Genomic DNA, 72,089 nt, shown 5'->3' on the forward strand with positions numbered 1-72,089 from the left:
GATTTTCTTGTTTATGCATAATTTATTTACAGTATTACAAATAATAATTTTTTTGTACAATCTATGCCTTCATTAGAAACGAATTTTCCTGAAATTATCATACTCATAGCCGAATTAAAATATTTACATAGAAAAAATCTTTCAGCATTATCGTGAGACGATTATAGTATTCTAAATATAGCATATCACTTTTATCGCTTTAATTTACTATTGATTTGCTATTACCATACAGAATCTTATGAGATACTTTTATAATTGACACATATGAGCCCAATCAGCCCATTGATTTTCACTTTTTAATATATTCATAATAACTTTCGTATAATATGTTGCACATATTATTTATTTAAATAATTATCATTTTTATATCAATGTAAAAGCGTAGTTATTCATCTAGACAAAGTTAATTAATATTAAATGGACACGTGTATGTATGTATGTATATAGATTTGACATATGCTTATCTCTCGTATATTACTCATACAATTTTATAACTTATAGATTTATTTTTATCGCCAAATTTATATCATACATACATCATTACATAGAGCATACATTAAAAAATATAAACGTCTTTCAGAGTATTAGAAAATGAAATACTTTTTTACTTTTCGCTAATATGATAAAAAGTCTTATACATAACACTATACCTACAAAATTTCTTTTTACATTACATTTCAATTTGACATTAATTCAAATGATTGACTTTTAAATATATGCGCATAAAAAAAAATGGTCAACTATATTAAATGTCATTATTCTGCATTTGTTTTTTAAGTTAATAGGCTTGGCGTTACCAATTGACATACGATTTTTTATCGGTAGAATATCACTTATTGATAAATTAATATGCAGATTTTATTTTAGTCAGTAATTTTACAAGAACTACTGTTAATTCACATTTAATAAATATGTTGCAACCGTTCGATGTATGTACGAAATATGTACTAAAATGAACGTTAAGCGAATTTAAATATTTTTGTGTATTAAAAAAAGAAATGTCACAATACTACTTTAATCATCACAAATACGTCATTTTCTTTTTTTTCTCCATTTTATTATTAATCGACTATATTGTTACAACTAGACATTTAAAAGGAAACTGAAATTACATTCATTTATTCAATTCTGTAAGAATCTTATGTATTACATTTATTGTTGAAAAATAATTCGAAATAATTTGAAATTACCCGATCTGTGTCTGATTTTTGGCAAAATAACTAACTTATTACAAAAAAATATAAATATGGATTGTGAGATTGCAAAATATTATTATATTTACAAGCAATAGACTGATGATTAATGCGAGAAATTGCTGAAAAAATATTAAAGCAGGAGAACAATACACGGGTAGTCAATAATGATAAAAATGATTTCTTTCCTTGAAATATATAAATATATGATTTAATTTTATCAATTTTGAAATAAACAAAGGTTAACAATGAAATAATCAAAGATGTTCAAATATTTAAATGCTTTTTCAGAAGTTATTTAAATTGGCAATTAATTTTATTTTAAATAAAATAAATTATTAGATCAAGGATGCGCAACATAAAGACTAAAATATAAACACTAATGTCGGATTATGTTTATTTTTAATTGAGTGTATTTAAAATTTAAACGAAGAGGTCAATCGATTATCTGCAAAATACATAATTGCTTATAATACATTATAATACAAATTAAAACATAACGCATGAGGTACGTCGCATAAGAGTAAACCACAAAGCAAAATTTAAACTTCTTTGACTATACTTCATTTCCTTCAATTCAATATTCAATCTTTAAACTTTTATAAATAATTTAGTTTTCTAATAGAAACATTAGAAACATTGATTCATTTAAATATACATGTATAACAAATTTTCGCGATAGTGATTTTAAGCCAAATTATTATAGTGCAATACGATATATATATATATACGTGTAATATAAATTAAACTTTATTATATTTTGAATAAAGTAATTATAAAAGAATTCCTAAGCTCCTATAGATATTAATTGTGAATATTTGATTTTTTTTTTTTTTTTGCAGAAAAATAATTATAATATTATAATTCTATATTCATTATTTTACATCTTACAATATTCCGTAACATTCAAGCATTTCCTTATATCCTAATAAATATTTCAAAATTTATTTTAAGATATAGTAATAAAACAGTAAGTAATCATACAATGTATTGATAAAATTATTGTTATTAAAGATGAATCGTTACAAGTTACAAAAGAAAACATGATTGATAATTAAATATAAAGATCATTTCTATAATATTTATTTCATACGAATAGTGAAATTAATTAGAAAACCTTAAATACTATATTTAGATTACAACTGACAAATATCGTTAATTATATTAATGCTTAAAAAAATTAATTTCAAACTTTATTGTAGATATAACCGAAACTTCATGAAACATTTTCACTTTAATACAACACTTAAATATAATCGAATCTGCTTAATATTATTTAAAAATTCAAACAGAAATCATTCAAGAGTCTGTTCATTTATTATTGTTGTTGTCATTTTTCCTTGTATATTTATTTGAGGCATTTCAGTTGCATACCGAGTATTCATTGAGTTTTTTTTTTAATTTACAAGCCTTATGGCTTACTTCTAAAATTCTGTGAAGTACTTCTATTTTCTATTATTGCTACTTAAAGAATTACGACAGAATTTCCAAAAGCTCTATTTTATGCTTCTTACGCTTATCGTAGTAACTTAGCGTTTTCCAATAAATTTTAATAGTCAGCTTCCATTTGAGATGATATTGAGATAAATTCGAGATATAATCGAGAATAACTTTGAGCTTAGAAAAATATAATCTATCTAATATTATTGAAGACAAAATTATAAAACTTGTATGTAGCATTAGGAGGATTTAGAAAATATTTTTATTTTTTTTTTCATAGAGCGCAATGGAATTATTCTTATCCGTAAATGAAATAATCATTATTTTTAATGCCTTTTCTTTTCTTTTTATTTTCTTAATGCAAGAATTAATTTCTAGTATTTAATAAATTTTAATTATTTAATTTTAGCAAAAATATTTTATATTCATATTGAAAATTGATTAAGCAGTAATTTTTCTTCTTTTATCATTTAATATTTAATTTTATACGAAAGAATTTTCATGTAATGTACAATAGTATTTTACAGTCTTGTTAAGCCTATGAAAAATAAAAAATTGAAGAATTAACTATGATATGTATTTGGTGTTTTGAATCACCAATAATAGAATATAAAGTATCTATTAGCGTATAATAATTAAGCATTGTATTACTTTAATAAATATTCGATTTATATTTAAGCTCAAAACGCGTTGGGATAATCCTTTTTGTACTCTGACTGATAGGACTTTGAATACATACTTGCAATTAGAGGATACATGAAATGTGAATGTATACATGAATTTTAAATAGTTATACTACGGTACTTTTATGACAATGGTGTTTATGTAAATAAAAATATACGAGATCAGGTATACATTTTGTTCAAAGAACAAATGTTGCTTCTCCAACTGCTTAAAGTCCGAATGAAATGCTTAAAAATTTTCATTAAATGAAATAAAATGATAGGCCTCTTAAATTCTAAATTTGTATACAGATCTAAACTTTTCTTAAATTTATATTATTAAATTAAATTCAATTTATATTGTTTAAATGAATATTCTAAGCTTTTAAAAAGCAATTCCTTTCATATTAGATAACACCAACATACTTATTACTACTCTAGTTACTATGTTATTTCAATTTTATATTTATAGTACAAACTTTGATTTTTTGTATAGAGATATATTCATTAAAATGTATAAATTAGTATTAAAGCGTATAAATAAACGCTTAATATACAAAATATTCTATTTGAGTATTTATTCAAAGCATACGAATGTGTAAAATTTATAGGTGATCGGTAGTAACCTTTAAATATAAAAAAAAAAAAAAAAAAAAAAATAATTAGTATTACCAACAAATACGGATTATTATTTTTTAAGGAAAAAAATTGGAAATACATTTTTAATTATAGATTACATTATAAGAAATTAATCAATTAGTAAATCTATATTAAAAAAAAATTCATCTATTTTTAAATAACTTTTTTTTTATTAATATTTCTCATTATTAGCGTGCGATTGTAAACAATAAATATAACGTATTTGAATGAATTGAAAACTTTTTAATTCTATTTTATCTAAAGTAATAATTAGTATAATTTTTATCACGATAAATTATATTTTTAAAAAGTTGACAGTATTTGTATAATAATTGTAAAATAAAAAAAAAAACTTATGAAATAATTAAAATATTAATTCTCACTTTAACTTATACATAAATAAATATCGAGCGAATTTCGTTATTTTTACAATTATAATTCTTTCTCATTTTTTTCGGTAACTTGAAAAATTTAATTTAAAGAATATTCTTTTAACACAACATTTAGTTAGTTTAACCACAAACATCTTCTATATTAAATCTATGGATTAAATTATACATATATATATATATATATATATATATATATATATATATATATATATATATATATATATATATATATATATATATATATATTATACATAGTTTATTACTTTCATTAAAATAACAAAATAAAGCTAAGATCAGTTTTCGTTGTGATAAATTAATATTCATTTGATTGATTGATAATATCGAGTACCATTCGAGCATCATTTTGTATTAACTTCAAGCAATATGTCAAAATCTAAGAAATTTCTCAAAAATGAATATTGTATGTATGTGTAAGAACAATAATCTTATGAAATTACTAGAAATTACAGAACTAAATAAATAATTAAAATTTGTCAATTAGTTAAATCGATATTTTTCCAGATTAAACATGCAATGTTTAAATTCTTTAATCAACCTCTGTTTACAAAAGACTTAAGACAATATTTTGCATTAGTATCAACATTCGTATGAATAATGTTATATTATAATATATAAGATCGCCTTTTTTTAATTATGTCAATTTACAAAAAATTTATTCTAATTTGCATAACATATTCATAAAATAATTCATGTAGTAACTGTAGATTATATTGATTCAATAATTTATGTTTTGTTGTGATATAATGACGAAATACAATTAATTTATTCTAAATTTTATTCATAATAACACCTACGATTTTTTACAGCCAAATAAATAAATCAAAAAAGCCTCTATTTGGAACTATGAATAAATAACCTTGAATTAAGAATTTTTTTTTATATACTTATATAATAGTTGGCATATAACAATTTCTTCCAGTAAAATTGCCAGCAGTTAATCGACACATTATAATGCGATGTATCAACATCTTAGAGGAACATCCGATTTTTCTTTTGTTTTTTGTATTTTTTTTTTTTTTTTTTTCGTTTTTATTATCATTTAATGTCTTTGTTTACTGCATTAATGCTAGACTAGAAATTTTGCTTTATTAATTATAGATGTGAAATAAAAACGATCGTACTTGTGTTGCTCAGGTGAACGCACAAATTATAATTGCGTATTCCTTGTATGTGTCATCAGCATTGCCATGGTCACAGAGTTGTCCTGCAATTAAATTATTCTATTATTAAAAAAATTTTATTGCAATAATTCATCTAACTGCGCTATTTAATAAGAAATACATTCGGAGAAACCGGAAATATTTAATGAGATTTTAGAAAGAGTTTTGTAAAAATCGGTAAAATATACTTATCATAAGTAAATTAGTATATTAAATATATTCTTCAGCATTGACGTTTTTAAATATCAACAATTAAAAATTATGAATATAACGTATATTAAGATAGATATTTTTATAAAATTTATATTATTTCATAATTTCGATAGTACTGGAGGAACTTAACAATAATGTAAATAAAAAATAGAACCTCTTGGAAAGAAACTTAAATCATGCTGCCGTTGTTGCTTGACTTTTTGATTTCTTAATACGAAACGAATGACGAGTACTGGTACTTTTAACCGTACTCGGAAACTTATTGGACTGGATACTCGTGAAACGACAATTGCAGCAATAAATTATTTACAAAATAATACAGGAACTGAACGTCCAAATTATTCGATGTTTGTGTTTTTGTTAAATGTCATTTCAGCTGTAGTATGTCATTATGTCATTAAAAATTCTTTTTTCTCAATTTATAAAAGAACATTGATAGTTGAAGATAGTTAATTGACTTTCAGCAAACGATTGTATAAATAACATTTATACAAAGTCTATTTGTTGCCGTGACAAAAGTTTCTTTAAGAAAATAGCATTGAGTTTAATGAGAAAACAATTCAATCGTTAAAAAATCAGCGATTCTCAATTAAATTTTTAAAATATTTACATTATTAAATGTATTTAGGAATTATGACTAATCAACTTCGTTTTTGCAAAATGTTTAAAATGAATAAATTTCAAGATTAAAAGAATGTTTAATTTTCGTACGGAGAATTTATTAATAAAAATTTCACAAAATTATTTATATTCTGATTGAAGTCAATCGAGAATACACACAAACAATTAATTTATTTACAGTCTTTCTGTCTTCGTCGGCATAAGAAAAACATTATAGAAAGTATATACATTTAAATATCGATATTTGTTAAAATATATATTATTAAGATAATGTTAAATTTATATTAAAGTTTTAAAAAAAAAGATTGATAAGTACTATTGATATGTATAAATATTTAATAATTACTGCTCGATTATCTACTACTATGAGTTCAAGTCTAATTATCTAATAGAAGATAATAAATACTTTTTGCGGACATTTATATTTTAGGAGACACGTAACTAGAAAAATTTGATTAATGCTAATGAAATTTTTAAATATGAATGACAATACATACATTTTGAGATAAGTGTATATTAATAGAATATTAACAAAATTTTATTATGATAACTATAATTTTGATATTATTTAATATTATATATATATATAATTTTTAATTAGATTTTTACATACGTTACATATTTATTTATTTATATGTATATGCGTACGTATATAATTTAGATTAAATAAATGTATCATTTTAAGCATTGAAGAATCCAATTAATAATTTACGGATATTTTCCCGAGGAAAGATTAAATTTGACAAAATTGGATATGTAAAATTTTATCATATAATTAGTTGTTAATTAAATATAATATCTTCATTGCATTTACTATACATGTTTACTATATATTTTTTGTATTAACTATATGTACTTAGGCAAATTAAAATTTTCTCTATGCTATGTTCTCGATAATACGTTTCTTGATATTTTTGTGTATTTTAACAAATTAAGCGAATAATCAAATTTACTTACTCGATGGGACGATCAGGTGTTGGCATGTTACCACCACGGCAGCACAACCTTATCCATCCTATTCCAGGCCTGATCTCGGCCTCTTCGACCTCAATAACTACAAAATTCAAAACATTATCGGGGGTTTAGACGCATTAACATGTAAGAATATAATGAGAAACTAACCGCATCTGACAATTTAAAGAACTATTGTACATAATTCTTAAATGATTATAACGAGTTATAACGCACCACTCATCTACTTAAATGTTATTTTTAATGAAAAATGTCGATGAATATTTTTTACAATGATATCATGATTAAATCATTTTGTTATGCAAATATTTTCTAATAATCGATTGCTTTTTGAAAATTACTTTTCTGCGTTTATCTATAAACGTTTAACCATAAAATTCATTCCCATTTTTATTAGAATATGTAATGATTATAAGTTAATAAATAAATAATCAAGCCATAAATAAGAAACTGTTGACGAAATAAATTTACAGTAGTTAAAAATAATAATATTTTTAAGCGAGAAAAATAACAATAATTCATTGTCTAGCTGAATTTCTATATTCTTGTGCAATGTTACTAGGATAAATAAATGAAGAATATTATTTTATTCACGATATATAAAGAATAATTTAAAAGAATTTTTTTGTTATTAACGAGAAGCCGATTTTATCTACAATCAAATAATAATACGACATCTACTATTAAATTACATGTTAATATTAATTTATGAAATTTTATAACTTGGCTTATAAGTTTCTTAATTGCTCCGATAATTATTATTCGTGTAACTAGTATTAGGTTACTCATTATAGTTAAAACAATCATAAATGTAATTGGAGAAGTAACGGGGCAGTATATAATAAAATGCGCTTTATATTTTTACTCCAAAGGATACTTGAATTTTGAGACATAATATGAATAATCTTTCGATAATTCATGCATCGAAACTATGTTTTTATTTTTCCTTATGCTTATGATTCAAGCTGATCTCAACGGAAATAATAAACAAGTGCTACTGGTTCAAACAATCTTGAAGAATTTCAAAATAAAATGTTGAACACTCTCAACGTAAAATAAAACGCTCTTGTCTTCGTTCGGCTGCTCGATGGTGACAATGGAAGAAGCTGTTTGCGAGAGTGAAATAGAAGAACTAGGTTGGGCATCGATCGTTTTTACGAGTAAGTACAGTGGTGGGGAGGCTAAATGCAGTTTGGGAGATACCTCGGAGATCATTTGTTTCAGCCTTTGCCCAATTACATTTGGGAATTCGGACGGCTTTAAGTGTAATAAAATTTCACACAAATGTCCAACACTATGTATGTATATTTATATATATATATATATATATATATATATATATATGGAACGTGAAGGAATCCTACGATATAATACGAGAATTTTATTTCAAACGTCACATGATACCAAAGTTTTGATAAAAATTTAAAAAAACAAAATATATATTAAATTGTTAAAAAAGCTTATTATAGTATTTAATAAATGGATTATATTGGCTTATAATATTAATAAATAATAGGATAATTATTAAATAATTATTTAATATAAGAATAACAGAATTATTTAATAATACTAAAAATAAAATAAAATAAAAATAGAAATAAAATTATATGGATACTGAAGAATCAGCGTTAAAAATATATTTTCTGTTAGTTGAATTAAAATAACAAGGTTTAGATGAAACTGTAATATCAATTAAAGTTATATAAGATATCATCATACATCAACACTTGAAGTAATCGATCTATAAAATAAAAAGAATAAATATTTTGCTCTAATTTCAATAAGACGTTATAATTTGAAGAAAAAAAATTGGTAAAAGAATAGGAAATAAATCGATATTTAATGATTTTTAATATAGGCATAGGGACGAATAGCTGAATGATAAATAAATAATGATATTAATTGTTAAAGCATACTAGATTAATACCTTTATTTATTAATTACTGATTTTAGGTATTTATTAATTATAGTCTATAGCTTGCTATATATATATATGTATTTGCATAATAATATAGACACGCATATTTACTTAAAGATTCATTGGGAAGAAAAATATTTTTTACTTCAAACCTCCTACATATTTACTCTACCTTTGAATTATACATTATTCATGGATAAAATATTTTCGATATTTCATGAAAAATATATTTAGTAATTATGTATTTATTAATTAGTATTTATTAATTATGTAGATTATAATTTATTTATAATTTTTCATTAGTTAATATTGTTAGCTAATTTTTCGAGAGTCAAACACTCAATATTAAATTCGTTGAAAATATCTCGTTTTGCTTTGACAATATTTGCATAGCAGCATTTGCCTTCATATTATTGTCAGAAACTTATGTCCTTACAAAAATATCTACTACTCCACTTAAATGTGTAAATAAATAAAGCATTAATTTAAAATAGCATTAATAATAAAATTAGAAATGTTAATAAATAAGATCAAATTTACTATTTTTTTTATTTTTTATAATTTTTCTCTTTGAGTCTTCTTACCATGTGTTTTGTATTTTATTTGTTATATGTAAATATAAAAGAGATCGAAAAGTTCAGGAAATGCTATGGAAGAAAGCTATTCTACGGCAAATATGAAAATCAGAATACATAATTTGGGCGTAATAGACGAATGAGAAGTCGTCACAGTTAATTGCTTATATTAGAGTAAGAAGGATATATCGACCGTTTAGATTAGTACTAATATTTTAGCTTATTTATTAATATTTATATGGAAATAAATATTAACGTGGAAAGAATTTTTCTAAATAATAATTGTTTTTGTTCGTTCGTATTAACACCCTTTGCCATCGTCATAAATTAATTTATCCTAACTATATGGTAATAATGTTTTCCAATTAAATGTTTTGGTCGAATTATCCCTTAGAATTCAATTTCGTTGCTCTATATTATCGATTCTTTGCATTACCACAGTAGTGTTAAAGTTATTCATTCGGCCCTTCTCTCCATGGCTATTATTTATACATGTTTGTACCTAAGTGCATTCCTACTCAGCCAGTATATATAGTAACTGGTTGATTGCCAAATGGAAACGTTTTATTCATATTTAATAGCAAAAGAAGTTGTCACAGTTCTTTCGGGAAGGCATAAAGTAGATTAAATGATTAAATTGATAATATAGAGAATAATTATAGAGAATAAAATGTAGCTATATTTTGTTACTTTGTTATCCTTTCGATCCTTATTTTAATATTATTGGATGCAGAGGAATAAAATGTAGTGCTCTTATGAAAATGAATATTAATAACATTTGTGTATTTCGTGTATTTATTTCATCAGACTCCACCGTTTTCGTGGTTCCGACATATTCTAGTGCATAACCGAATTATCATTCTTACATTGGCAAAGGTAACTAACTACATAATAACTATAAAAATTACCATCTTGTACACACACACATGCAAGCACGCACGCACGCACGCACGCACGCACGCACGCACGCACGCACACACATACACGCGCACACATACGTACATACATACACGCGCGCGCGCACACGCACGCACGCACACACACATAATATAAATACACAAACATAATGCACGACAGAAGGAATAACGATACACTGTTTTAATGAAAACATTCGCCTAAATAATTTATCGTTGAAAGATTGTTAAATTCTTAATCAATATCCTATTATGACTATATTTTATATTAATTTATCCTAATGAACATTCATATTGGTTTGTCATACGTGATGAACATTATTATTAATAGATTATATAATGTTAATCTAAAGTATTAATTGAAGATTAATAAAAGGACTAGTTTTTAAGGATTCTATATAATAATTCGTATAATATTTAAAGAATACGTTTTCTTAATGAAAAACATGTGTTAAGCAATCGAAACAATTAAACGTCATTGATAAAAAATTGTCGATATGCTTTAAAAATTTATATATAAAATAAATTCCGAATTTTTTTTGTTTTTTATATGAACCCTCAAAATCAGAAAATTTATATTTTTCAATTAAATGAAAGAAAATTTCCTACCTGATGCAATTCGATGAGGTTGACAACCACTTACAGTTGATTGGCGCCTTGTAAGATCAGTACCGCGTACCGACATGTATACAGAAATTGTTTTATCCAAAGCCAACCTTACCTACGATATTATATAATAATATTAAAATTATGGAAGTTATTAAGTACAGAGGCATTAAATTACATTAATCGATTACTTATATTGAAAGGAGAAAATATTAAATATCACGTTAAAACGAGGTAATATTAATTCAAGTTAACGATCGACTAAAGCACCTATCTCTTTTTTTTAAATATAAAAACATTTATTCATTACAATTGTTCATACAAGTTTGACGTAATTTATTTGCAAAGAAATATTCATATATATATATATATATATATATATATATATCCTTTTCTCATTTAAAAATTAACGGTCGTCGCCCCCATTCTAGCACTCCAACTGCATCCTTATGAAATTTAAACAAATTCCTTTTCATGCTCCCTTTTCACAAAATTTCTCATTTGATAACCCTCCGATAAATATTTAATGATATTCCTATAATATATACATATATTTATATATAATGGAATTGATTATTCTTGTTATTGATCATTATAATTTTATAATTTTTTAGAATATTTATAAAACTCAATTATTTATATTGAAACCATGAATATTTTTTACTAATAAAAAAATGTTAAAAGACTTTTATTTAATATTTGTTGTAGTTATATAATTTCTTCGATGTCCATAATAAATTGTTTTATGATATCTTAGATTATATTTTTACTGTTAAATTATTTTAAATCTTTTCAAAGTTTTAATGTACATTTATCTTCTAGTCTTTAAATAAATTAAAATAAACTTAGAGCTTAATTGTGAATAGTTTTATTTTATTTTTCTTTGAACATTGAAAATTATTTTAAATTAATCAAAACAAAACAATAGTTTTTTTTTTATTCAAATTACTTTATGTTTGGAATTTAAGTTGTCGAATTTTAAAAAACATGTGATTGAATTTATTTTTAAATTATTTTAATAATATACGCAAACATGTATTTCAAATTTATTCTATAAATAATCCTTTTTTTTAATTTAGAAAAATAGAGTTTTAATTAATTCAAGTAGTATATTTTTAAATAATCCATTCTCCTGTAACTTAGTATTTATTTAAACTTTCTACACATTTTTTTTGTCGTTAAAATTAATTATATTTTATTTCTTAATAGGGACATAATAATCATGCATATGAATTAGAATAGTTTATTATAGAAAAACAAATATTTTGATATAAACTGATAGATTACTCAAAATTGTTAATTAATGTAATTTATGCATAAGCTTATTATTTCATTATCTTTAAAATTAGTTATTTAATTAATTATGTATTTAATTAAAAAAAATTCTTTTAACATATTTCTGTAATGAACGAATAATTAATCAATATTTATATTAAAAAAATTGTTGAAATATTTTTCTCGTTAATATAATCGAATATTTAAAATACATTATTAATAATAAATTAATTTATAATTTCTGAATTTATGAAAAAAATTTATGGTATTAATGGTCTAATGATAGTTGAAAAATAAGACCTAAAACTATTTATAGAAACAAAATTTATAATTAATTTGTAGTAATACTTTAGTTTAGATTTTTCTTAATGTGAATAAATTAGAAATCAATATTGATCATCGGTATTGATGTTACTTGAATAGTAGATAATAAATTTAATTAAAAATCATTGTAATTTTTAAGAATTAGTCCAAAAAGATTCCTAACTCGATAGAAAAAAAATGAAGATATATTATGAAGTATCGTTGCCTCTATATTATTGTTAATTATATCGAAGTTTCCTACCTCTCCATTAAGAAAACAGTAAAGGGTTGCTATGAGGAGACCCTGAAACGAAGTTAGGAAATGTGTTGTGTATGACCATAATGCAAATTCCCAAATACTTTTGTCCAATGGTGCTTCAGTCATGGAAATTAAATTGGTAATTCCTAAAAGAGGTAGTAATACCAAAGCAGCCCTTACAGCTTTTCTGTAAATATAATGTTTGTATTCATCTGCAAGTAAGTTTTAAATTTTTATATATTCAAACAGGATTTAAAAATATCGCATTTAAATTCTATTTGTATTTTAATGTATATTTTATTGATTATAGTTGATTATGAAATTAATATTTTAATTAATAATTAAGAGGTACTGTGATACATTACGAGCTAAATATATTTGATTTTGAAAATATATTCAGATATTGATTGCAGTGGTAATCGTAAAGTATTATAATATTAATAAATGCGTATTATTCACGAATGGATTAGTTATATGTGAACTGAAGAATTTATTGATTAAACTTCCTTAAAATACACGTTGATATTTTCATGTTTTTCTAAATAAATCGAATACGCGATGAAATATAATCATTAATAGTCCCATAAACCTTTTCATTAAAATCAGAGTATAATTATAATTTTGAATGAAAAACAAGTTAATTACTGTTTAAATATAAAACTCAATGATTATTTAAACAATTTGTAGCTTGAATAATAATCTTCCAAAATTATTTTCATCATTATATTCAAAACATCAAACGAATCAAAATATTTTACATATTCATGAAATGAAAAAGGTCACACATTTACACTGCATACGATAATATATATATATATATATTTTAATATTTTAATTATGTAATGAACTACACATAATCATTAATTTTATTCTTTAAGATAAATAATATTTCATAGAGTCATTTGTAGAGATTGCCAGTATTGATAAATTTAAGTTTCTTCATAACTTTAAAGTATATAAGCATCCTCGATAATCATTTTACCGATTATATAAGACAAAATCTAGTAAAGAGATTGTATAATAAAACTTGTATATGGCGATATAATGAGAAATCATATATAACAAATTATATGACGATGCAATAATATAACTGATATGCAGAAAGGCAATAAATTCTACTAGTGAAAAGGCATGTTTGAACGATTTTCATTGAATTTTATCCATAATAAATCTTAGGTTTAACGTATGTGAACTAGAGTACGCAAAATATAAACAAATTATATATTTTGCAATTTGATTACAGCCATAAAAATGTATCGAAATTATGAAAGTACTTTAATGAAAGAAAAACTTATGTTTGTAGTAATGCACTTTCTTTAACTTTGAATATTTGTTGATAATATCGTCAAGAGTAGCGACAGCTGGTATTTTGGTATCAAATTTTGTTTTCTAATCATGTGAATTTCGAAGATTAAGGAAAATCTCTAATTACAATATTGATCATAAGTCTGATACAAGCATATTCTCGATTATAGATTGTTACAAAATTCTTGTATTATGATTATATACTTTACTTTTCACTTCGTTTATTCCAATATAAACGCTATATTGATTTTTATTCATAAATATCTAATTGTTAAAGTAATGGAAACTATATTAGAAAATTTTTATAATATTATTCGTAATGAAATAAGTCTTGATATAAATATTTTATTCGAAATTTAATTATTTTGAAGCTATTCTAAAAACATAATATCTGTTAATGCACTGAGCAAATTGTATTAAATTGCATTAAGTCAAATGTCAGAATTATGTTTTTAGCTGGAAAGTAAATTAAATAAAAGCATAATAGGTTTCATAATAAATTGTATTTTATTTATTCGTATTCATTTATATCATGCACATTTTAAAATATAAAATAACGAATTATAAATTAGCATTATTATTAAATGAGTAAGGAATAATTAACAGAAAGAAAAACAATTTCCATAAAATGAGTAATTTAGTGATGAAATTAATACTGAATTTTTTTTTTTTTTTTTAATTATATACTTTAAAGTATATTTAACACGAATTTAATATATTTTTGATTATTGAATTTTTTCAAAGACACTATTGATTTATAAAGCGAATGGTAATCACATAATTTATTTGAATAATGACCTTATTTATCAATCGATATTTCAATAAATAAAAAAAATATATATATTTAAAAAAGACGTGATTTATATTTATAAATAAAATGAAAATATTTTAAAAATTTATAAAGATTGAAAATTGACGAGTATAAGACTCGAGTGAATACTTACAAGAATAGTTTATATAAACCCAATTTAAAACTTCCGATTATTTATTAAAATTTATATATAAGCTATAATATTTATATATTTTCATAGCTCCTTATATCGGACAATCAATTACAATATTTTATTTAAATATAGAGATTTCGCATCTTTCTATACATTTGTATAAATAATTTAATATAATTGCGTGTTTCCATGAGAGTGTTATAATTTTTTTCATTCTTTCAACCACATTACATAACAATATATTTTGAAAATTAAATAATAACAAACGAGTGCTCTATTTATTACTTAAATATATTTAAAATGTATTATGTTAAAAATTTTGCGAGACTAAAAATTTATATAAATAGGGTCAAATATGTTTATTTGATCTTCAAATTTTATCGAATAATGTTAAAATGAATATAAATATTAATTTAATTATTAATGAGGCTTGAAATGCAATAATTACAGGAAAGTTCATTCATCATACATAAATTGTTAAATATACGTATGGTATTTTCATTTTATTCAAATATTATTATGCGTGCGGATGTAAGTTTAATAAAATATTTAATTTGAGTACATAAGACTAATTATTGTAACTATTAATAAAAGTTATAGTTGATATCAATTGATATATTTAATGCAAAATACAAATTTACTTTCAATCAGTTCATTGAATTAAATGTTCGCTTGGCCTTTTAATAATTATAGTAATTTGAATAATATATTATATTAAATTGAGCTAATTGAATTGAGAAATTTAATTTCTCAAACGAATTGATTATAAGAACAAACAACATATATTTGGCAATTAATTTTATTCACAATTTTTATAAAATTGAATTTATATGATTTTAGAAATAGATAAATTATTACATTGCGATAGAATAAGTTATAAACAAAGTAATTATTTTTGTAAAATTCAAAAGTATTTTCCAAAACACTCTACGGTATGTTTTATAGAGGATTTAAAAATTAACAAATAATGTTATTAGCTTACCGGACTTGTTCAATCTCACTAGTACGACTCTGCCGTAATTTAACAATCAGTACACGTATGATGTTTAAGAGAAACATAAAGTTTAGCTAAAAATGAAAATTAAGATATCATTAAATCCATCCTATTTCACGTAACAATTATCATATATTTTTAAATTTGTAAGCTTTATATAAATTAATTTTAATGTACTTGTAATTTCCATTTGACATATATTTCGTACTGTGTCATTGTTTTTCGGTATTATCACTATGAAATACTTTACCAATATCACAGCCATCCTTGGTCCTTCGAGTATCCAAAAGTATAAGGTTAGATTATAACCCCACCAGCATCTAAGAATATTGAAAATAATAGGCAGATCTCGCAATATTGATATTGACTATGGAAATTGAAGTAGACAATTATTATATATTATAGGGCATTATGTGCTTCTAGTATTGTAAATAATTTAATAACACGTTATTCGCCTGATGTTTTATTAAAAAAGAGGAATAAATTATTTTAATATGATAGATATCAATGGTAAGAGAAAGAATAAAATTTGATTTATCTAATAATCATAAGTTAATCGCAATATATTAGCTTCTAATATATCGGAAATGATATAATCTATGATATATAAAGTAATTGTAAATGATTATTGACAATAATGAAGGAGTATAAGATAAGTATGCGGAGCAATAGTAATGGTCGATAGGATTACGAGATGAAAAGCTTGATGTATGATTTTAATGTTTATTTAACATAAAACATCATAAAATATATAGTTGAAAAGTGATAATAATAGACAGTGAGGGGGGATAACGATGGCAACGATAGCGACAAATGCAATGAGAATGACAATGATGACAACGTGGATAACGAGGACAATAATATACGTTAATTTGATGGAAATAAACGGCTAACACGGCACAGAGAGGTGAAAACACAGAAAAATTTCGATACTTACTTCGACGGATGATAATAGAGTGCCGTGACGGTGGCCCAAGTAAGAGTCATAATGATGGGATAACCCCAGCCAACGAGTCTGTACATTCGGTAGTGTGACGATTCTTGAAAGACTGTCACTGGTATTAAAATGTGTCATAATAATCGTATTGATGATAGCAAAAAAAAAAAAAAAAAAAAAAAAAAAAAAAAAAAAAGATATATATATATATATATTGTTATTGTTAAATAAAAAAAAATATATATTGTTATTGTTTATTCATAAAATACATACTTTTATGAAACTTATCATAGTGTTAATACTCGTGAGGTTAGCGAGTCTAATAACCATAATATATCTGTTCATCTAAATGTACAGATTTCTTAAAAGTTTGGCACAGTGTGATGGGAAATCTGAGCACACGTAGAATGACAATTTCAATCATCGATTAAAGTAAATTCTGTAAAGTATTTTAATGATTTTAATGGTAGAAATTTTCGTATCGTGTGCTACACATTTCCAAATAAATAAAAGTAATGTAAATTCTATTTAAAATAAGATAAAATAATTATTGATTTCAAGGATAATTTAATGTTAATACTGTATTTCAGTATTTATTTATTTAAGTCATTAAATGGGAATCATTTTCTCTCACCTGTTATCATATTATGTAGAAAAAGACCTTCGATAAACATCCACATAAACATGGCCGTTCTAGCGTATTCAAGAAAAACATAACTTGCTTCACATAGGACAGGCTGAAATATTATTTCCTTGTTATTTGAAAGGATATTTATTATTGCGTCTCGCATCTTAATACATTTAATTATATATTTTATAAGCTTGAGAACGAAAGTTGAACTGTGCTGTTACGAATTTTCGCTTTTTAAACATTTTAAATGACATTACGGCCAACGCGTTCAATTCTTAATATTAATTTTCTAAGAATAATAATATTTTTCCTTCTTCGATAATACTGACTTACATATTTATTACAATTTCCATTTTTTTTTTTTTTTTTTTTTTTTTTTTTTTATTAAATAAAATATGAGAGGATAATAAAGTTTATCACTGTTATGGCTCTGAAAACTTTATGAAACTTTAATGGATAAACAAAATTTTTATTTGAAAATATCTGATAAAATATTATAAGCGCAAGTACATATTTTATCGAAATTTCTGTGCATTTACATGTTTTTCGAATAGCTATATAAGTTTTTTTTTTTTTTTTTTTTTTTTTTTTTTTTTTTTTTTTATGAATGCATAGACCGTTTTCTTGAGAAATCTTGATACGCGTTGAATGAGAAGAGGATGGAATAAATAAGTCGAGTAGTGATTGTCAAGTTTTTGAAAAACTAGCTCCTCTATGCTTGCCTACTTTTTTTTTCTTCACAATAATCGATCGTAATTTCTTCGTGCTTCTCGGCCCCCTTTTACATCGCTTTCACATCACTTTTCATTAATCAAACAAATTATCTGTTTACTATCTTTGATCTTCGACTCCATGTTCAGTACAGCATGATGTACAGCAATACACTTCACTACATTTTTACACATAATATCTTTATTTTCAGAATATTTTATAATCGCTATGCTTTTTAATATGTCGTAATACATAAAGGAATTAAAGGAATAAAAATTATTTTATAATATTCATCGTTTGCCGTAAGCCTTTCGTGATTTGAAAATGCTCGTTTGCAGATGGAATTTTTTTTCATCTACAAGAATAATCTCCGAATAGCAAATTTAAGCATCTCGCCTATTATCCTATCTCCGCCATTTAAAATTAGCCAGGAAATAAAAATTTAGCGATTGTAATATTATTTAATATAATGTTATTTTACATATATTTTATGCTAAGTCTTTTAGATAATAATAAGATAGTGGTTTATTTGCGTAACGTACATTAATTGAATTCTCGATCGAACAAGAGACGAGAATTTTAGTTAAAACGTACAAGTTAAATAAAACAAAAATATTTGTTATTCATCGTATGCATGTTTTTTCTAGAAAATTAAAAATCTTTTACAATACAGGAGATAATGGTAAATCAGTACTTGCAACGTAATGTAATTAAAATTAAGAGTTTTGATATAATTGTTTTTTGATACTTCAAAAGTGATAGAAATTAAACATTGATGGATTTTAGATATTCAGAGATATTGGGTGTGTCAATATGCAAATAATATGAAACAGAATTCTGTGATATGTGACTGAAAATATTTATGGTATATAAGAAAAGTCGTTTTTATTTGGAAAAGCATGTTTCCAACTTCTATATTGAGATCTAATTTCAGGTTGGATTGTTTCTAGTATTTCTCTAAAAATTTCAATAATTTGTTGTGCATTTTTTTATTTCAGAAATTTTGCCAAACTCCCGAACTAAAATTTTTATGTTTTCCTTCGTTTTTTCTTTCTTTCTTTTTTTTTTTTTTTTTTTTTTTTTTTTTTTTTTTTTTTTTTTCAATTTTCAATGGAAATTTATTTCGATATATGCTACATTTGGATTATAAATTATCTTGTTATTCAGCCAAATTTTTTTACCTCTCTCGTTTGACCCAAAGGAATTTGATCTTTCCATTACCGTGGCAATTGTTAATAGAATTTTTAAAATACTTTATTTATATTATAAAATATTTGTATTGCAAGCAATTGTTTAGATATTCGTTGAATATTAGATCAAACTATCTCCTACAGTGGAGTCGAAATTACAAATAAATATATCATAAATTGTTATGTTAATTTTAGTTTGCATTTTCAGTACTTTTTGTAATACTTTTTACGTTTCTAATGTACAATATCATATGATTTTTAATAATTCTGTTTCTTAGATTTAAATATCGTATGCATAAATTAGTATGAAAAATTAAACGATAAAAATGAGATAAAAGTGATAAAATAGGTAGTACTTACAGTGTTTTGAATACCATGTTGAAAGCCGTGAGTCTTGGATTCGAAAAGCGCTTGATCAATGTATAGTGTCAATCTTATAACGACTTGAATCACCATGGCAACGAAAAGATTTTTGTGAATTCGAGTCCGAGTATTTCTCAGTGATCTGTAAATAGATTTCCCACATTGTTTATCAAAATCCATTAAAAAATTACAAAGTTTTCATATTTTATGATCAAGCTTACATAATCCAAGGAGTCTAATATTCTAGAATAAAATATACTTCGGTTACTCTTACTCTTACAACAACATGCAGACTTGATTTCATAAATATGTATAAAGATCTCACTATCGCTAATGCCTATGTCGTCAATTAATTTCGACGTTTATACAAATAAGATTATCTATCGATAAGTTTTTTTTTTTTGGTTTATTTTATTTTAATATACATAGGCATTCAAATAATTTTCTTTATAATGTTATTCCAATCGTAATCTAAATAATGAAAAATATAATAAACAGATATGTGATTTAAGATCACAGTCATACTAGTCGTATACTTAACAATTTATGTTTATTGGCTTTTATAATTATATGAATGAAAATAAAAATAAATTTTAATTGCTAGGAAGCAAATAAGAAAATTAATATTTACATTGTATTAAATACATATAATTATGCATATTAATGTTAATTTGTATTATAGTATATAAATACCTAAATCGACAGAAGATTGATAAAGAAATTAATAATGCCGTCAAGGATACACTCAATCCAACAAATTCCAAATATCGCGTTTTCGCAGCAATATCCAATCTGACCTGAATTCAAAGATGGCAACTTCAACATATTAAAGACATGGAACCTTCTAAAATAAATTATTATTTATATTTTGAGTCTCTCAGCCGTGCTCTGAATAAACATTCGAGTTGATTCAGCCCTGTGTTTATCAAAGTAAATATGCAATGTACAAAATTTAAAGAGAAAAAATTAAAACATTATGGTAATTTTTCTATTACCTAGTCAATATAAAATATTGTTTATATTTTGAAAGAAATTATAAGTAAAAATACGATGGATGTTATTGATAATATGGATTAGATAAAGATAAAAGTACATATTGTTAATCTTGAGTTGAAAAATTTTTTTTAAAACAGCAAACTCTCGGTAATTTTAATTGTTTAGTAAAATTGTAATGTAAGAAAGTATGAGTTTAACATATTATTTCCATGTAATTGATAATTATTATCTATATATTCTCTAATAATATCGAAAATATTTAAATATGTACCATACAAATACTTTTAAGGAAGTCGTTTTTAATAATTTTTGCTCCACCGACAAATGTGTTGAAATAAAACTATAATAATAAAGTATTAGCGTATATATATAGATATATATATATATATATATGCACGACACAAGCAATGTGTATATCATATTTGAAAACTTGAAATCTTATATTTCACCTGCCATTGTTTAAAATTGTCCTTCCATACGTTTATATATATATATATATATATATATATATATATATATATAAATACGCGTGTGCATGTTTGCATGTGTGTGCATGTTTTTTCCTTCTTACTAGACAATCGAATCGAAGATATACTTTTCTGCGCGTCTATTTCATAATTTCGTATTGACATTTGCTAATGTAAAATGTACAATGTTGCTCATGTAAATGTTTTTTATAAAATTCCTTATTTAGATTTGTAGTAAAAAGTAATGTAAAAAGATTTGTAGTAAAATCATTTTGCAGAGAAATGCAATGCTGCGATATTTTAATACTCCTCTCGCTGCTGATGCGATTAGTCGTAGATCTAGTATCCAGTAGGATCAATTATCTACTGTTATTCGCACGCATTACTACATTTCAATTAAATTAATGCTAATTGTATATGATACATTAGTGTTGATAATGATTTATAATTTGATATATAATTCAATTCAATATATATAGCTTATTTTTAATTTTTGTTATAAATTTTGTTTATTATTATTATTTTAGTTTGTTAAAAAATCTGAACATCGTTTATACATTATTAAGATCCGTAGGTTAATAAACGTATAATTTATATTAATGTATAATAAGACTGAAGTTTTTATTAAAATCTGTATTTATATATTTAATTTTCATTTGAATTAACATCGATTATCTTCAAATTAGTAATATTAGACGTTTTAGTATTAGATGTAATTTAATGTTATTAATTACAATTTGAACATAGAAAAGAATAAAAAGCCTTACGACGTTAATTAATTCACAAAAATTTCATGTAATATATTACAATTTTAGGAATTCGTTGTATGTGTATTACTAAATCGTACTATAACGCAGTTACTAAATAGAAATTAAATTTTTAAATGAACTTGAAGTAAAAAAAAAACGCTTTATCTTCTTTTCCCTATAAAAATTGCAAACATTGAAGAAAATGTAATTTATGATGATTATTATTATACATTGTCGGATCTATTATTTCACTATAACTATTTATGTAACAATTTTATATCCAGTTGATAATTTAGACTATTTCATTTTCAATGACATCAAACAGAGATATAATAAATAAGTCGAAAATCCGAGTTTTGGATGAAATTTTGAATGTTTTAAAGCTACCACTTATAAGGCAATATATTAATAATAAAGTTTCATAATGTGATTTAATCGATAAATGTGCTTATGTTCATACATTACAAATACCTTAGCAAGATCTTCGCTGCCTGTGTAAAGTTTTCTAATAAGGAGTAGCATTTCAGGAGTGAAGCAGGGGGTGTAGTTAGTCCATCCATTGGGCGAATCACGATCGCCTGGAGTACCGGATCGGCCTTCCCATTGCCCATCTTCGTCGCAGTGCTTTTCTACGAACTCTGCACCAAAAAATGATACAATTAATTGCAATATGTACAATTGTATCCGTATGCCGTACAATAATACAACTATTTATATTCTGCCCACAAGTTTGTCCAGAAATCTATTTTATTAAAAGCTTCGGATCCTCGTTAGCCGAATTTTTTGCAAAATACAAGATATTTGTAAAAAATATTATTTTAATGGTTGAACATCGTGGAGAATAAAATCATAATAAACTTTTCCTATACTCTTATTATTTCAAGAGTTTTTAAAGCAATGACAAATAAATAATTAACGTTAATATCACGAATATTGAAATCACAATGTAAATGACAATTAAATGTCAAAATCGGAAAAATTGAGTAATTATTTTGCCAACGTCAATACACAAATATATACCGTAAAATTATATTCCGATAGATGTATAAATTGAGAATTGCCTAAAATTAATTATTCATTAATTATTATTAGTTTGGTGACATTCTCGTGGCTGTCGGTGATTAGCGGATGTCTCGGAATCGACGGCATCCGGACTCGTAGGAAGGGATTACGACTGCGTTAGGATATTTCCGGTATTGAGTCCGTGAAAGTTGGGCTGGAACGTTGGTTGTACTTATTGTCGGGATCTCGAATAGCCAAGAGCTGTACGGGGATGGGACGGAGGTACGAGAAATCGACCTCGTGATCGTGCTCGTGGCGAGAGTGGCGAGACTTCCTGGCAGTCACCGTCTCGTACGGATCCCTTTGCAGTGACTCGACTGACCGAGTCAGCGCGAAATTGGCAATCCTCGCTCCACTGAGCCCTTGAGTTTAATGTGTCCGCCCGTGCAATTAATGCCTGTCGACTTTTTGCAATAACCCTTTGTGGATATTGAGTTTGATATTGAAATTGTCATTAGAATTATAGAGAAAATATTTTTAATGTGAAATAAGAATAATATGTTGTGTTTAACGTATTGGTTGAAAAATAATTTGTGTAATGTTTAGTAATGCGAGAAAAATTTCTTTATAAAATTCTGTATACAATTGATAAGTAATTTTCGTTATAAATTTTTATGTGATTAATAATATAAGGATAAAAGAATTCTTATAAGGGAAATATTTAAATAAATAAAAAACGAATGTTGGGTAAAGTTACATACGGTAAAATGCAAATTGTCTAGATTAACAGATTGAAATAAGAAAACTAAACGATCGTAAGTAACATTTAGTACATTTAATTTTTATATATCGTTGTTTTCCTACATTAAAGAGTTGCGTGAAAATATTGTAAAAATATTTAATTTATGTTTAAGTACAACTTGCAATCCTATATGTTGAGTAATATATCGTATATAATAAATAAAATTTATTTTACTTGATTATATAATATCATGAATATATAATATCATTTATTTTTATAATTTGATGAAAATGCAATGGAAAACTATGAAATATTACTGAAAAATCAGAAACTTTTAGATTTGTAATATAAATTATTTCGACAAATTAAAATTTTATAATTTTGAATGAGCGTTTCAGAATTTACATCTTCTTCAAACGACATTATACGGAATATAAAGAATAATATAATTATCCTTACATACAACTCGTATAATATTAAAAATTATTTAATAATTAAATAAAAAAGACTGAGATCCATTCAATTATAATTTTTATTATTTTCAAATTCATTCAAATTAGATCGAGCAATAAAGAATTGATAAAATATATAAATATCAGAAATTATAGAACAAAGTATTTAAAAAGATATAAATATCTAATAGCAAATAAATAGAAAAAAAAGAGTTTGATGCAAATCTTAAAAAATATAATGGATTCAAGCACTGAATAGGCAATAACTAATGAGATATATATATATATATATATATATATATATAGATAGATCGATAGAGAGAGAGAGACATATATATATATATAGAGAGAGAGAGAGAGAGAGAGAGGGGGGGGATATAAAAATATAAAAATGTTAATTTAATTTAATATTAAAATTACATATAAAAATCTCAGATAAAACATCAAGTTGTTATACGAATTCAATGTTAGCAACGATTACCATAAGGTAAACTTTAGTTTATATTTGGAATATTTTCTTACTATTGCAATATTGTAGTTTTTATTTAATTTGTTTTTCTTTATTCTTTCGATTAATATATTTCGTAATTTTTTCATATTTTATTTCTTTGTAATTCATTATTATAGAAATAAAACAGTTAAATGTCTCAATATTTCACCACAATTATAACTAACATTTCTTTACATCTAAATCGTTGCATGCGATCATTAATCATTTTGCAATAAATTGAAAATATTATATATAAATATATGTGTGTGCGTGTGTGCAAATACACAATGAGATGAGCTTTTTATTTCCTTACAAGGGTGCCTGGGCAGGGATCATTAACCTTTAACTCCCATTTATCAATTGTATAACGCGCCATTCTGTATGACATCCCACTTAACCATTTATCGTTGCTTGGAGCTTTTGAGCTTTGTTATGCTTTATGGACAAATTATCTTCAGCTAGTTGTTTTGTACAGTGAGACATACAGCTTATATTCATTCCTATTTATTAAATGGATATTTAATAAATTACAAATATAATTAAGATGTAGTAAGCATTTTGTCGCATAAATAGGGATAAGAAAGAAAAAAAAAAAGACCGGCTAACTGATCTATTGGCTACTTCTTTAGATTTTATCTTTTATTTCAAAAAAGTTCAAAGACAAACTAAGCTAAGCTGTATCCAAGTTTGCAGCATTTGCAGAAATAATTTCACTTGGCTGAGCATGCAATTACATTCATTGCAACAACAATTCATTGCAATCTAGTACATCTGCATTACGTCATCTCTGATATGTTACATGTTTAATTATCATCTATTCTGTAAGAAATAATTAGAAACGGTTTAGTTGTATTAATACTTTACAATATCTTTCCATTCTTAAATTATTTAGTAAAAAATATAATATAAAAATTATATTGTTAAAAATAAAATACCATTGTGAAAAAATATATACACACATTATAGACGGGAAACGTATTTTTAATTTTAAAATGGATAAATTAAATGTAAAAAAAAATTGATGTAATCTCATTTTATACAGTTAGTTTATATTATCTGAATGCAAACAATCATATATATCATAATAAACAATAAATAATAACTTGTTAGAACAGACTAAGAATTGTAATGCAATGATTAAAACAACTTAAATATCCATTAAATAATAATTATTAAATTTAATTATAAATATACCAGTGAATGAGAATGCCATTCATAATCTAACAATATATTTCCACTTGCACGTTCTACGCTTATATTAATTATTATCGATAACAAGCATTTATAAAATACATAAAATTTATTTTGTGTCATCCCAAAATAAATTTAATTGTTCTTTCAATTAATCTAAATTATAGATATTAAGTATTTTATAGGAATTTTTATTTACTGATAAATAAAATATAATTATGGTTTTCCGGATTAATACATAAACGTTGATTAATGTTATATTATGCTAAAATTAAAACTTGATTCTGTACTTAATATTTCACAATGTAATAGACAAAAATAATTTTTATCAAATTCTAATACATTGATATAATGATTTAAATGTATAATATTTTTTAACGTACGAATTTATTTTTGCGAATAGTTTTTTTTTTTTTTTTTTTTATTTAGTATTGATTCTACTATGGTTAAAAAAAAATATTTCGTTGAAAAATAGGGATCGAAATTATTAACGAATCAGATTTACTGTCTCCCTTATTTATTTTTCTTTTATATTTCAGTTACAAATACTTTTAAATTAAAAATTATATTACTGAATAATAATTAATGTATCCGTATAAATCGCTCTGTGATTGGATATCGATTGAACTACACATATTCTTACGAAATTTTAATAAAAAACTTTTTTATAAAATGTTTTATAAAGTTTATAAGACTTTTTTTTTGATAGATTTCATAAATCTTAGCTAAATTACAATTTATGGTTGATTTTGTTATAAACATTATATTATTAAAGTACATCAGGTTAAATAATTAATTTTAACTACATGATGACTATAAGAATTTATTAGTTATAAAGTAAAAAAGAAATTCATTAAGCTATTAAAACTAAAATATTACTCTATATTTTGATATATATTACGTGGTTATGTATCATAAATCAATATAAAAAAAAAATTATCTCACTTACTTTCAATTTATTTATTAAAGTGATTAAGGCGAAATTGCTAGTACTTTCGAAATGGGTTTACCAGAGTAGAACAGTAAATTTCTAATGTATGTACTTTATTCTATACTGAATGGACAGACAAAATTTTAATATAGCTTTTATAATACTGTATCGAGCTTTTTAATTGACGATTATAAAACAATTATTAAATAAATTAAACAAGAAATTAAGACAATATTGAAAAGAATTTAATGACGAATATATTCTTCAATGTTTTTACGTAAATTAGATTAGAAACATGTAAATTGTAGTCCGAGGAATTTATAAAAAAAAAAAAAAAAAAAAAACAATATATGAAACATCCATGAATAATGAAAAAAAAAAAATTAATTTGAATTCATATTGCCAAAATAACGAGGTGATACACAGATTATTCACACATAATATTTAATAATTTTACGAATCCATATATTATTAAATTTTACTATTCCGTATACTAAAAATTTTTTTAATGAATTTATTATGATGAAATGAATTTCATAGCACATACTCTATTGAATAATTTAATGGACCGATTATTTAATAAAATAATTTAATCGAATATGAAAATTAAAAATGGAATTTATATAATTGTAATGTTAATAATTACAACAAAAAAAAAATAAATATAATACTTTGATTATAGGTAAGTGCACGATTGATAATAAGTATTATTTTTTTTTTTTTAATAAATCTTACAAATAATCTCATTGTATCAAAAAAACAATTCAAAATATACTAATTATAATACATATAATATAAATGATAGTGATGATCATTTATGAATATACGCATTAATAATTTTGAAAATTATTTTTTAAATTGATAAATAATTTAAAATAGTTTTCTTAATATACTAAATTTGCTTAATTATTAATTTGACTACAAACAATGAAAAAGAAAATGATTATTAAGCTACAGTTTTCAAGGAATTTAGGAACATAAATAATTCTACTTTTATAAAAAAAATTTTAATAAAATTAAGAAATGACTAATCGACGTTTACAAGTCTTTTTAATTTATGTATAATAATTAAAAAAGATTTATTTTCATAATGTATGACAAGTGCATTTAAATAGATTCTTTTTTCTTTTTTTTTTTTTTTATAATACCTCAGATTTCGTATTATATGATCGAGAAATCACTTGTATATTATTTATCTTCACATCTTATACTGAAAATGATATATTACAGCAGATTATTGTATGTGAAATCATGATATGAATTAGTGATGCTAAATATAATATCGCGTGAAAACCTTGAGAGTGTAAAAGTCACACGTACGATTCGATAAATTTGCATTTAGGTCAACCACATATATTGTAAGTTTATACAGTAAATTTTCAGAGATTTGGTGTCGATCCTAGCGATCCTATCGATGAGATTTGAAGTTACTGAGGCGCAGCTGATTTTCACACCGAGTTGATTTTTCATGCGCTAACGCGAATATAGATGGTCATGTAAATTTCTTTTTCACTCGGAATCCCAATTTATTTTTATCCAGATTCAGTGTGTATATGAATTAGTCCATGCATATACGTTTTATTTTAATAAAGGACATAGATATAGATGCTTACAGAGTACAGAAGAGACGCTTATATCCCTATAAATCACATATTGCATAATTTGTAAATTAATTTTAACAATGTTTAACATAATCTATTTGAGAGAATATATAACTTTTATATACTAAAAAAAAAAAAAAAAAAAAGAGAGACTGAAGAATAATATGAAAAAAATAATGAACAAAAAAAAAACTTGCCATGCAGAATGTGAAAATGTATATTACATATATACACTTCTGTTACTACAAAACTGTGCCCTAATTTCCATTTTGTTCGCGCGAGATGTGGGCTTCCGAATGAAGGGAGGACGGAAGCAGAGAAAGACAAAGATAGTCAACTCGAGATCACCAAAATAATATATCAAATGAAATGAAAGTTATATCAGAAAAAATTATATCATCCAATTCGTGCCGTAACATACGCAATTAAAAACCAACACTGAAATAAATCATGTAACGTGTTTTTATGATCAATATTGTTTAATGTTAATAAAGATTTTTTAAAACTTTTATTATATACGTTTGCAATGCAATGTGACTATGAACGATCTTATAAAGATTAATTTAGAATTTTATCTAATAAAATTGTTTTTATGTCTGACAATGTTATGTTAATATGTGGGAATATAAGTAAAAGTGAAATTGGATATTCCATTACATTCACAATTTATGTTCTCCCGTACGTATATTCATTAATTGTTAAAACTTTTATTGTTTCAAAAATTTGTTGAAATTTCAATTTCACAAAATTATAATATAATTCTCAGTATTTATAGTAGGAATATTAAATGTAATAGATTACAATAAAACAATAAAAATGAAGAAACTTCAAATGTGTGGAAAAATGAGAGCAAAGGCTGCTTGCTATTAAGCAAATAATGTTTGAAATATAAATTAAGCGACACTGTCCATGTCCAGAGGGAGTATCATATTGAATGTAGACATCTCCAGTCTCTTTTATTGTATTAAACAAACATTATATAGGACTTTGTCGTTAAAAGAAGATATATCTATATTTACACAAAACGAGTTAATTATTCCTTATGACAACCGAGATTTCATTTCACGTACTAAGGAAAATTAAACGCTTAACAACAACAACAACGATGATAATAATAATAATAATAATAATAATAATAATAATAATAATAATAATAATAATAATAATAATAATAATAATATTATTATTATTATTATTATTATTATTATTATTATTATTATTATTGTTGTTGTTGCTATTGTTGTTACTAATACATTCAATTCAATTCAATGCTTCAAGTGAAAACATTTTTTTATTTTATTTTTTTTTTTTTATTTTAAAGTACAATTTATTTATTTTCACAATTCTCATCTCATTGTTATAATAAATGTTGCTCTGTTTTCCATGCAGTTTATAAAAAGAATATAAAATTAAAGATATTCTACAATAATTTAAAGTAAATCAACCTAATTTTAATGTTTCCTTTTCGTTTCATTTTTAATCCCATAACATAAATCTAAACTGAATAATGAATATCGCAAGGATATACTTATTACACGAATGCATAATGTAAAATCTCTTTGTTATTTTATACAATTTTTCACGTTTCCACAAATTTATTATCCGCATTAGACACATTGAAAGTTTTAATTATTAAAAAAAAATATAAGCTAAACAGATAAATGTATATTTAATTTACATTACAACTTCTTTTGTACAATTTATTAATAGATTTTCATTTTATTATTTATGATTTTTATAAATTAATGATAACGTTCATATTAATCGAGATGCTTATTTTCGATTTATTTATTACATAAATAAAATCATAACATCTTTTAAAACAAATTCATGTTGATTATTGATTTTGATATAGTAATAAAGCATGCACTACATTTTATGTATTTTAAATATTTATTTTGTTCATATATGATATAATTATTGTAATCGTGTGGGATGGGAAATCAAAAACGCCACAAAGTAGCTTTAATCGATGAAAATATAATAAATTTAAATACTATGCAAATTGTATATCCAATTAGTATTGCATTAAACAAATATTTAGATAAATAATAGACTATTTAAATTCATTCGATATCACTTGATGATATTGATGTGAAAAACTAAATAAAATTTTTTAGTTTAATTATGTTTCAAAGCGAAAATTATCATTAGATTTTTTACAATTTTTTAATTTTTTACCTGTAATTGTACTAGCATACACTTACAGTCTAGAATATTAAAAAATGCATAATTAGAGTTATTCAGACATTATAACATCAATGATATATAAAAGAGATATTTCACTGAATATTTCACAGTTGCGTTTTATTAAAATGTAATTTTTCTAATATTTACATACCTGTATATATTTTAATCGGGATAAGAATTTGTCTCTGACATTTTACTTGTCATTGAAAACAATTCGTGTGTGGATTTGTATGTATAATTCTATTCAAAACGATACAGAATTGATGAGTTAGATTAAAAAAAAAAAAAAAAAAAAAAAAAAAAAAAAAAAAAAAAAAAAAAACGAAAACAATTTCAATATCTAAAAATTCAAAAATATACGAAAATACATTGCAAGAATGAACTATACAAAAATTAAAATGTAAAAATATTTAAAACTTAAATACAACTTAATACAACTTATATATATATATATATATATTTATTTATTTATTTATATATTTATTTTTATACACATATTATAAAAATAATATATCTAAAATGATTTAACCACCTACCATATTTGATTAATTTGAATGAACTTAAACAAACAATATATTTGTAGTAAATATAACTATTTATTACTAAGATTTATCCGAAATATTTTATTACTACGACACTTAATTATAAGTTTTTATTGTCTTTATTGTCATTCTATCGTTGATAAACATGATAATTCGAAAGTTATAAGCTTCAATCTTGTCTAATTGCTCTTTTAAAATTGGTAAAACATATAGAAACGATATTACGCAAAACTACGATATATGAATTTATTATTTTCCGTTGGCTAGAATGTAGATTTTATGGTCGAATCAAATGATTATTCATCATAGAATTATTCGTGATTATTTTACGATATCACTTACTTCTTGTATCGATTCCATTCGCCAAGGGACATCTTAATTTTGTTACTGTTGATGCTTTTGTAGGAGGCCAACAGAGAATAGAATCCCATGCCCAATTGCACCAGATTTCTGTAGAATTAACGATTCTATTAATGAAATTCATAAATATACAGTTTTATGTATATACATAACCTGGTGTTATGCGTACATTTTAAAAATTTTAATAATATTTTGTCGATGCATTGGATAATTTAGTAAAGAATTTAAAAAATGAAGAAAATTAAGTGAAACTATAACAAACATATTTCGTCAAATATCTATTTTGTATTTTATACTTTCAACGTTTAATTTCCTTCTACAATTCGACATTTATTTTCATACTATTTTTTTATTAAAATATTACAGATATATTTTTCTAATAATAATAATTAATAATTATTACCACTTTTTATTCCATTGTATTTTATAAATTTTATATTAGTAAAAAGAAATATTATTAAAGATTCGTCAAATGTAATTCAATTATATTAAAATTATAAAGGATCTCAAATTGATTTGAAACTTCAGCTCCTTTTCTAGCATAATAATACACTTTTTATAAAAATTTCTATTGAAAATTTTAAAGATACTTCTTTTTTTTTTTTTTTTTATATTGCTTAATAATATTATCGTTAATGATAAGTTATGAAGTGCTTTGTCGATGCTGATAATAGTTAAATTTTTGTATCGTTTACTCTAAAATATACATAATATATACATTTATTATTATGTTGTATCAAATTATTATTATTATTATTATTATTATTATTATTATTATTATGTTATTATTAAAGTAAATATGATCATTTTACCTAAATAATTATTAGATTTTCGCAATTTGACTGAATATGTCTGCATTCTTCCTATCTTTCCTTAACATTTCCATTTATTCATTGATTACAATATCAATTGCCGTTGAGCCCCGATTCAATTACGAATAAAATTGTCAATAAATGAAAAATCACTGAATCATAAAAAACTTCTGGAATAATTAAGTTTAATACCAATTTGGTGCGGTGTTTTAATTTTCCATGGTTTTAAATCCGTTTGCCGATGTTGATAATATCGATAATATTACTTATAAATTTATTAATACGTTTATCGGATAGTTATACTTTTAAAATTTTACGCAAAAAAATTGAAACAATTAATTGTAAATATTATAATTATGATTGCGGTTAAAAATATTTTAACAGATGAGAAAGTTATAGAGGGATATATTATATCCCATATAGTCGATATATGGGATAATATGCAAATAGATGGTTCGCTTCCTTTCATATACAATGTATGCCAACAAGTTTGGCAATATAAACTAAGCAAGTACATGGCAAAAGATAGAGGCAATTATTACAAATGGTAAATTGATTTCATGAAAATGTACGACATTGCCGGTTAGCACGATTTTTTTCATTTACAAAGTTCCACTCAATCATCCATGTATTTTAGATCGATTGCTCGTGAAGAATAGAACATTATTGCCAAAATTCATTGGACAGCCTCGCCTAGACCTCTTCGCGTAATTTCAACATAATGTAACCATTAATTTCGCTTCCTGTCTAAGCATATTATGGTATTATGGTGGTGCATCGATGTCAGTCGACTTGATTATACGGGCGGAGCCTCGATGAGACTGAGACTGAGTGCGTAATCAACAATAGCGAAGGTTAGTAAATTTTTTTTTTTTTTTTTTTTTTTTTTTTTTTTTTTTGATAAATTGAAAAAATTATTCATTCCAATGGAAAAGCCATGGCATTACATATATAAGATATAAAGCCTTTTTTTTTCTTATACTAAACAAAGTATTAATGCATTAACGCTGATTAAACGAGTCAAGTGCAAAAAGCATTTTTTACTTTTAAACTGACAATGAAAGCATCGTTATATTCTGAATTAGTAATTAAGAAGGACGAGGATGACGAGCTTGCCGAGAATGATCAATGCGCTGGAAAAATGGGTATATAGAGCATTCTAGGCGACTCTCTACGGGCTCAATTAAACGAAGCAGAGCAAAAGTTAGTAAAGCTTTGGTTACGTTACATATAAACTAAAAATGAGAGAGGAACAAGCAGAACAACTGCTGTGCCATTTAGGCTTTATTCCTGGCAATAGTGAGGTAACTGTCACCACTATCCTCGGCTATTCTAACGATAACTTGATTTTTCCGAAATTCCCAACAGGCCAGTCTATTTTATACTTTTTTTTTTTTTTTTTTTTTTTTTTTTTTTTTTTTTTTTTTATCAATGCTTCTCTACAGCCGTTAAACACTAAAACTCCCACCTTAGCCGTAGTCTCTAGAACTTGAATTTGATTCTGTCGTTCTTACCTCTTGGACGATATAGAGCCAGAGATACTTGATGTGGTAACTTGCAAGTGCAACGAACTTTGAAAAGTATCTCATGACATAAAGTATATTCTTCTGACTCTGCGAATGCTGAGTGACACAGACATTAAGGTAAGGAAATAAGAAGAAAGTGAAACAGAGTGAGATGAAGAGAGAGAAATTTTCTTCGTTTAAATTGAAAAATTTCTTTATAATTCACATAATTCACAGTAAAAAGAATTGTTATATGATAATGTAATAGTGCGGATTTAAAAAATTTGCTTCTTTAGCTCCTTACAGTAATTTTCAATAACAATATTTGACAAATTAGATATTTTTCTATATGTGAAAACATTTAAATAAATTATAAATTTCTAAAAGTACATATAGGTAATAATAGGTAATTAGTACAAGGTATATTTAACTTTTTCATGAAATACTAAACATATAAGATTTGTATCGAAACATCTTTATTCATTTAAAACTCTTTAAAGCTCATGTTGTAAAATTTGTTTTTCTTCTTTTATCTTTATTTATTGCTGAACTATATTTTTACATTTTATTATTCTTTTCGTTTTATCTGTCAACGTTCCTTAAAACTACATTGTTACAGTGCGTTTAAAACAATATTATGTGCATATTTACATTAAAGGATATTAAAAAAAAATAATAATAATAATAATAATAGTAATAATAATAATAAGTAGAAAAATTTAACTATTCGATTTGATTTTGTTGCTTAAATTTAAGATTCTTGCTAGCTTCATTAAATTCAATTACTATAAGCGTATTTGTCATTTGAAATTGAAAAAAGTTTCCCCCGTCTAATTGCTAATATGTACTTTTTATTTATGTTTTCTCACAAATTGTATAACAAGAGAGTAATTTTTATTAATTGTTTAATTCCAAGTCATCTCGTCTCCTCTAATTAATCAATATCAATATTAATCAATATACTTCAGTAAATATAACTTTATTATCGTTCTATATACTAACAGGAACATAAACTTTTAATCCACTGGTGAGAAATTAATTATCCAAAACCGATGCTAATTTTTAATGATCGTACGATTTATTTTATAATTAAAAATTAGGCAACCAATAAAACATATATATATAGCGCATAGATAAGTAATTATAATAATTATACAAATTCTTGCAATAGAGAAGCATAATTTAAATAGCTTGTCAATATCAGTAATACGTTATCGCACTATAAAATCATAACAAAATATCTAATTACAAGCCTGAATATTATACGAATCTTCTGTAATACACAATGTCACATTGGAGTTGATTGATAAAGGAGAAGATATTTCTAATCACACGGTCTGTACGGAACAAAATATCTGGAACATCCATTATCATATCCGGCATTAATTTTTAAACTTATCACAATTATATCACCGCCATTCGCAATACGAGCTCATCATCAGCTTCTTTCAGCGTACCGACGATCTCTAGTACGCTACACTTTACAAGTACTCGAGGGTATAAAAATATGTTTAAGCAACTTGCTCTCTATATCGACATTGTTGCCGAAGCGTAAAGTAGAACCGATGATAAAACTTACCGCTCTCAGGGGCATTGAAGTTCCTCTGTAGAAGTTCACAGTGCACCTGAGTGCCATTTCCGCTCGTGCCCGCAAAGTCCATGTCGGCGGAGTCTCACTCTCGCCCAATTGCCAGCAGCATTTCGCCGGCTACCTCGGCCCAACGCTACATATTCGCTTCCGGTTCTGCAGTTATGCCGTCGTCGTTAAAGCGACCCCGACCCTCACCTACCACAATCATAAGTGGCTCTCTTGCCCACCACTCGCCACTTTCCGCACTCGACTAACTCACCAAGGAGCTTCCTTTCCCGCAACCGTTCATCCGTCCACGTGTTTCATTCGCCACCACCCTATTTCTCTTCGATCCTCGACGCTGCATGAGCGGGGCTTTCGATCTTTAGCTCATCCTATGATGACCATTGCATCATAGGCCACGGCTTGGCCTGGAATTTCGCGTTGGCTGTTTGTGAGAGGCCGTTAAATAGCAGCCGTAACCGCGCCCCAGCGAGCCTACTTATTTGTAATTTTTCAGCTTAATTTACATTACTAATGCTTAAATCCTTCGTATACTTCATTTTTGTATAATAGCATCATATTATTATGATACTAGGATACTTGGCTTTCGCAATTAGATACACGATCAAGCATCGTTCAAGCCTCATACCTTTCTCATTTTAACCATAGAGGATTTTTTCTCCATCCCACTTGCTCAATGGATTTCTTTACTTTGCCCTGAAAATTATTCAAGGACTTTTTTGTACGAAAAACTATTTCTTACTATCTTTTATTTCGCTCGTTCGAATTCTCCTCTCGATAAAAATCTATTTCAAATAATATTCATTCGCAGGAATGTGAATTTTAGAGGCATAAGCGAATTCGTATTGAAATGTCAAGATGTAACAATGGATACTCAATCGAGAAGTAAAACCGATTTTTTCTTTTCTTTTTTATTATTTTTTTTTTTTTTTTTATTTTTTTTTAGGATCAGCGCGATGCAACGAGCATTAATATTATAGAGTTTCTTTGAATTAAATCAGCGTTATTTATTCGTATTTAATTTAATAATCTAATTGAAATAACAATTGAATTACGAATCAGCCCATTGAGCATTAGGAAGGAGGAATTTTCAACAACAACAAAAAAATACTTCTAAACCATCGATCATGCGACAAATTCAATTGGGTTGACAATTTAATTATTATAATATATATTTATAAAATAATAAAGAATACGATTTATGAAAATTGATATCCATTTATATTTCCTTATTAAAACAAATAATTAGTTCGTTTAGTTTCCTTACAACCCAATTCGATACAAGAATTAAACATTTGTCTATGTAAATTTTAAAGTCCATTCTACCTATTCTTAAATATATTTACTTCTTGACTTTCTGAATTGTTCTTTTTCCCTGATTTCAACAATTAAATGATATTCTAGAATTTTATTTTTAATTTCTTTCATATTTACGTCTTTTGTAATTTATTACTTTTACATACAGATGATCTAAAGAAATCAAGAGACTTCGTATTCAACTTAATATTGAATTTTATCGAAGTCATAATGTAAATTAATTCTACAACAAATATTGAGAATTAAAATTGAAAGCACTCGACAAATAATTGAAATACAATTACGATTAGTTATGAATAGTTTAATTTAAAAACAAATAACAATGATTATTTATGAATTGCAGATATTTGCGACATTATTCTCTAAAAAATTATGAACTTTAAATTGATATTGTTTAATATTTCATTAAAATTTCAAATTCTTTTTCTTACGATCTAACTAAATTATCCTGAATACATAAGAAATTATTGCATATTTTTTTAAATATTTTTTTCTATCCAAATATGTCGTTAAAAAAAAAAAAATATATATATATATATATATATATATATGGAGGATTGAGATTTTCGAGATGAAATTTTTATGAGAAAAATTGGATGTGATTTACGATCGTTGATGCAAATCTGATTGCTTCCTTATCCATAATATGGTCTTTCTCCTTCATTTATTCAAATAGAAAAGTCTACAGTTGAGAATGAAATAGCAGTTGTATTATCTATTTTTACTCTCGAGACATTCTACTCGATCAAATGTAGTACAGACTGCTTCTCTTTATAGATAACTAATCATTCAAATAAACCAGAAACAATGCGATATTAAATAAATCATCTTATTTACATATTTAGGTATGTGTATTTTTCATAGATTTAAATCAATACTTTTTTTTTTCTTTTTTTTTAATTATCAATTTGTATGCATAAAAGCTTACATCATTTTTGAAAATCGATCTAACACAATTAACTTCATGAATTTTTATTGGCATGAATTTTTATTCGCATATAAATATAGTATTATTGTATTATTAAAAAAAAAAAAAAAACTTAAAAAGAAAAATAATGCAATTTAATATTATTGAATTTAAGATGAAGAATCACGATTTAATATAATTATATAATAATTCTCTAGTTTAAGGAAATATGTCCTATAATAATCGGCAGTCATTAAAAAAAAATGATTAAATAAGAATAGAATTACAAATGTTTCTCACAAGAAAATTTAAGCTTTCAAATTAGTAATAGTAAGAGCAATTAAATTATAGAGTTTCTATCGAATTAAGAATGTAAGCAGAAGTAGTTTCTTTAATGTAATTTCCTAGAAAGAAGAATGGTTACCGAGATTTCATCAGCAGAACCGAAGTAACCAGTAAGAAAAATTTTAACGAATCAGTAGAAACTTTGAAAATGCAATGTGATGGACTCAATTATATGCATGTATAGGTACTTTTGGAGTGTTGTGACCCGCATATGTTGTCTACTATCCTCGAATAAGACCTTATCACTCATTTCTCGCCTCTCTACTACTTTTCATGTGTAATCTCACAGTATTTTCTTTTATAGCATCACGTTTTGGAGTTCGTATACTGTGCGCAAGATAATGTTTATCATTACAACTTTTAATTTGTTCATTTGCAGTTGTAAAATTTACAGACTTATATATACGTGATACATTGACAAATTCTCTTATTAAATAAGAAAAATAGACTACTATATATATATATATATATATATATATATATATATATATCTTTTGCAACAATTATATCATTTAGAATTATATTATATTAAGCTTCACAAGTTTCATTACTCCATCTTCGTATTATAAAATGTTATTATATAGTTCATTTATTATAACAATTAAAATATCTATTTTGAAATCATTATTTTTAGACTTTTTTCATACATCATAACCTTAGAACTTTCAATTATTTTAAAAAGATTTTCGTTTCAATAAGAGTCTCTTTTACTTTGTCAAACTTGTTGTTGCCTTAATATATGCTACGAGATATATTTTTATCTACAAAATCATAAGGATAGAAATTGAAGAAAAGTAAATAAAATAATATTTTGATTTTCGATCTTTGAATTTAACTGATTCGTCAGAATAATTAAATAATAATTAAGTTTTTTTTTTAAAAAAAGAAATTGTCTAACGTAAGTACTTTTTTTTTTTATTATATATACCGTTTGATTGAGTGAAACGTGGAATGAAATTTACATCAATTTTACTTGTAATTCGAACATATTGAGAAGTGGTATATAAACTTATATAAAGAGTATATAGAATGCATTATGATGCAATGGCTATCGATAAGATTATTGATTTTTTTTTTTTTTTTTTTTTTTTTTTTTTTTATAATATTTCATTTCCCAAGGCCTATAAAGTACCATTTTGCCAAAATTCAAGAAGCCGTTATCTGTTGTTATCATTGGTAAAGTTTAAATTATATAGTAAAGTAAGTGATACGTATGCAGTTTTATAATGAATATAAAGGAGCTTGGATTTGGTTTCATCACTTATTTTACCTGTCAATTTCAGATATAATTCAGATATATTAATATTAATTGCCGCAATTAAATTACAAATTAGATGCATTATATAATATACAATAATCATTAGCATAATTTAATGTACAATCAAATAAACAAGTGTTACTTTTCATTTTTATGAAAGAATGAATAATTTATTATTAATCCTTTTTTCATAAATTTGTAATAAATTGATTATTATTTCATATATTATTTTTAAGAAAATTAGATAAGGGATTTTTTATTTTAGCATTTATTTCATTGTACGTATAGCCATTTCATATATATGCTATAGATAATAATTAAATAAACTTCATTCAGAATAATTATTTATTATAAAAATTTAATAGCGAATAGTAAATAATTCGAAAAATAAACGATGAAATAACGCTAAAGTATGAAGTAGGATTAAAGCGTACGTATTTCATTTACATAAACACAAATTTTATCGGTATATTAGAGTAGCTTATACCAATAAAAATTATATACTCCATATAAGATTGCAAATATATCAAGTTAAATAAATAACGAATTAGTACTGCGATCTTATTAAGACCTTTTAATATCGTTATTTTCAAAAACTGTCATTTTACCGCTCATTCCAATACCAATTTCCTTCTTTAACCTTTCCTTCTGCAATAAAAATGATGAGTTCCTTTAGTACCTCAAAGTACAATGCGCTTCGCTTTAAATGCAAACTCCATTACATATATTTGAATTGAAAACTTCATCTTCAACTACTGTAATATTTGTGCTATTTATTCATTTAAACAAGTTGTTTAACTAGTAATCCGAGGCGAGTCATGCATTGCTATTCAACACTGCCCATCATTTTAAATGAATGTAAAAAGTAAAATTTAATGAGCTATTGAATTAATCATAATGTTTTTCTACGACTTCAAAAACACAAACGCATACACACACACACACACACACACACACACACACACACATATTAATGTCCTTGATTGTGGTGTTTAGGTATATTCAATAGTTAATTGTGTTTTTTTTTTCTTTTTTTTGATAGTACAACGAAAAATTATTATGCATCTGTAAGGTTAATAGATTTTTGTGAATAAAAATTTTAATTACAGTTATGAATATAAATATTATAATATAAATATACGCATATATTGTTAAATGAAATGAAAACATAAAGTAAATAATTCACTATTAAATATTTGCAAGTATTTTTATTGTCAATTTAAAATTAATTTGTTTACAATTTCAATTTGATTTGTTTTTTTTTAACGAAGTTTTTTATTCGAATACACATCGAAGTAACGCTTTACGTATAATATTGTTCGTACGAGTGAAACTTTTGTATTACTGAATATTCTTTTCCTATACATTATATTATAACTTAATTGTTTTAACACTCGAGTAATTATTATATCTTTTTTAAAGATATTTAATACTATATATTTATGTAAGACCTACACATGCATAATAATTTATAATTTTGTGCATTATCAATGTGATCGGAGTGAAAATATAAAATCATTTATCGGTATAGAATTTTTTCATACCATTAAATATATATATATATATATATATATAGTTTAGATATACTACCAAAAATAAATAATTGAGCATCAATTGAAACTGCGATATATTTATATTTATATAATTAATTTTCATATATATATATATATATATATATATATATATATATATATATATATATGAAAATTAATTATATAAATATAAATATATCGCAGTTTCAATTGATGCTCAATTATTTATTTTTGGTAGAATAATAAAAAGTAGCAATAATAAGTTAAATTTAAATGATACCATGAAATTTCATACTACTGATGTAATTAATATTTATATATATATATTAATGTTGCCATTTTGAACGCATACTAGATTTATTGTAATAATACCATGCCAGTTTTTAATAAAATAAGATGACAAATATATTTGAGAGACGAAATAAGAGGGAGACCATATTGAAGAAAGTAAAACAATTTTATAGGTCAAAACGATGTCAGTTTCTCTCTGCATATGAAATTCACATTCTTATATTTGTCGAATTTAATATTTTTAAGCCCCAGTTTTAAAAGTTTTAAGTAAATATACGAGTCTCAATAACGTACACATATGTAAATAGTTTAAAAAGTTATATACCATGAAATTCAAAAATAAAAATAAAAAAATTCAAGTAGTAATTGAATTTATATTATACTAAAAATATGAAAATATTTTGTTATTATACGAATTATCATAATAACATGTTTTTACATACTTTAAAATGATATTTTACAATGCTTTATATACAAATTTTACATTCAAAAATTTTAAACGAAATATTACATTCAAGTCTTATATTTTATTAATATTTGCAAATTTTTTCTTAATCTTTTCTTCTTTAATTCGTTCATCTCATTATTTTTGTGTGGGTTAATTCACCGTTTCGTATAAACAGAAAACCTATAGTCATGCAAGCTCGTTGCAATAATATATGTATTTAACTTTATTTACGATAAGCTTATTTACTTTCATTAATTGCAAGTATCCATTCACGGGATACCGTCACCCAAGGCACTACGACGAAGTCAATCTTCGTAGTGTATACTAACTAATCGAAGTAAGTGCATGCAAGAAGGAGAAAAACATACTTCACATAAGTGGAATTTGCTGAGAATACATTCTAATAACAGAAATAAGGCGACTATTGTACCTCGCAATGTAAGATCTTATTATGTTTGTAATTTTTCTAGTGGAAATTGCTAATTTCCATGTGAAATACTTTTAACGAATGAACACATGATAGATAGAAAATGCATACTTTGGATGATTTTTCATCAATATTCCTCTACGAATACGTACTATAGTTAGGAATGTTAAATAACTCGTATATAAGTGATAAGAACCTTTCTATAACACATTTTAAACATGTAAAAATCGCCAAAAAATAAAAAAAAAAAAAAAAAAACAGTAATTGACTGAATGTTGATAAAAAAAGGCAATAGTATATTTTGAGGAAGTACAATGGAATAATAATCGTACGTATAGAACTAAAACTTAATAAGTCTTTGAAACTGAATATTCTGTTATTAATTAATTTTAAATACCAATAATTTAAAAGAAAGCATATAATAAACTACATAATGATCAGATTTTCAAGAAAAATCATATTATTGATATTTTAATTTAAAAGAAAATACTTGTTAAGTCGTTGTTAATTATAATAGCTTTATTTATTGATAAATGATAATGTCATAATTTTTTAAATTAATAATGCGCATTATATTTTCTAATATTTATTATAAAATGTGCATATTTGAAAGCTTTATTATTATAAATAGTTATGATGCAGTGACTAAAAATAATAGTACTAAACTTTACTAAAATTAACTTAATTACTCTTGAAATTTTGAACACAAGATTTCGAATATTATTATAAATATTTGCAATATTTCATATATATCATTCACATATATATCAATGTTAATTTATAAAAGATTTTATTACTTATAATCTGTATTATGTGATTTTTAGAATAAAAATAATTATTCAGTATTATATTTAATACGAACTTGCACTGATAATTAATCATTTAATACGTAATAATAAAATAAGTTTTAATAAATATGAATACAAATATTCGTTTCTTTCAATATACTTAATTATCCGTCAATTCATATTGTTTAATCGTACTTTTTAATTTATTAAACTTATTGCTATTGCTTCTAGTTATTAAAAAATTGAATTTTGAAGTGATATTTTAAGATTGGTTATTATGAAATTATTATGAAAAAATTGTGTAATTAATATTGTAATTTTCAATATTTCTTATCTTGCTAACAGTTCCTGATGTGTTTCCTTTAGCTTATTAAAGTATTAATGTAATAATTTATGCATCCATTCTTCACGTAATTGTATTTCGAGTTGTTATGAAGGTGGCGCTAATTTATATTTGAAGTATGCGTAAACTCTGTACTACACTAACGTAAACAACGTCCTTAAGCTCTTAAAGGACGAGCAGAAATGCACGATTGTAGATAATTATTGTATTCGCATATGCAAGGTGTAGACAATCGTCCCAAGTCTTGGATTTCAATCGATTAACGTTGGGATGTGGAGATTAAAGGAAACGAGTCGACAATCGCTTATATCGCATTTTCACAGACTTTCCGGTTTTTTATCAAAATCATTTGCCGGTTCAATTAGATTCGAGGTAGGGTTGATTGCGACATTAATTATTAATTTCTTTTCGTAATGTTGTTGGAAGCATCATTGACGTCTTCTTAGCTTAATTGATGTTTAATATATCAAAACTTCTCGCATTCGATAGTTAGGCAATTAAACGATTAAAAGAACTAAGAATTTCATCTTGGCAGTGTAATTGACTTGACTTGAGTAGTATTAAATTGGTTAAATGCGATTTTTAATGCTATTTTTTAATTATTATAAATTTTTAGGTAACGTTAAGTGATAATTTGTAAAATTTCCTTGAAAGTAATGAAAAATTGAAAATTGGAGACGACAAACGATGGAGAAATTATTTACTATTGGATGAGAAATTTTTTTTGTCAATAACAGTAAGGTTCGTTTGTATGCATTTTATTCTGTTCCTATATAAATATTTGTAAATCATATTTTCCCGACCAAATCATGATTTTTACAAGATTTAAAATCTGTTTTGTTATAAACTTAGTTTGAGGAAGAGACAACAGAATCTCAAGGAAATCGGATCGGATTAACAGTTTTGAATTACCATTACCATAATAATATCGAGCATAAACTTGAATATAAATACTTGATAAATTCAAATAAAAGTATTTTATTTTATCCTAGCTATAATTACAATAAAATAATATATGTATAATAATAAATTCAATTACTATGGTATTTTATAACTTAACATTAAGCAAATTAGAAATTTTTAATAGTCATCATTTTATAAATAGTATTAAGAAACTTCAAAAATAAAAAATATACTTATTTTTATTAAGATATTTTGCATATAAATGCATTTTCAAAAAAATATTTTAATTATTAAATGGAAATTGACTTTTGGATATTCTAATGTAAATAATACAATTTCATGAAATGAAATTTTTACTTTATGTACACAGTACTGCAATTTCTTAAAGCTCTAACCACCAAAAGCAAAATATTTAATAAATTATGGGATTTCAACGTTTAATATAAATTAAATTTATAATATCAATAATTTTTTGTGCAAATATAAGTTTGCTGATATGCATTTAAGGTTATTGATAAAAATCATTATTAATATCATTGACGAGAATGAAAGACGATGAAAATATGAATGAAAGTAGAAGTAGAGTAAAAAATGTGAAAAGGGACATGAGATAGAAGAGGATGATTTGAGAGAAAGAAAGTAAGAAAGTGAAAGAATTAAAGTAGCGATATTGCTTACGCGGCTGATACGAATATTCTTCAAAATTTCAAACGTAATATTGATTCTTTAATGTGTCTTCTTGTTATATCTTCAAATACTTTAATGTGTCTTACTAATATACATTATCCAACTAGAGGCGGTAAACTATAACCAATCCCACTACAACTATTTAATTACAATTGTTAAGAAAACAATGAGGAATATGATTAAAGTAGCGTATTATTTAATTCGACGACATTAGAATGGGCATGAAAGGGATAGAATGGAGCGCCTGATAAATGAAGATAATGCTCATAGAGTCGAATGGCGAGGTTATTGAATGGCTCGCCTGTCTATTTGGTAAAATCAGGCACTGTGAAGATTGCAATTATGCTAAAGTAATATCCGGTTTTCAAAAACACGATTAATCTCGTTTATAATAGCAATAGTAATAGCATCTAGTTACTCTTGAAGGGTCAAAGCGGAATTCAAGTAGGTTACTAGGATATGACTATGCAAGTGGTCCCCCTGGTCTCTGTCATTAGATTTCGATGAGGCCCTATTAATTTCCTATTCTAGCCCTATTAATTATAGTTTAACACAAAGCAAATATAGCTTTTAAAGGTTAGACTTATTTAGCTATTCAACTACTTTTGATTGTAGGACGAAACTCGTTTACTTTGATCGGACATCGTATTCTCGCTATAATCGTGCAAAATAATCGCACAACAGCATCTCGCGTTATGAAGGTGAAAGATATTTATGCACTGTTTTTGACTGTTCGAGTTGAGTGATAAAAATTTTATCCTGACAACTCGAATATAAATGTTCATGGCAATTCATTACAATGTGTAGCCGCAAATGAATTAAAACAAATTTTTCAGGATTTAATTTTTAACATTCTTAATTAATTCTACGTTCACTCACAGTACAATGACATGCTTAAATAAAAATATTACATAGATATCTCATTGCCAATTGCCCATTAACGATCCGTAACGATGAAGATTACTGGTTTTCAATAATAATAATAAAAAAAAAAAAAAAAAAAAAAAAATGATTATTTACATATTTACCTAATTGTACTAGTATCAAATGTAAAACAATAGAGCTTAAAATAAAATGCATAGAGCATTATAATACTTTTAGTACTGTTAACTAATTTTATAAAAATAAATAGTATTATCTCATCAATAGTTTATAGATATATAGATATATAGCCTATATGACATGATTGCTAGTTATTTTTTATATTTTACAAAGCATTCAAATATTTTTATATTTTTCGATTATCTTATTTTCTAAAATATTACAAACGACAATTTCAAGTTGTATGATTCGAAACTTTTACAAAGAAATCGTATTACGGAACAATTTTGAAAATTGAAGTCGTTAAAAATAGAATATATATATATATATATATATATATATATATATCTTACATTAAAATAATAAAACTTGTATTGCCTCCAGAGATGGATTTATTTTACTTTTCATTTTCAAGTAAAATATATTCAATGCCATTAATATACAATAAAATTATATTTTTATTAAAACTTCGTTATCAATTCTCCATTAAACTTTCAATGACCCGGTAAACACTTAACTTTTTGATGTGATAATATTATAAATGACTAAACTCGTTTTATGAATTGAATAATAATTAAAAATACCATCGTTAATTATATATTTAAATATATATATTTGATAAGTTAGATTATCTGTTTTTGTGAAAATAATAAAAGAATTAATGATTAAAAATTATTAGTTAACGGGAAAAAATCAATTTTTTTCTTGCTTAAATAAAATGTTTAGTAATTATTACAAAATATTATTATTCAGTGCATTAATAAATACAAATTATATTCTAAATATCGAAAGCATCGGCCTATGGCATATGCTTAATCTTATTAATCTAATTAATCGTACTCCTTAATATATGAATGTTAATAATAATAAATTAATAATAAAAATGATAGTGATTAATATCGAAAAATAAATAATGTGAGTCAGTGCTTTTCAATATGACTTTTCAATAACATATGAAATACTTTTTATAGTGTAAAACATTGTGAACTTCTTGAATATGTTTGATTCGGTATTGATGGATCTTTTTTTGCAAAGCTTTATTTAGTTTTCAGTATTTTAAGATCACTGAAACTTTGTGTTTATTAGACGACCTAATTGTAATTATAACATGAAAGCAAGTTTTGCCCTCTAAAAATATAGATTTTACCATTATAAATTCATGTCTTAAGAAAATAAAAACAAATTATATTAAATTGAAAGAATGTTTCATTACTTGCATCCGTCACATACACAATGATTAACTGAAAATGTATTCTGTTGTAATTGTATTTATTTTATTGGATATTTACATGGAAAAAAGCTAACCAGAAAAACATAATATACGAGTATAATAAAAATCTAACTCATTATGGAAATTTCTATTTTATAATAGATTTATCTTTACGAAAAGACAAAGCATATATACAAATTCGATAATTACGTGATTTTTTTTTTCCTTAAAAATGTTACAATAAAAGAGTTGCCAGTTATCATAATTTTATTAAATATAAGTAGAAAATGAAAAGTTTGCACATAACTGGGTTTTACGAAAGTTCGAGTATTAAGCTGTAATTTATAAGATATTTGAAAGTGTAAATCACTTGTTTTACTTTTTATATTAATTTATATACTTCATCATTTAGATTTCTAAGAAATATAAATTAAAAAACGTATATATAATAATAACAAGTAAGTTATATTAAAAAGTTATAAGAAAAAAAAAAAAAAAAAAAAAAAAAACGTGACAATTTAATATTATATTAAGGAAGAATATAAACGATATTTCTCGTGGCCGTTCTTTGCATGAATGTGTCGTCGTAACGACAAACTATCTCTCTCTCTCTCTCTTTCTCTCTCTGGTTGGTACTCGTAAAGACTCTGCACTAAACCTAATGAAAATTACCATTCGAGGTGTAGATTATGAACTCGGACAGTTTCAAAATTTTTTCGAAACCCGCATTGTCTTCTTAAAAGATTTTACTCGGTATATTTGAAATAGAACGATAATTAGTTTTATAATGGGAAACTTCTTTTAAATAAAGTTAGTAAAGTCAAATGACATTGCGAAAGGCTGTCGAGCGCACTTCAACTCGACTGCCACACGTATCTCAGCACTTGGATATTGGAGTTCCCGTTCCCCAGATACCGGATAACTTACCTTAAAATAACACGTTAACATAATAAACTTTATTAAGATATACTATTTAATACAATTATATGATAAAGTTCTTTAATAATTGTAAAAGACCGCGGTAAAAGTTAAAAGAAAAAAATTAATTAATTAGCGGTATTGTTATTGAGTTTAATCGTTGAAATAACGGTATGTGGCAGTAAAATATATAAGTATGCATGCTGTATCGCAATTTTTAAAATCATAATATGTTTCCAAAAAAAATTTGAATGAATTTGAAAAAATTATTCGTTCGATTTATTGAATTAAACGCCCAGTGTAAATAAAAGTTATTAAAACCAACAGAAGGTATTAACATTTAAAAAATGTAAAGCTTTTGTCAAAATAGGAAAATCGAAGTTACGACTATAAAATCTCTTTGAAGTGAACTTGCATTCATAGAGCTGCAATACGTCGAAAACCAAAGTTCAAGATAGAATTTTATTGCCGAATTAGTTATTTGGTCATACTTACTACTCCTACTACTACATTGCTACAGTGCTAATTAATTACATTAAAATGTCTAATGAAAATATAGCTAATAAGGAATTTTAATGACTAATAATAGAATTACAATTAAAATGAACAGTCGATTAGGAATATAAAGCATTATTATGAGGGCAAATAATGATACTAAAATTCAATTAGATGTACTGTAATGCAAGAAATTCTTGAGCAACAAAGCGGCACTCGATACGATTAAAAAACATTTTTTGCTAAAATAATGACTAGAGTCGTACTGTTAAAATTTTGATTCGTAGATTTAGTAAAAAATTCTTAGTCATATAGGCCGGGCGTTAGCTCGGAAAGAAAAAAATGTACGAGTCCTCGAATTCGTGCCCAATATCTATTCGATAATAGAACAATATGCCATCGCAGCAATACTTAGGCACTGCAGTGGGTAAAGATGACCGATGATGAAAATACGTGAGTGTTACAAAAAAAAAAAAAAAAAAAAAAGAAAAAGAAGAAGAAAAAAGAAAAAGAAGATTTAAAACATTATGGGCGATTTTATAAAACACAGTCTTTTGATATTAATGCTAGGATAATCATCAATCACTATTCATCTATTCATTGAAAATATAAAGATTATCGTCCTAATCATAGTTGTCGACACGTTGCCTGCAGACGTTTATCGAGATCTCGCAACTTCCTTTTCCATTCGCATAAAAAGTGTAGTTTCAAGTTTTCATGCAAAAAGGACCGTAATAAAGCAATGAATTTCCCTCTCATCGATAGCTTCGTAAGGATCGTCGTCACTATCTTGCGGGGTGATCGAGCTTTTTGACGACAGTCTGTCCTTATCGCAGAGCGTTATTTTCCAGAGGCTGGCCGGCATTATCACTTTGAAATAAACAAGTACTTTTGCAATAACATGCCATCTCCGTTCAACCCGAGCGAAAGAAAGTCCTCTTTCAACAGATTATTCTGTGAATTTTGTGAAGAAAAAAAAAACAACAACTTGAATATATTGGAAACCTAATGATTCGCTTTATACGTTGATAAATACATATTAAAAATTACGTATCATTACTATCATTACTAAGAGGTGTTTCCTTAACAAAAATATTATAATGCGTATTATATTTGTACCGTAGAAATAAAATAAAGCATTCGACGGGTTATGAATGATAATTACCATAATAATCTAAAATTATAAATAATAATTCGATATTATGTGCGGCTGCAAAATTTCAACTGAGAAAATTCGCAAAATATAATGGAAATAGCGGCAAAAGTGAAGAGCCAAAGAATTGCAAAGGCCGTCCTAGCACAGACGAAAGTAATGAGTAGACCAACAGTGCCGGAGAAAGATACTTCATATTTAAAACCAGACCTGTTACGGACGTAAAAAGCAAAAGAGACTATTCTCAAAACAAAAACAAAAACAAAAACAAAAAATCAAAAAAAAAAAAAAAAAAAAAAACAGCACTTTATTATTACTAATTATTATGGTATAGCATATTGTAAATATTTTATATAAAATTAAAAATTATCGCTTTTATTTGTAATTTCAGAATGCATCATAATACGTGAGGAGCAGTTAATTAAGTATGAAAATCATTAAAGAATGTGATTGTTATTAGTATGAAAATATCTTCTATAGGGAATACAGAATAACATTTATAAAAGTATTCTAATTAGAATGTTTTTTATTTTATTATTTTTTTTTCTAATTTGTTACAGGCAATAAATGAAAATGAAATTTTCTTTAATCTTATCTTCCGAATCTTTTGTACCAATGAAATAAAATAATTGAAAAAAATTCATAAACATTATTATTAAATTGGATGATTTAATTTATTTTATGTGATAATTCATTACTGTATTGTATAATACTACTACTACTACTACTACTACTACTAATAATAATAATAATAATAATAATAATAATAATAATAATAATAATAATAATAATAATGTAATTTAATATATATTAATGTGAAAAGATTATCTATTTGTTCGCGATAAAAATAGAATTATTAACAATCTAATAGACAACCGATCGACTTATATTATGAATAGAAATGGAATGTAAAAATAGATTTTTTTTTATTTATAGCTAATTATTTATAAATTTATATAAAAATGAAATTTGATAAAATGAAGAAATATACATTATGCTTTGCTGGCAAAAACAAATTAAATTATAAATTAACAAGAATAATTGTATATACTGAAATAGTATCTACATCCTAGAGAATCACATATATTAAGCTTATCAATAAACGAAATTCCAATTATGGAAAAAATATTTGTTCTATTTACGTGATTTCCAAGAACTAAGTACATAATAATACTTATATATATATATATATATATATATATATATATATTTTAAAATAAAATATTACAGTATTGTAACAGCCTACATAATATAAAAAAAAAATGATACTTATTTGTAAAAGATTTTTAAGATAAGAATGATATAGTTCCACTTCAAAATTTAGATACAGTTTATATTTTAAATAATATTATAATGTTGTATGTACATTACATAAATAAGCAAACGGATATCCAGAGAGAGAGAGAGAGAGAGAGAGAGAGAGAGAGAGAGAGAAAGAGAGAGAGAACGACCACAAGTCAATAATGAAAAATGAATGATGAAACTAAAGGGCATATAACCGTATTTAAAGCTCATTAAGCTTGTATTTTTTTTATAAATATTTTTAATAGAAATTGTAAAATAATTTTTGAAAATTCTCGAATAATTTAAAAGCAATATAGATTAAACATTAAATACTACTATAGTCAAGCTACCACTGTACCAAAAAAAAAAAAAAAACTTGTAGTTTAAACTATTTATTATTTAATGTGTAGATAAAAAGTTTTATAACAAACAAAGTATAATAAAAAATAAAAATAAATAAATAAAGGATTATTATTGTAGATTTAATTGGACTGTAAAATGTGAGCATAGAAGGAAAATAAATTTTAAATTTCACTTCAGCATAGAGTAATTATTTAATACTCACCTAATGAGTAACTCATAAACTAGATATTAAATAATCTATAATTATAAGTTAAATGTAACCATATAACTATAATAATAAATATAGTTTCATAAATATTATGTAGATGAAATTTTGTTTTAATTCAAAAGATAGATTTATGTCAATATATAAGTGGTAATTAAACTACATAATATTTAATTTTATGATATTAAATAGCAATATTATCGTAATTATACAATTCGAGTCAATTATCCTATTGTTATACTTTAAGGAACAGATCACAATGAAATAATGTAAAAGCAAAAATATTAAAATTATTATAATCATGTTTTACTTTATTAGGGAAAAAGAAAATGGTTACAAATCATAAATAATACATATTAAAACGCTATAAGTGAGACAAAAGATATTCGTAAGCTAAAAGAGCGTTTACATCAATATATAATCATTTTAGTATATATTTTTGATATTTTTACTATTGGATTATATAGGATGTTTTTACAATTTAAATTATTGTTTTCAGAATTTAATAATTGAAACTTGGATAAATTCATTAAAATTTATAAATTTATTTAATTGTAATTGTATATTTATTCAATTAATCGATAGAAACTATTTTTAAAATAATTGAATAATTGTTTGTTTTATCAATATAGTTTATCATTAAGATGGCAGTTTGAAGGAAATAAATTAAATTAAACTCTATATTACGTAAGTCTATGCATATATAATAATAAAATACGATTTGTTAATATTCAAAAAATTAATACTTAATTTACACAATATTGTTAATTAAAATATCAAGATTAAAAATTTAGCATAGAAATATGTGAATATAGGAATTAACTTGGACAATATTTAAATAAATAAAATTTTTTACAGAGAATTATGAAGTTTTGAGTATTTCAATATATGATCTTCAAAATTTTAATTTTCAATTACATACTTATGGCTTAGTAAAAATTCCTAAATTTCATTAGATTATTATTTTTGATTATGAAAATTTGTTCATTCTAAAACATTACAGCTAAACTGTATTGTAACGTCACTGTTTTCAATAAAAATCTTATTGTTATCTTTATTGGCAATTAAACTACTATAAAATGTCACTCGTAAATAAATGATGAAAAAATTAAGAATAATAATGTGTTAAAACACATTCTTCTCCATATCAATGTACTCTCCTTTAAGATTGATACAGTTGTTCCATCGTTCATGAAGATTTTGAAAACAGTTCTTAAAATCTTGCATGGTCAAAGCCTGTAGGTTCGCCACTGTACTTTTCCTTATGGTGCTCACGTCGTAAAAGGATTTTCCCTTCAAGAATAACTTAATTTTTGGAAAGAGAAAAAAATTGCTCGGTGCCAGATCGGGCGAATAGGATGGGTGTGGTAATGTAGGGATTTTCTTTTCAGCCAGAAACTCGCGAATGCTAAGTGCATTGCGACCGAATGCATCGTCGTAATGCAAAAACCAAGTTCTCGATCTAAAAAGCTGAGGACGCTTATTGCGTATCTTTTCCCTCAATCTTATCAATATGTCCTTATAGTACGCCGAATCGACTACTTGATGCTGTGGCACAAATTCTTGATGAATAAGTCCCTGTGAGTCGAAAAATATGACCAGTAGCATCTTTGTATTATATCTCACGTGTCTAAGATTTTTCGCCCAGGGTTCGTTCAGGGTCTTCCATGTATGTTCGCGCATTGATTTCCCTTCCGAATTACAACTATAAATCCACATCTCGTCCCCTGTAATAATAGAGTCAAGAAAGAGCGGATCGACGTCTGATCTGTGCTTTAGCTCCATGCAAATTTCGTAGCGTCTGGACCTTTGATCGTCGCTCAAAAATTTTGGTACGAACATCCCTGTTACTCGCCTCATGCCGAGATTTATCGTAATAATTGACTTGCATGACTCTTGCGGTATATTGATCTCGTCAGCGATTTCTTGTATCGTAATTCGGTTGTCGTCGTGAATTTTCTGACGAATTTTTTCAAGATTCGCGTCGCTATAACAGGCCGAATACTTATTCGACCACAGATCGCCTTTGAACAAATCGTGATCTTTCTTGAAGCAATGCACCCACTCACATACAATATGGCGACTTAAGCTTGCTTTACCATAAGCTTTCCGAAGCATCTCATGGATCTCCGATTCTGTCTTATCATTTTTTACACAAAACTTAATGCACACCCGCTGGTCTTTCCGATCCATTATTTTCTATTGAACGAATAATCTTATGTGCGGGATTCAGAAGGTACAATGCGACTGATTTTACGAGATGAATATTCATGAAACGATGGAGGCTATAAAATCCATGATGTAATCGATAATATCTACTCCCACCATGTTTTCAAAACAAAGGTTATCGTTTATCACCCGTGACTCGATGGCTCGGCAATATCTCTATTTAAAACAATATATTGATATATAATTAGCCGCTGAACATATATTGTGGGTATCAATTGGCAAATAGCTCTAATCCAATTGACCTAACTTTATTTATTATTCATTACTATACTAATACTATTTTTATACGATCGCTAATAATTACAAGCAATATTACGATTTCAAACTCCCTCGCGTCATTTCACCTCAATGATTATTTTAAATGCACTTAAATTACCATATTTTTTATGTGTATTCAATTTCATAGTTTTTTGTAGTTTTTTTTTTCGATTTTACAATCAATGCACGTGTCTCGGTCAATGTAGTCAAAGTCTTGCAATCAATTCATGCATAATGCTTTATTGTACCAGAGTTATCGTAAATAATTGTAAAATCAAAAGATATTCGAGAAGTTCGTAGAATAATGAGAAGAAGTAATGTCATACTTGAATATAAAATATAATATTTTAATATAAAATTTCAAATATCTAATTTTGAAAGAGTAAACACAATTCAGTTAAATATCTTAAATCAATGAATACAACGAAGGTCGTCAATGATGAATTATGCAAATTATTTACTTCCTATGCAGTAAAAAGGGAGAATAATGAATAATTAAAGCCTCTCCCACCGTGAGCCGAAACTACCAAAACAAAGTAATTATAATTTTTGTAAAAGAATTATATCGCGTAAGCCCATACTAATTACTTGTACGATATACGAAGACTTACGAGCACGATTATAACGACGAATTATAACAAAAAACATGCGAAAGAGTATAAAAGAGTTCATTATATTTTTGTGTGTACATTTCTATATTCAGAAAGTTGTGCAAAATAGAAAATAAAAAGTTATAAATTATGAATAAAGTAGGTGAAACATATTATGTTAGCAATATGTAGTAAGTCGCGATTGAACGTAATGAAAATTTTAATATTACGTACATTTGTTTTTAATTTGTTTTTTTTTTCTTCCTAATTAAATTCCGCAAATTGAATACAAATTTTATCAGTTTAATAAATAAAAATTCTCTGAATTGATTATTTAAAATTGGAATATATATATATATATATATACGGTTAGGAATTGCGTGAATAAAAAACTTTAAAAAACATTGTCCGACTAGTTGAAATCATTTGTCATTTCAATAGCCATGATGATAGATGTTATTAGTAAACTTATTAACAAATTTATTCATTGCTCAATAAGGAAAATTAGAATTACGTATTATTATTTTTGTCAAATTAATTATCGATAATCTGTGTGCTGATCTTTCAAAGTCACTACTTCTTTCTATGTTGGTGAAAATAATCGAAATTATATAACTTGCTTTTCCCTATACTAATAGAGTAATGAAGTACATTACGAATATCGATCAAGTACATTCGTAACTGTTCTCATTTCCTTTCCAAAATTCCATTTGATCATGCGGATACGCTGCACAAATACTCAGCCAAACAGTAGAGCACAGCCTGGGCGTGTATAATTGTTGTATGATTGTAATTCTGATTCGCATGATTCGTTGAGAGTATCAATCTACGTATGCCAGAGGCCCCACTAACTTTAAGATAAATCAAGGCTCCATTGATAGATAAGCGTCCCTGAATAGAAATAATATCCAACAGTTTATATTTGACTGTTACCAATCACTTTAAGCTATGAATTATACATTTGAAAATTTATAAATTTTAGAAAATCTTAGAACCAACAACATGTATTGTAAAAAAATTAAAAAATTCATTTTCAACTACAATAATCAATTTATAATTAATTTTAATTATTTATCCCTTTAATTTAATAAGAAAACGAAACTTTTAAAGTAAGATTATACAAATTTTAATGATAATAGGCGAACTACTTTTTTTAAGTATTATTTATTCGACAAATTCAAATTCCGTTTCAATTATGATTTTAATTATACACGCTGTATAAGCAATGTAAATTATTATTGCGAAAATCCATATTTATTTTTAAAATGTAAATTTTCATTAATTTTTCTTTGAAAAATAGAATTAGCAGTATATTTAGGTTTGTAACTATTAAGATAATATCCACTCTAAGAATTATTATTATTATATTTCTTTTGTATCATCGTTCTCAAGTAATAATTTGATTCTACAATGTAACCAGGAATTCTTATAAAAGCAATTTAAAATTTTTTTGTTTTTTCTTTTTTTTTTTGCATATTATAATCTAAAGTGTCATCTAAATTAATAGAATAATTATTGTCATGATATATCCATATACGTATAATCATTACATCGTGAGAGAAAAAGTTATTTAAGAATTCGAAAATAAAATATTCAAAGAAAATGAAAAGGGAAGAGATATATTTCATCGAAATGAGAATGTAAAGTAAAATTAATTTGAAAATTAGTCAAACTATTAGATATTTGGCAAGTGTAAGTAAATAAAAATTATATCTTACAATGTAGTTTTATATTTATGCGAAAATTGTATAAAGTCCAGGTGATACTAAATACATAGACACATAGCAGATCTTAAGACTAAAATAATTTATACGTCTTTAATAAGAAATTTCGACGGATCAATGTATTATTAATTATATGCATATAAAATAGTTAAAATTAAAATTAATTAATATCTCGCTTGATTATATTTGTTGAATTTTAATTATATAATTTTATATGTGAAAGCACGTTATTCATAATTTTAGCAACTTTCATAAGATGGAGATGCTATAAAGAAATGAAATATACTAATCAGAATAGTGAGGTTGCATGTTAATAAGTAGCTGCATTTTATTATGAAAATGTATTGAAAAATTATGAAAATTAAAATAAAAAACATCTTTTAAATTATATAATATTCTTAGAGTTGGTATGTTTAATTAACGAACTTAATTACCTGGACATTTCGGAGATTATGATATGCGATACGTAAAGAATTGATAATAAACAGGAAATACATATAGCGAATAAAATGTAAAGAAAAAATTAAAAAAAAAAAATTAACTCTGTACATAATTCACTATAAATCAAGTAATATACTAATATATATATATACATATATATATATATATATATATATATATATATATATATATAAATTGATTTAAGTTGAAAATCAAGTTTAAATTGATAAGCTAATAGAAAAATTACCATTTCGTTGAAAAATTCAATAAAATCTATCCGCATATAAACGAAAGAATTCAAAATGAAAATTAATAAATCGCATTTGCCAAAATAAAAGAATCATCATTTTAATTTATTTACCAATAGACGGTGGCTTCTTTATTAAAATTGCAATTAATTTGTTTCATACGCCAGTAAACCAAGAGCTTATACTTACTTTGAGTACACAATTATTTGGAACATAATTTTTTTCCCTTTAGTAAAGTAAATCGAATATGATTACCTTTGTATAACTTGTAAATAAAATTATCTTTATGCGAGATAAGTGTGTGAGAGTAAGGGAGAGCGAGTTAGTAAGAATTTACATTGAAAAAAAATACTCCGAAGTATGTTTCTATAGCGAGAATGACTATGGATTCGAACCCGAAAGAAAAGTTGAAATAATTCCTACGCTATACAGGCTACTGACGTAATATTATACGACTACGATGAATTCAAGTTTGCATATTAAGAGAGAGAGAGAGAGAGAGAGAGTAAAATGCTAATCCAATGTAATTTTCGGAAAAGGTCGACTAAATAAAAGTTGCACACTAATGGAATAGCAAAACAGTCATTTAATAATCGATTACCATCAAACATCTCCATACTAAATCCCTTATTAAATATAATGTACATTTTTACGAGTATTTATATATGTGGACTATTCAACCAACAAATTTTGTAAATAATCCTATCAAGGACACAAAACATACAAAATTTGTCAGTAGTTATGTTTTTTTTTCTTTTTACAAAAAAAAAAAAAAAAAAAGAAATAGAAAATCTTAAATTAACAAAATACAGGCCAGATTGACGGATAAGCAAATAATTGCATTATATTTCGACGAACAATGTGCCTTTCATTTTAACAATTTTTTCATTTCATTATAACAAAATAACAGATATTTTTTGTTTTACCAGCTGAAAAAAGAACATTGTTGACAAAAATTATTCAAGATAAAATACTGTCCCGGAAGTAACGGCTGTGAAAAATCTGAGTACCTATGAAACTTGCGCGATGTTAAGCCAAATAGAATAAGAAGAGAAGGGATGATTGAGTTACTGGAGGGTGCAGATTTATTGAAGCTCTTGTTATCTACGAGAGTGAATGACGAGCAAATGGTAATTAAGATAGAAATGTTAATTTCTGCCGATTCTGTCCTCTTTTCAATTAGATCATTCGACCCAGGCAATTCTTACGCAAATGTAAAACCAACTGAATTCTTTTACTTTTGTGTAAATAAGGAAACAAGTTTAAATATATGATTCACTGTTTCATATGAAATTGTAATATTAATGGTATCATGTTTAAAGATATAACTTTACATCAAAGAGCAAGTAGTACAGGCTTTTATGAACTGTGATTAATGTAAGTAAACTTAAATATGCCGACATCAGGCGATAGAAAAATATAAGAATATTTTCATTTTATAAAATACTATTCACTCTTAATTTTATATTAGTAATTATTTTATATTAGTAATGATAATTACTTAATTATCATCGGTTTATAAAGATTTATCCTTGTTTTTCTATGTATTATTATTATAAATTCCTATAAATGTGTTTATTACACATTACATCTAATTACTTCATAAAAATAAATTCATTTTGTACAATATGTAAGAATATTTATGTGAATAATGTGGAAATTATATCTACAGTTGGCACGTGACTTTTTTTTATATATCTTAAATTGTTAGTTCTGATGTCTAATTTTATTTTATTTAATACATGCGTATATTTACAAATAATTTATAACACATTCACTGGTGATGTATATTCAACCTATATATATATATATATATATATATATATATATATATATATAAATATGAATGAAAAGAAATTATTTTATTAAAAGAGCAGCAAAAAGCGCTTTAATTAATTAACTGTAACTTTAATGCAATAGTAATAATAATTCGTTTATCATTGGCAAAAAATATATATCTTTTGTTAGTATGAAATTATAATATGAAAATTTTATTTTGTCAAAGTAGGGTTAAAAATTATTTTAGTTTATAAATTAAATTTCACTTCTAACTAAAATTTTAGTACAACAGTATTAATGATTATTTGCGTCATTTTAATACATTAGTAGTAATAATAATGATAATTTTTAATATGTCATCAGCTTATAAAACGGATTTTTTTTATAATAGAAAATTGCCTACAATATTAAATAGCAACATTTAGAAATTAGCAATTAATTTTAGTATAAAATTTTCAATATTAATAGGAAAGTATCATATTCAAAAAAACGTACAACTGATGATTATCTTTTTATCACACTATAAACAATTATGTAGAACATACATTTAAATAATGAATTTTAAAATGTTTTTTTTAAATATTCATTCAGTTTGAATGTTTTTATGAGATTGCATTTTTATTAATGCTGTGATACAGAGAAAATTTAAACTCTTTCATTACTGTAATAGTCGACATAAATTTAACATTTTTTTGCATTTTAGATTTTTTTTTCTTTTTTTAATTTATCGACAGTGAAAAAGTATTTAGTATAATTAAAGTGTAGAAAGTATTTAGAAAAAATGCAAATGAATAAAACTTTTATGTATTATTACAGAAAATTATTTATTTATCATATAGTATGCCAAATTAAATTTCAAAAGCTTATGGACAATAATTTTACAAATACACGAATTTTCTTATATATCTACTATGTTTCCATATAAATTTTCTAAAATAACAAAAACAACTTCATCTATACTTTCTTTCAGGCAGCGCACTATAATATAATTAATATAACTAAGGCACTTTTAACCAAGTATAAATTTTGCAAAATGACTATACTATAACATTGCAATAAATAGATAAATAAATAAATACTTAAAGTGACTAGCGCACTGTTTGTTAAAATATTATGTGACAAACTTGACAATACTAATTAGCATGCCACAACGCGTCTATTGTTCGACCAACAACATCACGTGGTTACAATTGCTTCGCTTCCCTTTCTTTTAGTCTTTCTTTTACCTGTGCTTTTCATCTTTCATTTGTTTTCTCAAGTCTGAGTATGACCAACGAATCTATACTTCAAAACGAAATTAAACGCATCCGATAAATTTGTTTATCGTATTATCGTACATTTTTTATTATACCCATTATATCGTAATCAAGTATTATAAATGAATAAATTGAAGTATTATAGTTTCATTTAAATATACAAAACTTTAACATTTCATACATTTTAAAGCCTGCAGCTTTTTAATTATTATAATTAAATAGAATATGATATATTAAACTAATAAAATTTTAAGTTACACTTTTTTAAGTTGAATTTTAAAACAGAACACTGAATCTAATTTTTTTAATTAATAAAGCAAGCATTATCTAAATTAAAAATTAGTAATTTTTTTTAATTACATAGACTTTATATGATATTTTAGATAAAAAAAAATTTAACAGACATTAGATCTAATTGTATAAATTTATAGGAAAAATAAAAAGAATTTCTTTTAAAATATATAATAGGTATATAATTATTCTGCAGAATTAATAATTAACTACATCTTGTTAGAATTTTGAAAAAAATATGTCACATGAATTTTGCATCTTATTAATACAAGATACATAATGTACTTTAATTTTTCTGAATTTTAATTTGTAAATTACTGCACTGATATTAATTATATGTAATGATAATTGAATATTATGAACAGATAATTGTATTATAAAAACATTACATTTTCATTTTTTTTCAATCTCGTTTTAATATTTTAATATGGAAAATATAGATTCAACAGATTGGTAAAAGTATATAAGCCTTATATATCCAAGATTTTGATAAAACAGAAATCGAATTTTTTTTATTTTGATTGCATTATTTTCTTTCTAATTTCTCATATACCTTCTGCTACACACATACATAAATATACATAAATATACATAAATATATATATATATATATATATATATATGTATATATATATATATGTATATTTATAGGTGTATAGGTGTATAAAATATGTATAGGTGTGTGTGTGTGTGTGTGTGTGTGTGTTTATAGTCAATTATTTTTTTTAATTAGGATACGTAAGAGTAATAAGATTTCTATTTATTTAACGTGAATATCATTTAATGTAATTTTTTACTTCTAATATTTAAAAATGTCTATTTATTTTATACTTCGATTAAACCTTTTACCCAATAAATAATAATCTCATCCACAAACGTTATTATTTATTGGGTAAAAGGTTTCATCTATACATATTCAAGATTTACCCGTCTATTCTTAATATTCACTCACATCCAACACATATGCACGTTAACGGCAAATTACGAGGGTGGACTCAGTTGTACTTGAATTCAACACCTTGAACTAGATTTTCGGCTGGGCGGACAATTGATAGCCGAATAGACGGAGTCATAAGAAATAAAAAAAGAGAGAAAAGCTGCAGATCGATATTTCACAAAATAAGATAATTATCGCATCGCTTAAAAAATCCTGGGCATAAAATGTCATAAAAAATATTTATAGTTATCTAACAGTTTTATAGTTGTAGAGTTTTTTAATAAAAATATTTATTGTTTTTGCTGTTTAATGCTTTGACTATATGTATAAATATTTTAAATACAAAATATATATGTTAATTTGAATTATATTTTAGATGACACATTTTAATTTATATTATACATGAATAATCAATGAACAATTACATAGAAAATACAGACGAATATTTGCAGATTTTAATACATATATATATATATATATATATATATATTTATATAAAATGCTGTTCTCTGCAGTATTTCGACATTAAGCTTTAATGTTTTTTTTTTTCCTGTAATGTATGAATTATTTCAAAACATTTATCGAGAAAGGAATATTTCACAATATATTTATTTATATTTGAATTTTAAAATATCATAAAAATATGAAACTTTATGCCATTACACTATCAATGATAATAAATATTGGCACCTTATCATGTATTATATTTTTTTCTTTTTCTTTGGAGGTTTATGAACTTGATATCACGAATGTAAAATTATTTTATTGCTTTCGTTCACCGTTCTATTCGTTTAATATTCGATTCTAAATCTTGTCTGTTCAAATACTAACATTGCATTTTAAATAAATTCAAGACATTAAAAAAAAATATATTTTTACAAACAATCATATGAACTAAATAAAATAAAATTACAATGTCTTGAAAAATAATCAAATATATTTTATTGTATAAGATTTTCAAAATTTTATAATAAATAGTTTTATGGAAACTTTATTTATTTTTTTTTTTTCCATAAATTGTAAGAATATAAACATTTAAATTTACTTTTTCTTAAATAGCCATCACTTAAAATTAAACAATTTGTTTACTGATATCCGTAACGATAAGCCGGGAATGCAATGAAAATAATGCAACTCTGAAGTTTTTAACAAGTCACATTGTGTCACTGTGTGAAGCATATAAAAATAATTAATCGCCATATAATTAACAGAATCTTCCAAATATTCACGATTGTAAATGCATAACAATGATCTGAAAGCGTAATAGAAAGCGGCATACAACAATGATTAAATCTTATCTGGCTCTTCGTAAGTAGGAAAAAAAAATCACGAGATCATGTTAAGAAAACTATCATCATAAATGTAAGTAATGAAAACTCGGAATGGTTAATGGATGTCTATTTGAGAAAAATATAAGCAACAGATATGGTACTTACGTGTTGCAAACATTTGTGTTTGGTCTTAGTAGAAAAAATTTCACATTGGCATACATGCGGAGTATCAGTGAGATATGAATATATTGTATAGATTATTGGAGTAAAGGAAATATCCTTTCTAGTTCTTAGATATAGTATAATTGAATCGAATGCAGAGAAAATCCTAATAAGAAAAGAGAATAAGAGAATAATACGTAACAATATGTGAGCATACAAGTTTCTAAATAATAGATAAATATATTTATATATTAGATGTTCAGACAAATAATTATTCACATTACAAGTCTTGTACATCTTTCATATTAATTATTTTTTGGTAATTATCTTATGTAACTCTTTAATAATACTGAGCGATTTATTAAAAGTATTCATACATTGTTAATGTTTCCTTTATATATACTCTATTTATTATTTTCTCAAACATTCTGAATATTTTCAAAGAATTTTCTACAAATAAGTTCTATACAAATAGAAAGTTCTATCCTTTAAACTACAAATTTATAAAAAAAAAGAAAAAAAAGTTAGCCTTTGGTTATTCAATTTCTATGCATAATTTCTATAAAGATTTTATTATCATAATTTATATATTAAATAAATTTAGCAATTTAACATATAATGATATACATTTTTTTTTCTTTCCAATTTAAAATACTATACTCATATTGGTTTTCAAAAGCATAATTGTATTATAATAGAATCGATAACAAGTATTCAATTATTAAATAATCCATTAAGCTTTTAAAGCTTTTTAATGTTTTTAAAGAAACAGGAATGAACCTTTTTTTTTGATAGAATTGAAAATATTGGTATAGTTATACTATATATACAAGTCCTCTTACTTGTTATATATTAAATAGAATATATATTATTATAAATTAATAGCTGATAGAGACTCGGTCTTCTCATAAATTTCGGATTAATAGTGATAATATTGAAATACATTGCTTTAGTCACAAAAACCTTAGGCATTTGATAATATTTATAAATTATTAAATATATAACAAAATGGATAATCTTCAGATTGAATTGTCTGGGGCTTCGAAATGATATATTTTTAATTAATTTTTGCCCTCAATTTTGATATTCTATAATGAACAGCAATATTACAACGATTGATCAAAATAATTGATTGGAATAAATTGAAAATTACTCACGTTTAAAATTGAATGAGTGTGACTTGCGAAACATTGTTCATTAATTCATGACATTCCATCTTCTGGATATCAATAATTTTATTCGATGTATCTAGAATTAATCTTGATAGTCCATATTAATTCATTATTTCATGAAAAAAAATTATTAACTAAACATATAATTTAATGAATGTTTTATAAATTATTTAATATCATTTACCAAATTAAAAAGATGTTTTTTGTAAAAAAAAAAAAAAAAAAAAAAAAAAAAAAAAAAGAAATAGACTTGCCTATGCACTAATTTCTATTGTAATGTCCTTGAAATTATACATTCGATAGATTATAAATACATGATTACAATATATTTGGTAAATGGTGAAGCAAGAATTTTTCAATGATTAAATTCAACTTGTTATTTAATCAATCAGTTTAAAAAATTAAAATTTTTTCATAAATACTACCCATTTAAATGGACAAATATGATATGCGCGAAGAAAAAATAACTTCCAGTATTACCACGTGGTTGTATTTTTCTATCCCTGATTTATTTTTTGCGTAAAGATGTCCATAAAGATAAATGTTGTGCCTATAGTATGTAAGAAGATATTTTAATGTTACTGAATCACACTCCTCTGTTTTTTTTTTTTTTTTTTTTTTCATATAAATTAAAAGAATCTTTGTAATAAGGACTTGTTGAAATTGCTAGTTAATAAGTCGAAATAAGTCCACATAATATATGAATAAATACATTGTAATGTATACTATCTAAATATTGTAAATTAGGTACAATAAATAATATGTAAATTACATATCATTAAATTTTGAATTCTAACTTATTAAATCAATAATCATACGAAATTAAATCAAATTTCATTATTTCTATTTAAAAATTTCAGAGTTTCTTTACATAATTTAAGTCAAGATTAAATATTGTAATTCAAAATATTGAATAAACTCAAACCACATGTGATTTTTCAAATATTAACATTCATAATAATAATTTTTAAAAATAAATATTTGACATAAATATTTTACTTTGTTCTTATGTTTAACCGAATAATGCTGAGGGTAATGGAATAAATACGTTTATTGTTCACAAAATAGCATAATAAAATGATAATAAATTAAAATTTATCAATATTTCATTCTATGAGTTATTAAATAACAAATATATTAAATAATCTCATAATGATAATTGATTATTAGTTCGTGCATTTTCATTCTTTATACGTATATTATTTCCTAATAACAAGTCATAATTTTAAAAGGTTTAAATATTTTCTAAATTTTGTTTTTTAAGTGAAAGTATATCAGTTATATTCCACTAAATATAACACTATATATCACTAAATTACATAAAATAATTACTAAATTAAAAAAAAAAAAAAAAATGAAATATTTACTGTTTATTATATCCATTTCATATTTTTCGACATTCGTCAAAGCCAGTGAATTTTTAAACTGTTTAGCTTTTTGTGATAGTAAGTAGTGTTATCACGATTTATTCGATTACTTAATGCATAGAATTTTAATTAATAATATTGTTCTTAAACTATTACTTAGAATTTACTTATAATGTGTTATTATTATAAAGGGATGAATGCTCGTATTATATTTCATAATATTATATTACTTATAAGACTATACGCTTAAATATAATGATTATAATAATTTTAAAAGTCATTAAAATTTCTCCAGAAAATATCATATCCAAGTAGATTTTTTAAAAGTTGTTTAACAAATACTAATATATTTACATTAAAATAAACAATTGCAACTAATAATTAATATATTGCTATAATAAAGCAATATATCGATAAATGCATTGATATATAATTTGTTGATTTTATATATTTTTTAACTTAGCATTGCCAACGAGGCAGCAAGATGAATGCAAAGCAAAGTGTCTAGAAAGATATGGTTTAAGTGAGTAAAATTTTATTTATTTTTGTTATTTATATTTTATATACATTTTAGTATCGGAATGGAAATTAGTTTATAAATATTGTATAATATTTTGCAGGTATAGAACCATTTAAGTCAATCGATACTTGTTTCAAACTCTGTCAACGTAAGATACATTTATTAATTATTTATTTTGAAATTCATTTAACTTATTTCTCAATATAACATATTAATCTTGTTATATTAATTATTTCATGCAGTACACTATGAAAACTTATTAGCCATTTGCAAAAAAGCCTGTAAACATTTGGAGAAGAAATATAACAGTAAGTATATTGCAAAACTATAAAATTTTGATAATTCATTTATCTAAAATAATAAGAAAAATAATTCTGTTTTATTAAAAGGTAAAAAAAAGAAAAACAAAGGCAAGCAAATATTAGAGGTTAGGAGGAAATAAATAAAAAGTTCTTACATAATGAATTTATACATTTGGATATGGACGTAAACACGTGGAGTTATAAAGATCTATACATAATAATCATAATGTAATTTATATATTGAATTCCTGGAAAGAAAATAAATATTTTAGACCATTAAAGGGTATTTCTTCATAAATATAATACATTACTATTGTTTGCATGAATAAATTATAGAAAAGTTTTAATTGAAATTTAAAAAACCGTAATTGTTATTAGTAAGAATACTTTATAATAAAAAAACTCGTCTAAACTACATAAATAAAACTTAAATAACATATATAATTATAGGATAAGAAAATAGTTTGAATTTGAGAGATTAATATATTGTAATAGTTATTGTAATATAAACTGCTTAAATTTCGACAATTTAAAATCCTCATTGAGTAGTATGTGTTAGTCTATTGTGATACTATATTGCAATTAATATATATATATATATCTGATCTCATTTAATAGAAAATATTGAGAAAATAGTATGAAAGAATATTATAATTATAAGTGAATAGACAGAAATAAAAGAAAACTGTACTATAAATAAAATTAGTATGTAAAAGAATTTACAAATTTTTGTTTGATAATATTGATGATAATAATTATACACAAAATTACTATGGCTTTTGATTGTTTATTTAATCCTTGGATTCAAAGAATTTATATAGATGATATAAAATAATGGGGAATAGCTTTTTTTTATAATCAACAGTATTTATTTGCATTTGTATTTTTCTTTTTCATAATTTCTTAATTCAAATTCAGAAACTTCGCCATCTCGTATAGTTACTATAATAATTTATTTTACTTAATAGAACTGCAATTACTGTCGAATATAATTAATTATTAGAAACGTACAAGATATATATATATATATATATATATATATCTGAAATTATACAAATATGACTTAATTCATGGTACTTTCTTCAATGTTCTTTTGAATTTCCTTATATTTCTATGTACTTTTATTAATTAAAAAATAATAAATCTAATGTTTTTTTAGCAATAGTTAATAATGATATTTCTTCATTATAGTAATTCCTATGTATAAATGTTGTTTAAAATATATAAATATATCTGCACAAACATTACTGCTCTAACATAATATTTCATTAATTTAACGATTTAAATTATTTTAAAATAATTAAATTTAAACTTAAACAATTTAAAATATTCGTGAATGATGAAGATTTTTAAGTAAAATTTTTAATTTTTAAGTAAAAATATACGATATATAACATAATATTGTTTTATAATTAAAAATTTTTAAGAATTAGATGTTTCTTTCAATAACAAAAGTTATAAAGTGTAATTCTATTGATTGTACATTACATAAATAATTACGTACATAAATTATTAAATGATAAATAATGTAAAAAAATATTTTAATTTTTTTCTTTTCTGATCAAGTACTATAGAATATCTTATCAAGAATTTCGTTAAATTCGATATCATTACATTTTAATAGTTAATATAATAAATATAATATATTACTATATATCATATAATTATCCCCTACATATTATATTTATAAATATAATGTGTTAAATTGTAATCAAGTTTTTATTACATATTAAATATTATTTTGTGTTATAGGATCAATTACACTATGTATAATTACACTACGATTCTAATCCTAATAATCGTTGTGAATTTATATAAATTGGTAATTTATATTGATTTCATTAATAAATGCTAGTTTTATATAATATTACTCTCAAAAATTCTACTTTGCATTTAAGACTTGATTATTTATAGAATAAATACGGATAAAAAGAAGTGACTAATAAAATATGAAAATATTATATCGTTAAAAGAAATTATATAATTTTATAGAAAGCTTTTTTTTTTTTTTTTTCTTAACAATTCTCAACTCTTCCCCATAGCAGAAATATGTTTCAATGACATTTTTACGTATTGTTCATATTTTATTTTACAAGCTGTTAAATTGTTGCACGTGACACTTCAATACGAAAGCAAATTAATGTTAGTAATGTCTTTTATAAATAGCTTATATATCCAATGAATTTTATTATTTCATTGTGTAATATCTAATATTACTTTGTGCAACTTTATCGCATAATTGAAGGCATTGTTTTTTTCTTTCCTTATGTCAATCTCAATTTTATTAAAACTTTTAATACAAAGTATTCATTAATCTTTATCATTTCTTTATTATTTCATTGCTTATTTTTAGTTACAAAAAATATCATATTTTGAGCACCAGTTTTATGATCTATTTGCCTTTGCGTTATTTGATAATTCAGCTTTACTCTTGATTCTAATTTTTCACAGTGTATGAAGTATTAAGAAACTAACTATTTTAATGTATTGGTAATAATGATATTGTGATTATATGACTGATTATTTTATTTGTCTGACTATAAGATTGATGTTTAATCCAGAAATATTTATATCGCTTCACGGTTTATGCCAAATGTCTATTGCCTGCATTACATATCTGGGGGAAATCAATTTATTCTGCATATAATAAAAATCATTAAAAAAAAAAAAAAAAAAAAAATAACTAATTTATAAGGATTTAGTTAAGCATTTAAAACAAATAGTCTATATATAAGTAATTTTATCTGCTTTTAAAGAGAAATAGTATTCAAACTACTGGATTATCTCAGTACTTCTGTAAACGTAGTTATACAATTTGCTTAATAAAATCTACTTTAAGATGTTTTACTATAATTTTATGGAAGCTTGTTCAAATAATTTTCTTATTTATACAATATTTTAACAAATATTGAAATAACAAAAGTATTAATGTGAATTATTTACTTTTTACAGTCGTGTTATTCAACAAATAAGGCTGAAAGAACAAAAATATTAAGTACTAGATAATAATTAACAGTTAGTTCATGTTTATTAGTCGCTACTACTATTATTAGTGTTATCACACTCATACTATAAAAGATAAATATATATTAGAGGTGTATACTGAAATATTTTAGTTGAGCATACTTATAGGTATCCATTTTAATTTAAAAAGTATATTGCGTACTAAAAATGAAGGTTGTTGTACTTATTCTTTTATGTGCTTTGTATTATATATCAAACGTCGAAGGAGATGATCTAGAATCATGTCTCGCATTTTGTTCTAGTGAGTTATATATTCATATATGTTTATTAATTTTTGTATGCTATTACTAAAGAAGAATAGCAACTATAAATAATTATATTTAATACGTGCAAACATTGCGACTACATATATACATATGTGTGTATATATATATATATATATATATATATATATATATATATATATATATCCGTATACATCAAAATTTTATTTATAATATTGCAAAATAATGAAACCCTTACAACTACGCCCCTTTCTGATATATTGAATTTTTTATACTACTTATGCATTATATTATTGTTTCATAAATTATGTTTTAAAATTTATTGACTAATTAGTGTAAATATTATAATATATTTATAAATTAAAAATCTTATGACTTTAGAAAAAATAATTGTTATAAAATATAGTTTCTTTTCTTGGAAAATATTGTTAATCATGATATTACTAACTTCAGAGATTTTAGTAATTTAATTGCAAACACATGAACTAAAGATTTTAATTAAAGGTGTTTCTCATTTTGCATATAATTTTAGATTATTTACTATATTTACAACACTATAAAAGATTGTAAAATGTAAATATGTGAATAATAATTTAGTTGCGTATTAGAGAATAATTTCAAAGTGAAAATAACATTTGCAATTTTCAAGAAAGTGAAGATATACATTAAACTTTGCAATACAATCATAATCTGTAATACGTTTAATATTAGCAAAATAGTAGATATGAATTAATAACGTAATGAATTATTAATATTTCGAGATGAATTAATTCTTAGTAAAACTATCTTTATGACTATGCAAAGATAGTAATTAGTTTGATTATGAAGTTAAAGGAACAAATGGGATAAATATATAAAAAAATATCTGTTGAAGAAATTGTAAATAAATTTGAATATTATAATGATTTGCAGGATTTTCTCTGATTTCAATAAAATAAAACGCTGTAATAAAATAAAGTCAAGTAATATGCCAAGATAATGCATAATTGAAAGATGAAAGAGCCAATTAAAAGAAAAGATATTATTTCAAAAATTATAAATCTATATTGTAGTTAAACATAATTAAACATCTATATATATATATATATATATAAATTAGTTTGAAAATAATAAAAGAGGATAGTAGCATAAATAAAATATTTAACAATGTCTGACATTTAGAGAATTTGTGTTAACAAATCAATAAAACAGATAATTTATTATTAATCAACTTTAGAGTATATAAGTATATGAGAAACAATATTAGTTTAATAATTTTATAAAATTCTAACATAATGAAATGAAACGATTTAAATGGATATAAAAGAAGATTTTATTGAAGGATTGTAGTTGTTGCTACCATTCTTATAGTATTATTCTGAATTATAAAAAAAATTATTTTCCTCTAAACTAATAACTAAATAGTTTGTTACATACATATATATATATATATATATATATATATATATATATATATATATATATATACAACAAAAAGCAACAAAAAATAGTGCAAAATAATCTTAGAATGGTGGCAAGTTCTGACATACGTATATAAAAGAAAATTTATGAATCATATATGTTTATTAAAAAATCAATTGAGAAAAAAAGCATTGTTATCTTATTAACAGTAAGTAAAATTAAAATTAGAGACACAATGCTATTGATAAGATTTTCATACAAATGTCGGTTTTATTAATCTTCTTGGAAAAACATAGATACCCATATGAAAAATTATGCGTATACAATGTTCAATAATTTAAAAAGCCACGATTGAAATAATTATATTTTATACAATTCACGTAGAATATAGGTAATTTATATATATATATATATATATATATATATATGAACATGAAACATTGAGGTTCATAAAAAAGCAAAAAATTCTGATAAAGAAAACACTACGAATGTTTATTGCACTTAAATAAAATACTTATAGCAATACTGATAAAAAAAAAATCATAGGAAGGTCTGTGTCCAGTAATAAAAGATTACTCACAATGTAGCTAGATGTACTAGATTCTTCAATAAGCAGGGAATGGCTTTATACCTGATTGGTTGCCGATAGTGTACTCGGCTCGATAAAAGTAGGGGAAACAATGTACAATGAGCATCAACTATGAGCAGACGGTCCATGTACGAAACGAGCGCACATGCGACAAACATAGGATTGCCAAACAGAAAAAAAAAAGAATACATATAAAGAGACTTTTAGCCCGGTAGTTTACTTTGGAGAGCTAAGATTAGTATTGAAAACTGACATGCAAATCACATTATTAATTTACGACAATTTTTGTAAATAAAAGCTTAAGGCAGCGTTTGTTGAGGTAATATATATTACCGACTTTATTCGTATTATTTATTTTTATTTTATTTTTATTTTTTTTTTTTTTTTTTTTTTTTTGTATCAAATTTTTCTATTTACCTAATAAACACGGATTATTAAATATCAAACTATTCAATAACTCTAATTATTCGTTGAATTCATTAAATAATTCATTGAAAATCATTATTCGCTTAATAACAATTAACCAC

The 72,089-nt window shown here is 24.2% G+C and overlaps 2 protein-coding genes across 2 annotated transcripts in view; one reads left to right on the forward strand and one right to left on the reverse strand.

Annotated features, from left to right (window-relative positions):
• Positions 1 to 7,294: 7,294 nt before the first annotated feature.
• Positions 7,295 to 36,046, reverse strand: Pdfr (Pigment-dispersing factor receptor). The gene is made up of 12 exons (XM_011503036.1): positions 35,848 to 36,046; positions 31,934 to 32,041; positions 22,922 to 23,088; positions 20,932 to 21,035; positions 20,236 to 20,380; positions 17,978 to 18,080; positions 17,344 to 17,461; positions 16,657 to 16,726; positions 16,395 to 16,480; positions 13,167 to 13,350; positions 11,330 to 11,441; positions 7,295 to 7,395 (listed from the first exon to the last, which is right to left on the reverse strand). The coding sequence occupies exons 1-12, from the start codon at positions 35,927 to 35,929 to the stop codon at positions 7,295 to 7,297; spliced, it is 1,380 nt and encodes a 459-aa protein (XP_011501338.1). The 5' UTR covers positions 35,930 to 36,046.
• A 33,386-nt stretch (positions 36,047 to 69,432) lies between these two features.
• The window catches only part of LOC105364993 (uncharacterized), a 3,647-nt gene continuing 990 nt past the window's right edge, over positions 69,433 to 72,089 (forward strand). The window contains exon 1 of the mRNA XM_011503038.1: positions 69,433 to 69,589. Coding sequence (XP_011501340.1) covers positions 69,496 to 69,589 — 94 coding nt within the window. The 5' untranslated portion in view covers positions 69,433 to 69,495. The remainder of the gene's footprint in view (positions 69,590 to 72,089) is intronic.

Source organism: Ceratosolen solmsi, unplaced genomic scaffold (genome assembly GCF_000503995.2).
Source record: "Ceratosolen solmsi marchali unplaced genomic scaffold, CerSol_1.0 scaffold61, whole genome shotgun sequence".
Lineage (NCBI taxonomy): Eukaryota > Metazoa > Arthropoda > Insecta > Hymenoptera > Agaonidae > Ceratosolen > Ceratosolen solmsi.

Excerpts from the sequence above, each read along its gene's own strand:
- Pdfr (XM_011503036.1), bottom strand. The coding sequence starts at position 35,929 with ATGGACTTTGCGGGCACGAGCGGAAATGGCACTCAGGTGCACTGTGAA. Across the intron at positions 23,089-31,933 it reads GAATGGAATCGATACAAGAA|AGTTCGTAGAAAAGCACTGC; the intron begins GTAAGTGATATC and ends TTTTTGGTGCAG. Across the intron at positions 16,481-16,656 it reads CAAGGATGGCTGTGATATTG|CTAAACTTTATGTTTCTCTT; the intron begins GTAAAGTATTTC and ends TTTCATTTTTAG.